The 60,948-nt window shown below is 37.5% G+C and overlaps 5 protein-coding genes across 8 annotated transcripts; 3 read left to right on the forward strand and 2 right to left on the reverse strand.

Moving 5' to 3' along the window:
* Positions 1-4,434: 4,434 nt before the first annotated feature.
* acin1a (apoptotic chromatin condensation inducer 1a) lies at positions 4,435-29,000 on the reverse strand. Its single transcript, XM_058745018.1, is given in 19 exon segments — positions 4,435-5,395; positions 5,509-5,609; positions 6,199-6,514; positions 6,612-6,719; positions 6,810-6,917; positions 7,023-7,168; positions 7,300-7,483; positions 7,577-7,717; positions 7,820-7,968; positions 9,055-9,100; positions 10,998-11,058; positions 13,920-14,008; positions 14,177-14,308; positions 20,031-22,111; positions 22,114-23,482; positions 23,696-23,754; positions 26,081-26,192; positions 26,310-26,375; positions 28,743-29,000. Coding segments are annotated over 19 exon segments (5,718 nt in total). The 5' UTR covers positions 28,881-29,000; the 3' UTR covers positions 4,435-5,083.
* c02h14orf119 (chromosome 02 C14orf119 homolog) lies at positions 28,919-31,966 on the forward strand. 3 transcript variants are annotated; one of them, XM_058745096.1, is made up of 3 exons: positions 28,919-29,038; positions 30,346-30,764; positions 31,478-31,966. In XM_058745096.1, exons 2-3 carry the CDS (start codon positions 30,348-30,350, stop codon positions 31,649-31,651), a joined length of 591 nt encoding a protein of 196 aa, XP_058601079.1. In that variant the 5' UTR covers positions 28,919-29,038; positions 30,346-30,347; the 3' UTR covers positions 31,652-31,966. The 3 variants fall into 3 exon arrangements, with proteins under 3 accessions (XP_058601079.1, XP_058601086.1, XP_058601071.1); XM_058745103.1 differs by lacking the exon at positions 28,919-29,038 and adding an exon at positions 29,066-29,156; XM_058745088.1 differs by lacking the exon at positions 28,919-29,038 and adding an exon at positions 29,677-30,001.
* A 150-nt stretch (positions 31,967-32,116) lies between these two features.
* On the reverse strand, positions 32,117-45,358 carry si:ch211-14a17.10 (paramyosin). Its single transcript, XM_058745032.1, has 46 exons — positions 45,253-45,358; positions 45,121-45,173; positions 44,637-44,675; positions 44,502-44,511; positions 44,090-44,164; positions 43,916-43,975; positions 43,705-43,788; positions 43,523-43,612; positions 43,346-43,405; positions 43,139-43,204; positions 42,934-43,020; positions 42,736-42,819; positions 42,552-42,632; positions 42,395-42,472; positions 42,191-42,280; positions 41,996-42,058; positions 41,655-41,717; positions 41,413-41,472; positions 41,248-41,322; positions 40,980-41,066; positions 40,812-40,889; positions 40,442-40,504; positions 39,943-40,032; positions 39,761-39,850; positions 39,589-39,678; positions 39,396-39,485; positions 39,170-39,259; positions 39,007-39,069; positions 38,854-38,913; positions 38,703-38,762; positions 38,450-38,518; positions 37,797-37,883; positions 37,632-37,712; positions 37,454-37,522; positions 37,221-37,310; positions 36,432-36,509; positions 35,888-35,977; positions 35,668-35,757; positions 35,444-35,533; positions 35,053-35,199; positions 34,800-34,889; positions 33,698-33,775; positions 33,318-33,464; positions 33,143-33,214; positions 33,011-33,046; positions 32,117-32,914 (listed from the first exon to the last, which is right to left on the reverse strand). The coding sequence occupies exons 1-46, from the start codon at positions 45,323-45,325 to the stop codon at positions 32,361-32,363; spliced, it is 4,020 nt and encodes a 1,339-aa protein (XP_058601015.1). The 5' UTR covers positions 45,326-45,358; the 3' UTR covers positions 32,117-32,360.
* Positions 45,359-48,199: 2,841 nt separating this feature from the next.
* Positions 48,200-54,867, forward strand: LOC131531426 (dehydrogenase/reductase SDR family member 1-like). 2 transcript variants are annotated; one of them, XM_058762179.1, is made up of 10 exons: positions 48,200-48,222; positions 50,200-50,343; positions 50,433-50,576; positions 50,652-50,731; positions 51,808-51,940; positions 52,124-52,267; positions 52,372-52,441; positions 52,850-52,930; positions 53,048-53,211; positions 53,635-54,867. In XM_058762179.1, exons 2-9 carry the CDS (start codon positions 50,200-50,202, stop codon positions 53,176-53,178), a joined length of 927 nt encoding a protein of 308 aa, XP_058618162.1. In that variant the 5' UTR covers positions 48,200-48,222; the 3' UTR covers positions 53,179-53,211; positions 53,635-54,867. The 2 variants fall into 2 exon arrangements, with proteins under 2 accessions (XP_058618162.1, XP_058618154.1); XM_058762171.1 differs by lacking the exon at positions 48,200-48,222 and adding an exon at positions 48,370-48,528.
* A 144-nt stretch (positions 54,868-55,011) lies between these two features.
* LOC131531420 (dehydrogenase/reductase SDR family member 1-like) lies at positions 55,012-59,701 on the forward strand. Its single transcript, XM_058762162.1, has 9 exons — positions 55,012-56,247; positions 56,930-57,073; positions 57,167-57,310; positions 57,430-57,509; positions 58,046-58,178; positions 58,320-58,463; positions 58,569-58,638; positions 58,774-58,854; positions 58,950-59,701. The coding sequence occupies exons 2-9, from the start codon at positions 56,930-56,932 to the stop codon at positions 59,084-59,086; spliced, it is 933 nt and encodes a 310-aa protein (XP_058618145.1). The 5' UTR covers positions 55,012-56,247; the 3' UTR covers positions 59,087-59,701.
* The last annotated feature ends 1,247 nt before the right edge of the window (positions 59,702-60,948 follow it).

Here is a 60,948-nt window from a genome sequence, read left to right on the forward strand (position 1 = left end):
TCTGAATCTTGTGAGATTTGTTGAGGTCAATGGAAAGGAGGACTAGTGAATATAATATATGGAGCTTGATAGATGGGGTTTGAAATGTTACATGGGGCTCTATATAGATTTTGTATTTTGTTTCATTTAGCTGGGAAAAGAAAGAAAACTCCTCAGCTTGTAAAAAAAAAAACACGACAGTAATACGCTTTCAGTGGAAGTCAAGGGGGAAATGGGTATTTTTTCATTAAAAAGCTTATATTTATCTCTTCTGTACAAAGTGTGTTATTGCAGCTGTTAAGTTATAGGAGGACAAAACATCTGGATATAAATTATGGACTCACTTCTACATGTGGATTTTGTATTATGTAAAAGTTATAGGATCTACTAAGAATTGTATACATATTTGCATAAGCAAGGTTACTAATTGATGTTATCACACTAGTCACATGTTAAAGATGTGTTTAAGTATTGTGGACATATTTTGAAAAGCATTTATTCCAGTTTCACAGACCTCCATTGTAAATGCATTACTGTAAACACAATTTTTGCTTGTTTTTATAAAGTGAGAGACGAAACCAAAATAATTCTGTGGTAATCGACCCTATGCCACAGATGCTGTCGACAGCTTGTAAACCTGAAATATTCCTTTAAGACACGTTCCTATGTGCTCTTTATATGCGGTTTGTGAATTACTGTACATCAGCTGCAATGATAAACAAACCATCTACTGAAGAACTTTTAATTTGGCCAAAAAAGTGACTCAGATTCTCTTCTGAAAAGAATGATGCAACAAGTGCTGCCTAATCCCAGAATCTCTGTTCTGTCTGAGACACAGGCACATGTGGGGTCACTGCAAATATGAACTCTGGGTAATGGATTTTGAGAACCATCCTTATAAAAGTTTAAAGTACTAAATGTGACTTTTCATCAAGAGCTGCAACAGACTTTAGTGTCCGAGCTGTCTGTGGGCACGGGAGGGTCGACCCAGCTCAGCTGCCCTATGCAGAGCGTAAGGAGGCGTATGCTGTAGATTGCTTAAAATCTGCTAACACTGCTCATTCATCAGCAGTTATTACAGGAATGACAAGATGTGGTATGTAGCATGATCTGAGGGCCGGGGCAATGGCAGAGTAGGTTATCCTTACATTACCTGACCCGGACAAGATTTAAGACAAAAGGCACAGTTGTTCTCCCTTGTTCAAACCTGGTGTGAAAATGAATCTGAATATCATGAGATTTATTGACGTCGAGGGAAAGGAGGACTATTAGTGAATATAATATATGGAGCTTGATAGATGGGGTTTGAAATGTTGTCTTGGGGCTCTATGTAGATTTTGTATTGGGTTTCATTTTGTAGAAAAAAAGAGAAAACTTTCATCAGCTTGTAAAAAAATGCATGATTTGACAATAGCTTTTAATGGAAGTCGAGATGCAGTGTTTTTTTTTTTTTTTTTTTTAATTAATGAGCTTATATTTGACTTTAATTTTTTGTAAAGCTGCTTTGCAGCGATTTGTATCGTGAAAAGTGCTATGCAAATAAACTTGAATTGAATAGTATATCCACAGTACTTAAACATGGATTTAACATTACTGCCAGTGCTAAAAGTATGATTTATAAAACTTAACAGCTGCAATAACACATTTTGTACAGAAGAGATAAAGTACTGTAGCATTTATCCCAGTTTCACAGACCTCCATTGTCAACGCATTACTGTAAACACAATTTTTGTTTGTTTTTATAAAGAAAGAGACAAGCCAAATTAATTCTGTGGTAATCGACCCTATGCCATGGATGCTGTCGACAGCTTGTGAACCTGGAATATTCCTTTAAGATACACTCCCATGTGCCCTTTATGTGCTTTGTGAATTACTGTACATCGGCTGTAATGAAAAAAACAACTTCTGAAAAACTTTTAATTTGGCCAAAAACGCGACTCCACTTCTGAAAAGAATGATGCAACAAGTGCTGCCTAATCCCAGAGTCTCCGATCTGTCTGACACACACAGACACATCTAAGCTTTTTTTTTAATCAAGAACTGCAACAGACTCGAGTACTTCCTCTGGCAGCATCTAGTGTCCGCGCTTCTGAGAAGAAACTATCGGTCACAGAAGCGGTGCAGGGTTGGGCTGTGTGTGGGCACGGGAGGGTCGACCCAGTTCAGCTGCCCTATGCAGAGCGTGTTGCATCAGGCCGGAAAAATGCTCCACTCAGCCACCAGGGCACTAATTACAGAGGACCTATGCTGAGCTCGACAGGAAGGACGTCAAAAACCAAGCATGGAGATGGAGGGAACGAGGCAAGAGAGAGAGAGAGAAGGTAGACAAAGCAGTGAAGAGAGGAAGAGGGCCCTTAACAGCTAACAAAGCTGTAAAAATAGAAGGGTGGGAGTTGAGACGCAGACAGGGTGTGAACATTTTCTGAGGCATTATATTTACCTGCTCGTATGCAATACGTAACCAGCCAACAATAGGTTTTAGAGATAATGCGTCTGGAACTGTAACAAATGACCTTCCTCTTCACACCAATCATGAGCTGCACATGGAACATAATCTGCCTATACAGATATGCAAAAAAGACATTAAGGTTTTGTTGCTTAAAATTGTATGATATAAAGGAGCTGCTTTTTTAACCTTCATTTTAGCTACAAGGGCAGACTGAGAGACAGAAGCACGTGACTTGTAAATTTAGATTTGTGGAAAGTCTGCCTCCTTGTGGTATGTGAACAATGATGCTGCTTTAGACTACTGCCAGGGAGTAAAAATACTATATAGCAAAACTTTCACAACTTCTATAAAAATATTAAGCAGCACAACTGTTTTCAACCAGCAAATCTGCATATTAGAGTGGCTTCTGAAGGATGATGTGGTTGAAAATTTAGTTGTCATTGTAGGAATAAATCACATTTTATAATATAAATCAGTTATCAAATTGTAATATTTCACAAGATTACCGTTTTATTTATTTTTGATCAAATAAATGCAGCCTTAGTGAGTATAAGAACATTTCAGCCTCAAACTTGAGTACAAAAGAGTAAAAATAAATCTAGGTAGTATAATCTAGGTTAAGGTTAATTTACAAATATATTAATACATCAACATTTGTACAAATTAACATTAAATGTATCAAACTGGCAATGAACAATTTTTAAATTAACATTTTTAACAACCTATATTCATAAAAGTAAAAAAATAAAAATAAAATAAATTCATAATTATTGTATGTTTATACCTAATGCATTAATGCTAATAATTGAACTTTAAAAGTTACCAGATTGTAATACTAAATCAACTACATGGTTTGTCAACTATGAGCAAGTCTAACGTCAGCAATAGTAAAATGGTATATCTAATATGTAAATAAATACAAGTGTTTAAGGGGTAATTGGTTTTAAAATTCACTTTTCATTTAGTTTGAACTGAAATGTGTGTTGGCAGAACCACCCTATAATGATAAAAATCCACCCAGTGTTTTTAAAAAAAAATTTTATCCTGATAAATAACAACCACTTTCTTAAATCAAGCCGTTCTCAGATTCTTGGATGTGTGACGTCACATATACTGAGGCTGCTCCCAAGATTGTTGATTGACACTGGTGCCGGAGGAGGTGTGGACAAGAATGTCTCCATAGCGATTGAGGTGTTTTGTTGTTTGATGTAATAATGAACATAGCAGTCAACATTTACTCCCGACATCTGAGCTGCTGAAGACGCAGTGGATTACCTTTGATTTTGAAGGGAATGCACCCCCCGATCTACCTAAATGTATTTATGCTCACATGAATCATTCGTGATCCAGCTTCACCTACAGAAGAATTGAGTATACATTTTTTTTTAATTCTTTGCAAATCGCCTTTCCTAATAATGTGTTAGTTAGCAAGTTTCACGATGAATGCGGGTAAAGTTTACAGTCTCTCAGAGAACTGCGTGTCTCCCCACGGAAGAGAGGGGCAGGGTGAGCAGAGCTCATTAGCATTAAAAGGGCCATGCACCGAAACGTGTCGCTGTGAACAGAGCTGTTTTTGAAAGGGTAAAAGGGTGTTGTTTTACACTACCATTGAGAAATTTTAACAAAAGTATGTTAGACTTTTCATTAAGACCCTAAAGGATCATATCAACTTGTGGAAAATGGGCATCCGATGACCCCTTTAAGACTGCATAATTATATGTTTGAAAATAAAATGATTTTAAATAGAAGGCCAAAACTAAAAGCCTTACGTATTTGCTTTGATGTAAGAAATAAAATTCACAGACCCATTTATGAACCAGGTATATAAAGTGGATAAATAAGCTTGAAAATAAAAGTAGGACAACTGTCTATGGAATCCGTGCATTAGGTGCCAAGTGCACAGCTCAGCTGATTATAAACAGAGCAATGCAGCCGCAACGCAAACCTGTGACTCCAGCATGACTCCAGCTGATCCCCTACAAAAACCAAGAATGAACTTCTTGTTTTCAGTTCTTAGATGTAACCTTTTTATTATTTGTACATTCAGCACTTACAGGAGTAAACAAAAAAATTAAAAGAAAACAAAATTTCAGCTTTAATGCTAAAACGATAAAAAAATTAAAAACCAAATGTGAAAAGGTTAAATATGCATCCCATTCTCCATGGCAACCTGCTAACAGCAAAGGGGTGGTAAAAGGCAGACAATACGGGACAAAAAAAGGTACAAGGAATGTGAGGAAAACAAGAGGCGAACGTAAAGTAGTGATCAGGATTTAAATCACGCCAAGGCTTTCAGAGCATCTCTTTCAGATCCGTGTCGACACCACACTGAAGGAGAAAGAGAATGTCACCAAACCAGGAGGATGTCTTGCAGTCCGACCCATTTATACCAGAAGTCCATTAACACTGTGGTGGGAAATGAACACCAGGAGTCTTAAAGCCCAGTCAAGAGACAACGAGAAGAGTCTACATGGAGACACAGCACCACCGTGGTCCCAATGTGTGTGTGTGTGTGCACCCGTGTGTCTTTACGCAGAGTGTGTGTGTATGTGTGTGTTTTTATAAAGTCTGAGTTGGTCCTCAGGAAGGTAGGCATAGAGCTGTTACAGCACATACAGGAACAGGGGTCACAAACTGGACAGTTCCAGACTTCCCTTAGTGTCGTCGATCTCTGGGCGGTGGGTCGCTGCGGCTTCGTGACCTCCTGCTCCCGCTTGCACTGTTTCCGCCAGGCCTGCGGTATCCCTCCTTCCGTTTATCCCCCTCTCGCTCCCTTTCCCGACCTCTGTCTCGGTCTCGTTCTCGTTCTCTGTCACGGTCTCTCTCACCTTCCCCTCCGGTGGCTCCGCCAGTCTTCATCCTCTCTCGTCGCTCCTCCTCACGTTTCTTATCCTCCTCTTCCATCTCCTTCCTCCTCTTCTCTCTTTCCCTCATGCGCTCGGCACGAGCCGCTGCCCTCTGTGCCGCCTGCAATGCAAAGTGCGATGGGTAATTAGCACTGGCATAACATCATAAAAACAGAAAATGTTTTCCTTAGCAAACATTGCTAATAAGTAACTAAAACGTGCAAAGAAACATACCTGCTCCTCAGTCAAGGGGAGCCAGTATATGCATGGAGCCGCTTTGGTTTTGCGGAAGAGGTCATCAAGCAGTTTAGCAGGTGGATCCTCTGGTCCTTTTTCTAAACAGACACACACAAACAAAAAAGCCAATAAAGAATAAATATTTGTATAATATATTTATAGTAATAAGGGTAAATTTTTTAAATTAATCATTTGAGATACATAATCTGAAAGCTGAATAAATAAGCTTTCCATTGATGTATGTTTGTTAGGATAGGACAATATGTGGCCGAGATACAACTATTTGAAAATATGGAATCTGAGGGTGCAAAAAAAAAAAGAGAAAGAAAAATATTGAGAAAATCACCTTTACAATTGGCCAAATTAACTCCTTAGCAAGGAATATTATTAATCAAAAATTAAGTTGATATATTTACGGTAGGAAATTTACAAAATATCTTCATGGAACAAGATCTTTACTTAAATATTCATATGTAATATTTAAATATATGAAAACAAAATACACAATTTAAACATTAAAAAGTTCAAAAACTAATAAATTATTTGTAACAAATGTACATATAAATAGACAAATAAAAATACAATTTAAATATCAATAAAAGTAAACAAATAACAGTAGTAGTAGTAATAATAATATTATTAAACTTCACCGCACAGAAAGTAACTGAGGATTTTCAAATTTCTCACCCTTTTTATCCGTTTTCCTCTCTTTGCTCTTTCCTCTTTCCTTGCGCCGCCTTTCACGATCTCGTGAACGCGATCTTCTGGCCCCAGCTTCCCGCTCCTCTCCAGGTTTGCTGAAGTCCCTCACTTTATCCCTGTCCCATTCCCTCTCTGCACGCGTTCTCTCCCTCCTTTCCATTTCCCTTTCTCGTTCTGCCCACTGATCGCGCTCTGGAAGGAGAGGCAGGGGTACTGGACGGCCAGGCCCAGCGGCTACCACCCCACGAGGCTCCTCTGTTGGCTTTTCTCCTGCTGGACCCAAACCCCTGTGGAAGTCCAACTGATGCGGATGCGACAGGATTGAGAGACAATTAGTTTCCATAGGAAAAAAAGAAAGAAAACGGAATACATCTCCTCCAATTAAATAAAATCCTTACCTCCTCTTGCATGCAGAAATCAACATTGAGGAACTTGGGGTTACTCTGGGGCCACTTAACCCCATGTAGTGCTGTACGAGTGGCCATCGCCTCTTCCGCACTAGAGTACTGAGGGAAAGTATAGATAGTCCGAGGGTAAGAAACCAAGAAATTCGCAAAAAATAAAAAGATCCAGAGAGATGCAGGGAAGATACTTACTGTGACGTAACAGTGAGATTTAATCTTGTCAATCCAGAAACCTTCTTCCACTACAGTCCCTGTGCGGTTCAACAGCTCCTTCAACTGCCCCAGGGTAAACGGCCTCACCTTAGAAATATTACGAAACAAGCCTCTGGTCACTCAACCTGGGACAATAAATCCCTTTGCATGTAGCATTGTTATTTTATCAGTGGTCTATATGTATATACATACCAGGTTGCAGACATGGACAATGTTAGACAGCTTGCCACGAGGAGGTGACGGCTGTTTGGCTGTGCGGACTGGGTCATCAATAGTGACACTCACACCCGACTTCTGCTGGCTAATGGAACGACGGATCAGTGTGTCACTGGGAGTAACTTTAGGCAGGAAACAAAGCGAGAAAGCAGTGAGTGAGATAACTAACGCTGATTTTCTATTTAAAACTTAGCTACATGCGTTTCACACTATTGCACAGAAAATTTTAATATGTTCCTTTTGTAACCCTCACCTGTCTTCATATCAACGTCTCGCCCAGGGGACGACGGCTCCGTCTCCATGGAAACCTGAATCGAGCCTTCAATTTTTTCCTCCTGGCTAAGTCTATCCTGCCCTTCACTTCTTTCTTCCTCATCTTCAAGTTCACTTCTTTTAGATTCTTTCTGTCCATTCTCTTGTGTGTCAGAGGGTACAACCTGTTCAGTTGAGGGGGAGCAATGGATATTTTACCAAACACATGCAAATAATCAAACACAGATCTTTGTTTCTAGTCGAGGAATAACATGCACCTGTGTTACAGTTCGTCTAATTTTCAGGTCTTGGTCGCCCCTCTCTCCTCCTTCCTCCTCCCCAGAGAGATGCATCTCCTCTGGATGCAGGTCTAACACTGCCTCCTGACCCAAGGCAGGCTTGATGTCTGGTATTAAAGACTGTAAAGAGTGAGGAATGCATTATGGTACTGTTCATCAGATGACGGAGGACAGGAATAGTGACATCTTTTTAACTAATTTTAATTTCATATTTTATCTGACCTTCAAAGAGTCTGTGGTGATACTGATGGAGGGTTTCTTGGCAGTGACCGCTGTACTGGAGCCCCATCTCCTCTTCCTGCCAGCGCCAGCACTGCTTGCGGCCTCCGCTTCCCCTTCCGAACTCACCACCCCAGGAGACTGTTTGCTGCCTGAGGACAGACAGCATGTGGCAATCGTTGAAATCTTGATTTTAAAGCATCATCATCTTTTGGATTTCAAACTTAACAACACTGTGTCTTAAGACTACAAAAATACACTACTTAGAGTTTGCAGGTCAATAAGATTTTTTTCAATTAAAATGGCTAGTTCACCCAAAAATGAAAATTACTCACCCTCATGTTGTTCCAAACCTGTAACACCTTTGTTCGTCGTCGGAACACAAATTACAATATTTTTGATGAAATCTGAGAGCTTTCTGACCCTCCATAAACTGCAAGGGTCCTACCGCGTTCAAGGCCCAGAAAGGTACCAAGAACATCCACAAAATAGTCCATGTGACATCAGCGGTTCAACTGCAATTTTATGAAGCTACGAGAATACTTTGTGTACAAAAAGACTAAAATAACAACTTTAATCAACAATTCTTCTACGTCGTGTCACCCTAGCACCATTTTGGAGACTATCACGATGCATGCGCATGCTTTGATCTGAACGTAAACAACGCATGCACATGTTCTACGTCCTTGGAAAGCACGTGCATGTGTCGTGCTTACTACCTTTTAGGGCCTTGACCGTGGTAGTACCCTTCTTGTCTATGGAGGGTCAGAAAGCTCTCAGATTTCATCAAAAATATCTTAATTTGTGTTCTGAAGATGAACGAATGTCTTACAGATTTGGAACGACATGAGGGTGAGTAATTAATGACAATTTTCATTTTTGGGTGAACTATCCATCTAATACTTTTATTCAGCATGGATGCATAAAATTGGTCAAAACTGTCAGTAAAAGAAATATTACTGTCATATTAAATTATTTATGAAGGACCATGTGACACTGAAGTCTGGAACAATGCTGCTGAAAATTCAGGACTAACATTGTCTTAAATTTTAATAATAAGTACATTTATTATTACAGTTTTTATTTTCATCAAATAAAATGCAGCCTAGGTAAGCATAAGACACTTTCAAGAACACACAAAAAAAGTTAAATATCACACGACCCCAAAAGTTTTACTAGTATTGCACAGTGAATGATCCCTCCAAATAAACTACTTAAGGGGAAACAGAGATACTCACTGCCGAGAGAAATCCTTCGGGCGGAGAAGGTCTTTGGCGTGGTGCTCTGAAAGAGAAAAAACACACCCAAGCCATGGGAAAAGGTGAGATAGTATACACGGAAAGAAAGCACAGGGTTCAGAGTGGGAAGAAATGTGTTTGCATGTATGAAGGAGATAAAACAATGACAAATAGAGACCAAAATAGAGTGAGCCATCAACAAGGAATTGGATAAAGAGATATGAAAGAAAATCTATTAGGAAAGACCGCCTCTTCAGTCAGAGCGTGTACACACACACACACATTCTTCGAGTGGTTGGAATTTGACAATTTCAAAGATCTATTTCTGCTCTGAAGATGCGGTCTTGTCCTCTCCTACAAAAAAAATACTTTTTTTAAAGGCTTTGCTGCAGTTATCTATCACACTAAGTGGCCCCTCAGGTTGAAATATCCTTTGAGGCAGTTACTGTAGTGGGGAATTAAAAGAGTTTTTACATTAGCTCTGCAGTGGCCATATATATACACACATATACTCTTTATCCTGTAGTAAACAGCTCCATTTTAGGGTTACCAGGGAGTCTCTGTAAATATTAGCATTGTCTAGGCAAAACGTTTAAAGTAGAAAATGGAGAATGACTACTTATTTCCCGGTACCATTGACATGTTCTTCACTGGGTTGGGAATGGCCCAATCGCACGTCTGCATGTACTGTATCTAGGCAACAACTGTCCAATCAAAGGCGGCTGGGAAGTTAGGGCACAGATCTGAGAGCAGGCTGGCAGAAGAACTCTTATGTAGAACAATGTGGGTGGAGTTTGAGAGGCTTTGAGTGTCTTTTTTGAAGTCCATCGTATTGGCATGAAAATGGAACGTGGGAGGAGTCTTTCAAACAAACTGCTGAGAAACCTTTCAGAAGACTGAGTCACTTCACACTCACGTCAGATGTATTTGTGAAGATGTCCATGTTACGAGGGAGACTGCACAAGGTTTCTGTCTGTTCAGGTTGAATGAAGCAGTTTCACTGCTTTCAAGAAGCCACAAAACAACAAAACAGATAAAGTCCACTTTCAAACTATCAGTTAGGTTTGATCATGATAGTCCAGAGAAAAATGAGAAAGCTGTAAAATCCAGCAGAGCCAGTTGTTGTGTTAAAGTGCAATGAAAACAGAGTTCAAAATTTCCTTGGAAATTAAGAAAACGCATCAAGTTTTTTCTGCAGGATAAAGAGAGAAACTAGTCCCATTATATAGTGAACAACTGGGACAATCACTAGAAATGTCTCCATTAAAACCAAAAAGTCACATTGAACAGTCCTGAAGATGTCCATTTATTTGCTTATGGTTTTTGGCAATTTCATTTCCACCCTTTCTGCCATCTTGATCCAAACTGACACTCAGCAAAATGTCACACCCACATTACTCAGCCTCTCATTATCAGTCCAATCAAGAGGTGCTTCCAGCCAACGCCATTGAGGAAACGTGGCCATTGTTGCCTGGTGTGTTGCACTGCAGAGCAGACTCAAGGGCCTATCAGGTAAAGCCATGGCGCTTGGAGACAGTAGAACAGATGCTGCAGTAGTAGTAGTAGTAGTATGCAGGTACCAATAAGGGCAATGGAAGAGGCATGAGCACCTTTACAACAAAGCAATCAAGGGGGTTTTAAACATCAGCCAAAGTGAGAGAGTGCCCCCTGCTGCTTCTGTCTAGGACAGCTTCAGCAAAGGTTCACACAACATCATCTTTGACCACAAAAGGGCAAACAATACACAGAGCTGCTAAATTAGCTTATGTACAAGTAAACATAATCAGTAATGCCTGCATGTACCTGTAATAATAATGTATCTGTATTGAAAAATATAGGGGGAAGGATGACAGCCATTTATAAAACGCTGTTTGCCTCTTTATGTGGAGGATATGTGGCGAATGGTAGAGTTGGGTCAGCCCAGCACTCCTATGTGCTCTTACCTCCTCACTGCTCTCTGGAACCTTCTCAGGCTCTGCCATGACAGCCTCCTTCACCTCACTACTGAGAAATACAGGAGCAAAAAGAATGGGGGGTGAAAGAGGGAAGAATGTAAAAATAATTAGTCACAATTTGCTATAGCCACAGTAAAAGCCTCGATTTTAAAGGGATGAAAAGTCATCATTTACAAACCCTCAACAGATGTTAGGCAGAATAACGGTCTCAGTCCCTATTCACTTTTATTGTATGAAAAAAATGCAATGAAATGCATGTGACTGAGGTTAATATTCTGCCTAACGTCGCATCTTCTTTTCCATGTAAGAAAAAAAAGTAATACAGATTGAAACAACATGAGAGAGAATAAACTACGACATGATTTTGATTTTTTGGGTGAAATATCCCTTAAATGTAGGGTGATCATACAACTTTCTTTGTATGAATATGAAAATTTCTTTTCCCGGCCATGATTTCTTAATTACCTTAATGATCTGGGATTTGTTTTGTTTTCCTACTGACATGATCTGTAGACTCATATGATATATGTACACTTGCATTGCTTTGTTCTCTGTAGCACCTACCTACTCGCACATCATGATTGGTTGATAATGTACAATGCCTGCACATTATTGGTCAAACCACGTTAAAAAAAACAATAGGAAAACAAAGTCAAAACCTATATATATATATATATAGCAATTTAGAGATCACAACCAGGGCAAGTTTGGAGGGGGGACAATTTATGACAATTACAACAAACAGTGTATCCTAAAACACATACAGATCCCTACAGTATACACTACCTCCAAAACAGAGACTAATCAATCATCTCTACACACAACCGCAACAATTACAGGCTTGCTTTTACAAAAACAAAAACTCCATAAAAAAAATAAAACATTCAAAAAAAAAAAAAAAAAATTCAATATTTCTGTGCTGCATCTATAACCTTGCGAATGTAGTTTCACATTGACCTCCAAATTAAAGCTCCAGGCTACATGTCGACTAAATGCAGCGCTCATCCCGCAGAGTGGAGTGACACGCGTGGCGAAGCGTCACTGTTTCATTCCCTTATAGATCGATCACACAGCCGACAAAACTAGCGAAATACGAGTCGGTTCAAATAAATCGCGCCCTGATACTAACATATCTCTAGCATTTAAAAAGACAAATGACAAAACCCGCTGCGCCGCATTGTGGGATGCGAGTACATGAGTGCAGCGCTGACGCGGAGCATCATCTGTCTTTCCTCCCCGTCGAGCAGCATAACGCAGTGAGATCACGCACCTATCAGAGCCTCTCTAATGACTACAAACGGACGGGACTTCGCGAATTCATTGAACACCGCTCGCCCAAAGCTAACGGGCCACCTTGAGCCCCGTGTTGTTGGTCAAACGCGTAGTACAGCCATGTCTAGATGAGAGAAAGGGAGGTGCGCGAGACTCACTGCAGCAGGACCCCATTATCACCGGCTGAGAGGCAGCCGCACTGATTGCCTGTTCGTAATCCACACGAATTCAATAACGCGCTCTTAAAACGAGCTACATGCAGTTTTGGGGAAGAACTAAAAAGCTAGCGACGCTACTAACTTCTATGTTATGCTGCCGTCACGTGCTATCGGAATTATCGTAAATATGAGTTTCCTAATCGGAAATTCGACGTGAACGGCCTCTCAAATCGTATTTACTACTGGGAAACTCGGAAATAATGAGGTTCCGAGTTGGGCGGGTCATAAACTTTGAACATGGTGGAGGGAATAACCATTGCTGCGGTCAATGCTGCTCTCACAACAACTACATCCCTTTGTCTTGTCGCTAAAGTAGTGTATTTATAGGCTAGATATGAACGATCATTCGAAGCATATTGTATGTTTTATAAGCAGTGAAATAAGCATGTATTTGACCGAAATTCCAGAATTGTCAGCAACCTGCATGTGTAGCGCGGTGAATGTTTATGATTGTCAACCAGTGGGATGCTACATGTTATCCTTTCCGACATTAAAGCACTTGAATACTACAAGCTCCAAATCACGACTTCATAAGTGGGAAATAGGAAATTTCCGATAGCACGTGAAGGCAGCATTAGTAGCGCAATAGTAACTGTTTAAAACCATGTATCTTCAAGCCTTGTTGTGTTATTTGACTTTATTTTATCTTCAGTTTCGAGGCAAACTATGCAAGTTAAATAAATTATAAATAGTGTTTGTTTGGTTTCATTCGTACTGTATTCGTCCATAAATGCAGGCTAAGGGCTAAAACTACGTTTCATTCTGCAAAGGTGATACATTTAATATCTGAAGAGAGGAGAACAGTCGCAGCCATATACAAAACAGCTTGCAACCAATAAAACATTAGTAACCTCTATTTTGGCAACATAAACTGTGATGACAGCAATTACAATAACCATCTCATTTTGCATTACCTCACACAGCTATTTAGATTATTTAAATATGATGCATGTAATTGTAATATTTTCCTATCTCAGTTTAATGAGCCAAGTAAAATATTTGTAACATTTACAGTATTAACACTGGCTCTCTGATGCTTCAATGCTGTTGTAGTATTCAGAAATCAGAAAGAGCTTTATTAAAAAAAAAACTGATTGTTATGGAATATTGCTGCTACACTTGATCAAACTGGCCTGAAAGTACATTACAATTAATTCCAAATGACAGGATAAAATTTGTATGCATTTCCTGGGTCCAATAAATAGACTATTAAAGGACTCAGGCAGCCAAAACTTTTCAATAATCTCACATTTTACATGAAAACCGTAAAACTGTCAATCAAATGCTTCCATCTTAACCCACATCATAACCACCATATTCCATCTCTGCTTGGATTTCCATCCCTTATTTATTAGTAATGTTTTCATTCAATCCCTGATTTCTGGTGTACAAATATAATCAAAGTAGAATATAGACAGACCTGGTAGTGTCTTTGTTAGTGTCGTCATCTTCAATCTCGTCCTTTCTTCCCCTTGTTACCTTCTCATCTTGTAGTTCAAGGCAGGGTTTCTAAAATATATAGAAAAAGTAGAAACTGAAATGTTTGTTCAGTGTCTTGCACAGACTGAGCCTATTAAATGCCAATCAAAGTAGCATAAGGATAATAAACACTGTGACTAGTCAGGGTGTTAGAACCAAATTCAGAAAGTTAGAACCAGTTTTTGGCTGCTTGCTAACCTTGGTTTGGATGATATCCTCATTGCCCATGTCTTTTTCCTCCTGCTCTGTGAAGACTCGTTTTTTGCGTTGGGCTGTAGGAGGCTTTTCAGCCACAATTTTTTCTGTGGCCTCTTTCTGGACCTTTTTAGACTGAGGAAGATAGAAAGTAAGTTATGCTTAAAAATTTGGCCATGTAAAAGAGAGATGCATTTTGCATGAATAACAGTATGCTATTCAAGAATAAATAAGTGAATTATAAACAATTAGTGAAATTGTATCAACACAAAAGCCTATTTCAACTCTTTACTTAATTAGCATGAATAGATATGCTTATTATGCAACTCTATGGTGCAACATGCCCCAAATTGGCCCCACAGGCTGCCATTGTAAGAGGATATTAGTTTGTATGCTTTGTGAGAATAGAACCTGGAACATTCTTTTAAAGGGGTCATATGATGCGATTTCATGCTTTCCTTTGTCTTTGGAGTGTTACAAGCCGTTTGTGCATACAGGTGCATCTCAAATTAGAATGTTGTGGAAAAGTTCATTTATTTCAGTAATTCAACTCAAATTGTGAAACTCGTGTATTAAATAAATTCAGTGCACACAGACTGAAGTAGTTTAAGTCTTTGGTTCTTTTAATTGTGATGATGTTGGCTCACATTTAACAAAAACCCACCAATTCACTATCTCAACAAATTAGAATACTTCATAATACCAATAAAAATTTTTTTTAGTGAATTGTTGGCCTTCTGGAAAGTATGTTCATTTACTGTATATGTACTCAATACTTGGTAGGGGCTCCTTTTGCTTTAATTACTGCCTCAATTCAGCGTGGCATGGAGGTGATCAGTTTGTGGCACTGCTGAGGTGGTATGGAAGCCCAGGTTTCTTTGACAGTGGCCTTCAGCTCATCTGCATTTTTTGGTCTCTTGTTTCTCATTTTCCTCTTGACAATACCCCATATCTAGCTAGCTGGCCAGTCAAGCACACCAACACCATGGCCATTTAACCAACTTTTGGTGCTTTTGGCAGCGTGGGCAGGTGCCAAATCCTGTTGGAAAATGAAATCAGCATCTTTAAAAAGCTGGTCAGCAGAAGGAACCATGAAGTGCTCCAAAATTTCTTGGTAAACGGGTGCAGTGCAGGTTTTCAAAAAACACAATGGACCAACACCAGCAGATGACATTGCACCCCAAATCATCACAGACTGTGGAAACTTAACACTGGACTTCAAGCAACTTGGGCTATGAGCTTCTCCACCCTTTCTCCAGACTCTAGGACCTTGGTTTCCAAATGAAATACAAAACTTGCTCTCATCTGAAAAGAGGACTTTGGACCACTGGGCAACAGTCCAGTTCTTCTTCTCCTTAGCCCAGGTAAGACGCCACTGACATAGTCTGTGGTTCAGGAGTGGCTTAACAAGAGGAATACGACAACTGTAGCCAAATTCCTTGACACGTCTGTGTGTGGTGGCTCTTGATGCCTTGACTCCAGCCTCAGTCCATTCCTTGTGAAGTTCACCCAAATTCTTGAATCGATTTTGCTTGACAATCCTCATAAGGCTGCGGTTCTCTCGGTTGGTTGTGCATCTTTTTCTTCCACACTTTTTCCTTCCACTCAACTTTCTGTTAACATGCTTGGATACAGCACTCTGTGAACAGCCAGCTTCTTTGGCAATGAATGTTTGTGGCTTACCCTCCTTGTGAAGGGTGTCGACTGTCTTCTGGACAACTGTCAGATCAGCAGTCTTCCCCATGATTGCGTAGACCAGTGTTTCTCAACTGGTGGGTCGCGACCCAAAAGTGGGTCGCCAAACCGTTCTGAGTGGGTCGCGAGTGTGCGGCCAAAGAAACTACATCAACAACAAAAAACGTAATTCTAAATGTTTTTTTCTGATGCGAGACTTTTATTTAAAAACACGAGCATGAAAGCTGTTGACACGTCTGTCAGATGCACTTTAAGTAAAGAGTGCCTGCGAAAAACTCGCTGTCCTGATTCAGTATCTGCGGTCAGATGAGATGTTGACATTTAATGTCAGTGTCATTATTCTATCGATATTTTCGTAGCTTATGAAATAAAAGCCTCTCACCTCAGAAAAACTAATTATCCTGTCCTGCCAGATGTTACACCGTGCACACTCTTCTATAGCACGCGCGAATGCGGCGCCACGCTTTATATCACTTCACTAATAAAGCGCAGAAACTACGAGCATGCAACGTGTAAAATAAAAGTACAGTACCGTACTGGTAACTGGTACTGCGTATGTTAGCTGGGAAGGATTTGCATGAAGGTATGATATTCATTCTATTCAGGAGCAGTTTCCACGTTTCATTAAAAGTTCATGTTAGTATTGGATATATTCACCAATAACTGTTGTTTCCATAACCCAAAAATAGCATGTTATTTTCACTTTGTGTCATTTTTCATATGTTTAAATGACTGTGGTGGCTCATACCAACTTAATTGTATTAACAAAAACTAGTTTGGGACTGCTATTTAATAGCCTTACCTATAGGCTGTTTATTCCGAATTAGTCATATTCTTAACAGTCTTAACTTAATTTTTGTGAAATAATTTGGACATTTAATACATTACAATAATCTAAATTTAAAATCAAGATGTAAACTAAACTCATATTTCTTTTTTCCTCAATAACTATAATTTTTATTGAAGAACAAAGTTCTTGAATCACAAAATTAATTGTGGTTAATTTGTTTAATATACCAATACTTCATAATTAACAGGTTCTGTTAATTATTGTGTCGTAATTAATCATAATTACAGCAGAAATGCATAAAATCTTTCAGCCTACATGTTTTGGGGGGCCTTCAAATATATGGGTGATTTTTAGACTATGGGCACTTTTATGTTTTTTGGTCATATTTTTAAAAATACGTATAATTTGACAAATTCTTCTTTCTTTGTCAAACTAACAATATATGTGTGTGTATATAAAAAAGTGGGTCGCGGCTTGATGACCATGGGAAAACGTGGGTCCCAAGGCCAAACCAGTTGAGAACCACTGGTGTAGACTAGTGAACCAAACTGAATGACCATTTTGTAGGCGTTTTGAGTTGATTAGCTGATTGGCATGTCACCATATTCTAATTTGTTTTTGTTAAATGTGAGCCAAAATCATCACAATTAAAAGAACCAAAGACTTAAACAATTTCAGTCTGTGTGCACTGAATTTAATACACGAGCTTCACAATTTGAGTTGAATTACTGAAATATAACTTTTCCACGACATTCTAATTTATTGAGATGCACCTCTATATAAGATCTGTAAAGTTGCAAAGATTAAAGTTTCAAACCCAAAGAGATATTCTTTTTAATAGTTAAGACTGCCACGCCTTCCTAAAACAGCTCATTCAAACACACCCCTACGTCTACGTCACTGTGTGGGAAGATCTGCATAACAGCACCCAAACGTATACACAATGAAAGAAAGCGTAGCTTTTATTCTCGCTGTAGTATTGTTGTTGCCGCCGCCATGTCATGGAGACGCTGTGTTTCATTGTTAAAGCGAAACTACTTTGCTTGGCCTTCCAAGTGAGTACACAACTAGAAATCAGTGGTTAAGTTGTATTTACAATACTGCTGCAGAAAATTACAACGCAAATATTCGAGTGTGTGCAGCGGAGGACTATTTCCTTAAGCTGGTAGAGAGTAGCCTACAATTTGAACACCATGAATGGCTGTGAACACTATAATGTAGGGGTGGGAATCGCAGGGTACCTCACGATACGATATAATCACGATACATGGCTCACGGTAATGATAATATCACGATACAGCGATTCTGCGATAATCAATATATTTCTAGATAATCCTATAATGATACATCACGATATCTAACAAAATGCCTGTGAAACAGTTAAGTGCAAGTTTTCTTTCTTTATTCAAGTCCAAACTGTTAGAAAATGGCAAAAAAAAAAGTTCTGTAAATCAATTTTAACGTGTTGAGTAGGCTAAATTAATCATTTTATTCTTGGACTTATTAAAAGCTCACACTTTTCTTTTTCTCTCTACATTTCTAACACATTTAACTGCTTCTCAAACAGAAAAAAAACTAGATAGATCGATATAATATAAACCTGGTACATTTCAAAATTTACCTGGAGTGCTTTCTCAACCTTTCTACACCTTTCATCATAAAAACGGAGCACCACACGAAGAAATAGCTGTTCACATTGCGTATTTTGCATGCTCAGGTTCGTTATTTCAAATGTAGATGCGCGGCAAGCACACACACACTGCACACTTCTGCGCCGCATTGTGTGGCTCTGACAAGGTTTTGTTTCGTCCTCCATGCCATAGGTGCAGATTTATGTTTCTGCCGGTCGGTGTCCACTGTTCACAATGCATAACGCGCACTTGTAATATCTGAGAGAGCGGGAGAGCATCCAGTTCTGTTCACATAAAACTGGACGCTCCGGCGCTCTCTCTCTCTCTCTCTCTCTCTCTCATATAGTGAGGGAAATCCACCTGCGATGCGAGCGGAGAGGTTAGGCTACTCATGAACCGAATATGCGCTCTGCAATAATAATGTGATCGGTGCCTATGGTCCACGCTGATAGCTGTTCCGAGGATGTTTTTTAGTTTTCATCTCCATAAACATATTAAAGCTAATACAGTGGCTGGAAATCTGTTTATCCTTTCGGTTCCTCGTGCTTCCCCATCTGCATAGAGAAAGCAGGTCATGAAACTTGCTCAAAGTCAGAGCGCTTTTGGAAAGCTGGAAATGGCGCAGCCGCGAATTCTATGCAGTTTTAGACGCTATGAACAGGGAAATCTATTTAGAGCACCTTATTGTATTAATTAAAATATCGATATTTGGCACCAGATATTCTCGTATCGCATGGAGAAGGATCGCTATATATCGATTTATTGTCCCACCCCTACTATAATGTGGGCCAATTCCAACTTTGCAAGGACAGTCTGGTGCTTCTGACTCACAGCCTGTAAGTACGTTTCGATATTTAAAGAATTTGCTACTGACTATTCAAACGCAAGTTTTGAGCAGTGTAGAGTAGTGCTTGTTTGGCGTATCTATGATCACAAATGCAGACATGGTGTTATGTTTACGCGGCGCAATGCGTAAAAAGACCGTACGAGTCATTATAATCAGTAATTATGACCTCACTGAATGCAACAAATGCCTCTTTTATAATGGGTTTTATTGTTTTAGTCTCGTCGCGCCGGGACACGGCATCACAACATGGTAAGGGGCGTAACGTTTCCATCACACGTTTGTGGTATTCGGCCAATCACAACGCACTGGATAGCTGGCCAATCAGAGTACACCTTATGTCTCAGAACGATGAGCTAAAAACCGACGCGTTTCAGAAAGAGGAGGATAGAGTAAAGAGTGTTTTTTGAACCTCTAAACGCGTAAACATTGCATTACACCAAATACACAAAATAATGTTCTTTTTAGCAACATCATATTATATCCTTTAATGGTTCACCCACTATTGTAGTACTTTGTAGAATTCACTTTGAAGATAAACTTTGTTGAAGTTTATCTTCTTGCAAAATGAATAAAAAGTTGAACGTTTGATGTAATTTACACATGCAGTGGAGAGAGAGAGACAAAAAAGAACTGGCAAGGTAAGTCATGAAATCAGAAATATAAAACTTAATAGCCCAGGAAATCCATATACCTTAGTTTATGCCCTGTATGCCAGCTCTCTAATGCTCTTATGTTCTTCTGCCACTTATTTTACCACTGAAGCTATTTTTGAGGAGCATGTAATTATAGATGAATTCTGACACTTGATTACAATGACCATGAGCAATGTCTCTAAAATATTTAAAGAGAGCAAGAGTGAGTTAATCTGACAAAAATAACTTTTGAGCTACTCACCTTCCTACCACCTGAAGTGGAATGACTTTTCTCCTCCTCATCCGATGATGAACTGGAGGAGCGTGAGGAGGATGAAGACCCAGAATCCGAGTCGGATGAGGAAGAGTCGCTGGAGGATGATGATTTTCTTTCTTTCTTCTCCCTTTCTCTTCCTCTTTTCTTCTCCTCTGAAGGAGGTTTCTCCTCATCCACTCTTCTGAGTGTCTTATGTTTAATGTCTTTGCTTGCCTCACTATCCTCAGACGTCTCCATATTCTCTTCCTCTTGTGGTGCATGTTGTTTTGCAGGCACCTTGGGGGTCTTGCTCTCAAGCTCACTGGGGGCTGAAGCAAGGACTGATGTTTGAGGAGCCTGAGAAGCATCTTTTTCCTCAGGCTTAGATATTAATGGAATTGAGGGGGCTTGTGGCATGGGGCTGTCTGAGAAAGTACGAGGTCTCTTCAGCACAGACGTCGGAGAGGAAGGGAGAAGAGTTGTCACAGGAGCATCTCTGAGGAAGCGGGACTTCTTTGAAGAGGATTGAGGGGATAGTGGTGTTGCAATCGTGGGTGACTGCTGTGGGACAGGCTCTGTAGATCGAGCATCTTTTTCAGCGCTCTGAGGTTCACCAGTCTCACTCTTGTTGGGCTTCTCCTTTGGACTCTCCAGAGAAGCAGGATGGGCCGCTGGATAGGAGAGACCACTGATATCACGACCACGCTTCCACGGAGGAAGATGGCTTTCTCTTTCTTTCTCATGTTCCTCCTGTTTTTCAAGTTTCAAAGCCTTTTCTTTTTCCTCCTGTACTCTTTTTTGCTCCAAAAGTCTTTCCCTTTCCTCCAAGGCTCTCTGCTGCTCCTCTTTCTCTTTTTCCAAAGCTCGCTTTCGTTCCTCCTCTGCTTTTCTCTGTGCTTCTCTCTCACGCTCAAGAGCTTGTTCCTTCTGCAACCGTTCCTCTTCCAAAGCTTTTTCTTTCTCAAGCCTCTCTCGCTCTTGCCTCTTGCGTTCCAGAGCGGCTTCTCTTTCATGTCTTTCTTTTTCAGCCCTCTCTTTCTCCAGCCTTTGCTGTTCTTTGGCCCTTTCCATTTCTTGTCTCTCTTTCTCCAATTCAGCTTCTCTTTCCAGTCTCTTTCTCTCCAAAGCTTGCTCTCTTTCTAACCTTTCTTTCTCCTGCCTCTCCCTCTCTAGAGCTTGTTCTTTTTCTTGCCTCTCTCGTTCTTGCCTTTCCTTCTCAAGCCGCTCTTTTTCCAGTCGCTCCCTCTCTATAGCTTGTTCTCGTTCTTGTCTTTCCTTCTCAAGCCTCTCTCTTTCCAATCTCTCCCTCTCTAGAGCTTGTTTTCGTTCTTGCCTTTCTTTCTCAAGCCGCTCTCTCTCCAACCTTTCCCTCTCTAGAGCTTGTTCTCGTTCTAGTCTTTCTTTCTCAAGCCGCTCTCTCTCCAACCTTTCCCTCTCTAGAGCTTGTTCTCGTTCTTGTCTTTCCTTCTCAAGCCGCTCTCTCTCCAATCTCTCCCTCTCTAGAGCTTGTTCTCTTTCTAGTCTTTCCTTCTCAAGCCTCTCTCGCTCTAATCTCTCCTCTCTAGAGCTTGTTCTCGTTCTTGTCTTTCTTTCTCGAGTCTTTCCTCTCTAAGGCTTTTCTCGTTCTTGTCTTTCTTTCTCCAGCCTCTCCGCTCTAAAGCTTCCTGCTTCTCTTTTCCAGTCTCTCCTTTCTTGCCTCTCTCGTTCCAGAGCTTGTTCTCTTTCTAGTCTTTCCTTCTCAAGCCTCTCTCTTCCAATCTCTCCTCTCTAGAGCTTGTTCTTTTCTTGCCTCTCTCGTTCCAGAGCTTGTTCTCGTTCTTGTCTTTCCTTCTCAAGCCGCTCTTTTTCCAGTCGCTCCCTCTCTAAAGCTTGTTCTCGTTCTTGTCTTTCCTTCTCAAGCCTCTCTCTTTCCAATCTCTCCTCTCTAGAGCTTGTTTTCGTTCTTGCCTTTCTTTCTCAAGCCGCCTCTCTCCAACCTTTCCTCTCTAGAGCTTGTTCTCGTTCTAGTCTTTCTTTCTCAAGCCGCTCTCTCCAACCTTTCCTCTCTAGAGCTTGTTCTCGTTCTTGTCTTTCCTTCTCAAGCCGCCTCTCTCCAATCTCTCCCTCTCTAGAGCTTGTTCTCTTTCTAGTCTTTCCTTCTCAAGCCTCTCTCGCTCTAATCTCTCCCTCTCTAGAGCTTGTTCTCGTTCTTGTCTTTCTTTCTCGAGTCTTTCCCTCTCTAAGGCTTTTTCTCGTTCTTGTCTTTCTTTCTCCAGCCTCTCCCGCTCTAAAGCTTCCTGCTTCTCTTTTTCCAGTCTCTCCTTTTCTTGCCTCTCTCGTTCCAGAGCTTGTTCTCTCTCGAGTCGTTCTCTTTCCAGTGCTTGTTCTCTTTCAAGCTTCTCCCTCTCTTCCCTCTCCCGCTGTAAGGCCTTTTCCTTCTCTTCCCTTTCTCGCTGTAAAGCCCTTTCCCTCTCGCGTTTCAGAGCTTCTTCACGTTCCTGTCTTTCCTGTTCCAAAACTCGTGCTCGCTCTTCTTCCACTGCCTTCTTTTCCTCTCTCTCCTTTTCTAGGGCTTTCAGTCTCTCTTGTTCTCGTTGCCTTTCCCTCTTTTCGTTTTCTTGCTCCCATAAAAGATGGCTACCCTCATCCTGCTTCATGCCATCACTCTCTTCCACCACCGCTGTTCTAACGACACTGACACCTTGGTTGGAGATCACTGAACTAGGGTATGACAAAACTGACGCTGCATTAGCTGTGTGAGTAATTGCAGACACAACTCCCTCATGGTGGCTTCTCTGTCCATCCATTCCCTCCCTATCACGCTTTCCTGCCCCAGAGAAAGCTCCCTCAGATGCCATCTTGCGTGCCAGTAAGGTCAGTGGGCCTGGTCTGCGTTCTGTGGAGTCGCCTGCTGGTTCAGGGCTACTGCTACGACTGTCACTACTGGAACTACCAGAGCTCGAAGAGCTAGATATACGCTGCCTAGATGGGGGCTCTCCAGGACTAGGGGGGCTCTGTTTAGGGGTGTCTGGGAGTGGAAAAGAGAGTTCAGGAGGAGGGGATGGGGGAGGAGTGGGCTGTCTGAGCTGCTGTGATAGTAAAGGTATGTGTTGGGGGGGCGGCTGCTGCTGTTGCTGCGAGCCACCAGATCTTTCCCTCACCGGTTGGCTTTTTGGAGGCTGTGCTCGACGACTCCGTTGAGCACTGGCGTTCCACTCCTCCTCCTCGTCATCATTGTCATCCCCGCCTTCACTGTCATCATCACTGTCAGCCGGTACATGGCTTGATGTTGGTCCTCTTTCACCAACAACCCGCACTGACAAAGAGGCTATTGCGCCAGGCTGGGATGGTGCAGAGGGGGACGGCTGCCCAGGCGTTTCTTTTTCTCTGAGCTCATCACTCTCACTCGCAGTCACCCCAAATCCCCCAGCCACTGCTGTACCTCCTTTGTGTTGGTCAACTAAGGAGGGAGCAACATCCTGGTGGAAATATACGTGTTAGGTTAAGTTCATTCCCCAAAAGGTCATTTTTTGATCCAAAGTAAAAACAATCAGGAGAATGCAAAAAATATCTAAATAAATAACATTTAGCCTTACCTTGCATTACTAAACATAAAATACTTATTTTGTAAGAATTTGTGGTTCAGCCCAGAACAAACACTGTAGAAGAAGAGGATTCATATTATTTCTAACCTGGTTAGGGGCAGCACAAATACTGTCATTGGCCTCTGCGTGGTCTTCATGGTCTGTTCCTTAAAAATAAATAAATAGAATATATGAACCATGACAACAGACATGTTTACAGACTAAATAGCACTATAATTTAAATGTTAAAATAATATACATACACACACACACACACACACACACACACATAAATAAATATATATAGGGTAAACATACCTATTAAGCTCACCAAAATCTACATTGTGACATTTTTAGTGCACAAGATATTGGTTTCAGTACAAAAAGTTATGTTAAAATAAAATATTAATCTCCCAAACAAAAATATTTATTTTTATTTTAAATGAAAAAAAGATTTTTTTTAAAACCTTTAACCTTTTTATTTTTTGTACCCTTTAAGCACACCCCTGTTCCCATTAAGCTCACATTTTATAAAAAATTCTTGTTTATTTTAAGAAAAAGTTTTAAAGAATAATTGTAAAAATATATATTTTTGAAGGTACAAAGTCGATCACACACACACAAAAAAAAACAGAACACTAAAATCAAGTAACAAGGCATTCAAGTCGATCAGTTATATATTCATAATGAAGTGTCATCTAAGCACATTGCAACATCTATACTAGTCCATGTTCAGCCAAGTAACACATTCAAAAATCAGATAAAACAAACCAATAAAATATTTAATTGATGGGGATGAACACAGAGACTAGCCTCATTATGAAACCTCTTTTTAAATGGATGTCAACTTATCTATAGTCTCTTATGGCTGGAATACACTACACGATTTTTGTCCCGATTTTCCACAGATTTACAGTCTGGAAAAGTTGATGCTAGTTGCCAAAGATCAGAGCCAGTCTGCAGATTTGAGTCGACAGAATCCATAGAAAATCTATTAACTTAAATTAAAGTGGCAACCATCAGTTAATATTTAAAGTCTGTTTATGATGTATTTACACAGACGTTCAATGTGAATGAGCTTAAAGAGAGCACACTGAGCTTAATTGGAGCAGCAACAATTTTTAATAAATTTCATGTAATATTTATTAAAATGACAGGATTTGTGCTAAATAAATAGTTTAGGTCATGTATTAAGTTCATACATATTTTAATATGAACAACTATTATTAACAATATCTATGAAGTTATACTTTTTCTTATTGATGTCACACTGAAGCTGTCTGATTTTCATAGTAGCGTACCCTTTAAGCTTACCTTACAATAATATGAAATCTTTAAAAATTACAGCACTTTAAAACGACAGACCAGCAATAAACTGTCAATTTATAATACTATGGATGTAAAAGTACAAGCCAGTAATGCCTGTGAAGTCATATATTAGCATAGCACACAATCTTATACAGCTAGTCAGCTACCTGTGCTCTGTAGCATCTGTGTTATGTTGCTAAAACTATCTTTTGGATCTAATGTAATTATTTCCCACATCCAAGTTCCAGGTTATAATATGCAAAAGTCTGAACATTAATCTCTTAATTTTACAATAAGTAGTGAAACTTACCCAAAATAAAGGCTTAAACATCTAAAAAAACACATTTAAGGGGCTCCTCTTTTGGTGAAAGTTTTTAGACAGCTTTCAAAATGGCCGCCAGACAGTGTGAACACATGGAGACTCATATCTCGGTGTGCAATGATCTGATTGACTTGAAATTACAGGAGGTATATAGTAACAAACATATCAATTGGTCAAGACATCAAGTAGGATAATAAATTATTTTTTCTTTTTATAATCTGATCTCAAAAATGGAAGTGTGCTTAATGGGTACGTGAGCTTAATAGGTACATTTACTCATATAGATAGATAGATAGAGAAAATATAAAACAAACATCATTATATATAATTTTTTTTTGTATTTTATATAAATTATTGGTATATACAACTTCATAAGTCCCCATTTTTCAAAAAGTGAATGTTTAACTCAAATTTCCTTTGTTTCTCTTTTTTAAAATATAAATGTACAAGTAAATTGAGGCAGATTTACATTTTACCACATGACATACATCAGGAGTTCAATGCTTTTGTTAGTACACTTATTTTAAAAATAAAAACCCTTTGTATAATAACTATGTACTGCAACTGTAAGAAGACTCAACAGAGGGAAAGCTGGCTAATCAAAATCAAAACATCTTTTTAACAACAATTTTTATTGTTCAAACATGGTCATCCCTATGTAATGCCTAGAGATAAAAAGATTGCACATTAACCAAAAAACTAGGATATTTTGAGAGTACTTGTAAATGATCAGTGTTTCCATATTTCACCTTTACAACCATTTACACAAGAACATAGCATTTTTGCTGGTTAACAACATTACACACATTCAGCTTCAAAAAAGAAAAGAAAAAACACTATTTACACTATCATCTGATACTCACCATCAGTTTCAGCTGCCTCTCGTGCTTCCCTCTCCAAACGCTGCCTCAGAAGCTCTTGCTGTTTGGCCAGGTACTGTTTAATGAAGCTGTTCTGACTCATTTCCTCCCCAATCTAAATAAACACATGTAATCCAAAATGGTACAGTTGTTTTAGAGCAGTTAAGCCATCCACACAAGAACACACAGTAACACGCTTACTCCTACTGTAAAACATTGCAGCTCGGCTCACCCGGGAGTTAGGCTGCAGGCCAATGTGATGAGTGGAGGTTTTCTGAAGGTTCTCCAACATGAGAGCCTGTTGCACATGCAGAATGACAGAAACACATACTTCATTATCTACACCAAATACTTAAACATACTTTGGAGCAAAGGTAAGTGAAATACCTGGAACTGGACAGCTTTGAATATATTACTTAACTTAATAGATGCTAACATAAGAAGTTGATTATTCATTCATATTTCATGTTTGTATGGTTCAGAGTGAATGGTGTAAGAATGAATAAGCATACATATGTAACCCAGGACCACAAAACCAATCATAAGGGTCAATTCCTTTGAAATTGAGATTTATACATCACCTGAAATATTTGCCCTGACAATATTTGGCTGATACACAAATATTTGAAATTCTGGAATCTGAGGGTGCAAAACAATTAAAATATTGAGAGAAATCCAAATTAAGTTCTAAGCATATTACTAATCAAAAACTTTTTGAAAAGTTTTGATAAATTTACGGTAGGGAATTAAAATATCGTCATGGAACATGACCTTTAATTAATAACCTAATGACTTTGGCATAATTTTTTTTTAAAAATCGATCATTTTGACACATGGGTCATTCTTCATTTGTGGTGGCAAGTGGTGTCCCTCTACTTTACAATAGTTGAAATTAACTTTAAATACCAATAAATCATAAAATGTTTGTATTCTGTAGGGTAAACACAATTTGTGCACTGTTAATGGTTATATTTTTTGTTTTAAAATACATACTTAATTGAGCTTTAGAGATTGCAAGTGTAACAAAATATGAATGTTCCCACCATACCTTAGAGAGATATCATGGAATGTAATCAAAACAATATAACATTTTTAACACAAATAAAGTGGTTATATTGTGAATATAGATTTTATTTAACATGTACAATTTTATTAAATTGTTTTAAAAAAATACATATTTCGTTATATTTAAGAAAAACGTTGTGTCCCCCAAATTCATGTCTGTGGTGTTACAACAATGGATGTCGCCCCTTTAAGAAAAGGGAGAATTATATTTGGACTACTTCCTGTGTGTAAATGTCACTGCAGGTGCTGGTTGATCTGAGGTGTGCATGGGGAGTACATTCTCTCTTATTAATTTTCTTAAAGTTAGCTAAATTTCTGACAATTTCATGTGTCACAGTGTCTGTGGTGTTATGTTGATAACTTGCAGATCTGACATATTTCAATCAAAATTTTGATAAATACATACTTATTAATATTTCCAAAATGTCCCCTGATCTTGAAATCATCATGATGGCAGCCTCCATTTTAGAAAAGCCTGGATTTATGCTGACTTTATATTGCAAGTTACTATAGGCCCTGTGGTGTTACCAGAAAAGACAGTACCACCACAGAGCCTATAGTAACTTGCAATATAAAGTCTGTGGTGTTAAATTATGTCTGTGGTGTTACTTCAAAATGACATAAACATAAGTGGCTGTGTCACCAGTGTTTGACTGAAATTATTTAAAAATCAAAATGTTCTTAAGCTTTAATTCTAATGGATATAGCATATTAAACTAATTTTAAATGCATAGCAATATATTTTATTAGAAAAAAACAAACAAGCATTTTTACAAATTCTGCCTCTCATTTGCCACCCCAATTGAAGAATGACCCACACACAATGTATTGTTGGATTTTGCTACAAATATACATGTGCTACTGACTCGTTTCGTGGTCAAGGGTCACATAAAAACATGTACTTATTCGTTGATTATTTAATGATCTCAACTGAAACATACACATGGATTTTCTCCTGATAGTTTCATTATATACAAAACAAGCAAGTGCACTAAAACGAACCTAATCAAGACAGCGATAGACAGAGATTTGTTTTCATCCGTTCAGTAACAGTAACTTCAGCTCAAACTTCAAAGCAGCTGCGGCGCGCGGCACATCAATCAATCAAATCCTCCCACCGACGCAAAGCAACCGCGATGCGACTTCAGTGTTTATTTCAGCAAAAGCACATGACATTGAAAGAGTAAGAGGTGTTTAATCTCTCAAAAACTTAATGCGTTACAAAATTTTAGTAAGCGTGTCCCCGTTTCATAACCCCCAACCCCCCTAACACCTTATGCACTAACAAAGCGCGAGCCCGCCGACAACTTAAAAAAACCTCTCAGTTCCCATCCATCCAGAGACTTGTAAACACAACCGCATCGCCCCGAACCCTCCGCGACGTCTGCGCCCTCCCAAAACTCACATGCATGGAAAATAAACGGCGCTTTTGCACGTCACACACATACACACAAACAGGCAACAGCGGGGGGACATGATGACACACTACACACTGGATGAGCACCCCAGCTAGTGCGCTAGCAGCTAGCGAGAGACCACCTCGGCCTGAATCACGGTCCTCGGACTCTGCGGAGCCGAGAAACCTGCAACTCCCACTCACCCCTTTGAGCCTCTTGATGAGAGCATTCTTCTGTCCGCTTTTCGGAAGCCCTCTCTCTTCCAATGCCGCCTTCAAATCCGCCACCCGAAGCGAATGGAGCGGCCTCCCGTCCAGCGTAACGTCTTCGAGGTCCGCCATCTTGATTCCCTTCGCTCGTTCTGTAGCTCGCGCGGACCGCAACGCCTTCCTCACCGACGTCAGCGCGCCATGAGCGCTTCCGGAAGAGGCGGAGTAGAAGCACACAGAGAAGACTTCGAAGTTGTGTGATGTTTCACAAAGTAACAGGCAGTTAACGTGTATGTTTTTATTTATTTTTTTTTTTTTTACAGTCTATGGATGATAAGAAGAAGAAGAAGAAGAAGAAGAATGTATTCATGGACATAAACCACAGTGGACGTGATAGAATTGCTTCATGTAATTTTCCGTTTCAACATAAAACCACTGCAAAGGCGAACAAAGATGCAATTATTAAAGCCAATCCAGTATTCAAGCTGTTTATGCTGTGAATGCAATGCAGTCTGAAGCGTTAAGCATTTTCTAACAGTTATTAACCTCGTGCTTTTATATTCTGGATATAGTTTTGTACATAATATGCATAATGTCTGAAATTCTGAATAAATTAATCCACGTTTATGATGTCCCACGTCGTAGGTAAAACCCACAATTATTTTTTTTTTCCTTTTTAACAATTAAAAAATAAATACCGATTTTTGAGATTTTGCGCACAAGGCAAAGCAGGATTCATTTGAGGGAATTGGTTGTTTCGAACCTTTCGTTTTAGTGAATCGGTTTTAAAAATCAGTTTAAATTGAATTCAGTTACAATCTTTGCTGAAAACTAAGTTTTATTTATAACATTTCTGCTATTAGGTTACTAAAGTAACGTCCTTCAGTAACATCCTTTATATGAATCGGACATGTTCAAAAGAGCCGACTCTCGCTGAGTCGTTGACTCAACAACTGCCCTTACTGATCCAGTTCATTTCATTAACGAATCGTTCAGTCAGATTCGTGAGCAAGCCGGGTTTGTGAACAATGTGAAAAGATCCAATCAAAAAGAAAGATTCGTTCACGAACAGGACATCGCTAATATGCAGAGCCCCCCTGTGTCAGAGCCGATGCAAGCGTTTTATTGAACACAGCGAGCGTCTCCGTTTGAGCTTCTCGGCTCAGTCGAGATTATTTTCCGTCTGGTAACCGACGTTGAAAGTAACAACATGCTGTTTTCGACGAGAGGTGACAAGTTCAACTAAGAAAAGGGTAACATTTTATTTAAAATGACATTTTGATTCAAGTTACAAAGGAGGTCACTCGTTTGTTTTGATCAGCTAGCATTCTATCGTTAGCCAGCATATGTCGTAACAAGGAAGTAAATATAAGTGTAACCTACATGGTACGATGCACAACAAAACTAACATTTTATGAAGCATTTAAATCCAGGTTGTGATGTATGTTAAAATGCATGAACGTGGTTTATTCAGTGTTTCAGATTGTGTAAGTTCTAAAAATGCTCAACTACATTAGATCAAGCGTTTCTTTCAACGCTATAGTTTTGTTTAGTATCAATGATAATCCCTCTGAAATCCTTTTTCTGTCTTTATTAGAAATGGCTTGGTTCCACCAGGCTTTACAAGGCTCGGGCCAGCCAGATGGATCCATGATGCCCCCTACAGTGGAAGATCTGTCCCATACTCAGGTCTCCAAGCACACCATTACACAGTTAGGCATGGCTGATGGACAAGGTTGGTCAACACTTCGTCCGGTTTCCATCACAGACTTTCCGCCTGCTTCAGGAGGCATCGTTCCCCAACGTCTGGAAGCACTGTCCTGCACATCCCTCAACATGGGCTCCAGAGAAAACTCTGTGCCGCTGTCTTTCGTGACGCTTCAGGAACAACGATGTGTACTAAGTTGGTTTTTAGGATGGAACGCTGTCCAGAAGCAACGCTTTCTGGAAGATCTGATTTCAAAGGCTGTGCCTGGAAAGGTGTCCAGTTTATTAGACCAACTCAACACACTGCAGGTGTTTTATTTTATTAATTTATGTGAAACTTCATGCCCTTTTCTTTGTTGTGTGATTCTTGTATGTTTACTCACCCCCAGACAATGCAGATGTAAATAAGGTTGTTCCTTCATCAGAACGGACTTAGCATTAGCATTAAATTACTTGCTCTCTTCAGTGAATGGTTGCCGTCAGAATTAAAGTTTAGACAGCTGATAAATACATCACAATAATCCACAGCCTGGTAATTCACATCAGTCTTGTGAATTAAAACGTGCATATTTATAAGAAACATTCATTATTACAGTGTTTTGACTTTTAAACCATCACTTTCGGACAAAATACTAGTCCATAATCCTTAATAACACTTCCTCCAGTGTAAAAGTCCATCTCCTGTTGTCTTCCCACATCAAAATCCCCCAACAAATGTGTTTAGAACTGTTCTGGACTATCTTCACTTTTTTGTTGTTCACTTCAGATCAGATAACTTTTTCACTTGAGAAAGCAATATTATGGATAGGTTGAAGTTAAAAACATCTTAATAATGAATTTGTTTATTATAAACATGCTTTTAACTTCACAAGACGTTAATTGATGGACTTAAGTTTTGTCGATACTTATGGATAATTGTGATCAGCTTTTAACATCTATCTATCTATCTATCTATCATAAATAATGCTAAGCAGGTTCATCTGTATGATAACATGGGTATTTTCTTTGTCTCTGCATTTCAGGTGAACGATCGCCCACCCAACATTTTTGAATGCCAGTTAAGACTGTGGACTCAGTGGTTTGATACATGGAGTGAAGAAGAGAGAAATGCCTTTTTGAACAGCTTAGAGGAAAAGGATCCAACCTTTGTTGCGTACTTCTATAGCCGGGTTGCTGGAACAGCAGGCAGAGATTGAAGCTCTTCATACAATGTTTTTTGTTTGTTTTTTCGCTCTTCAGAATGAAACTGAAATCAAATCTCCTATGGACTATTCTGCTGTTAAACGGTTTTGAAAAGCTATGCTTGATGTGCATGTGAGTGTAGTTTTCAAGCACAATTAACCCTCAAAATCTTTTGTTTAGATGCAAAAGAATCTTGTTATAAATTTTTTTTTTCTAAAATAAATGTTTTTTTTTTTCATTATTTATGTTTCCTCTATGTGGATTTGCTGCTACAAGCTTCACAGACATTCTCTCTCTCTTGATTTTGAAGGGATAGTTCACCCAAAAATGAACATTTTGTCATTGTTTACTGACCCTCGTGTCATTCTAGTCCTCCATGTGTTTGTGTCCTCTGCAGAAAATAAGATATTTTGAAAAATGTTGATGAGCAACAGTTCTGCCTACCACTCACTTGTCTGAACAACAAAAAAACACAGACATTTTGCAAATTATCTTCTTTAATTTTCCAAATAAGAGAGTAAGTCAATATGAGGGTGAGTGAATGCTGACAGACTTTTCATTTCTGCATGAATCATCCTTTTAAAATAAAAAAAAAAGATAAATATTTATGTTTTTCAAATGTAGATGCCATTCAAGCATGCAGTTGAGAGTAGTAATAAGCTGAAGTATCAAAGCAGAAAGCGTTTTCTTTGGATACAAAACCAGACTCCTAATACATGGAGATCACTGCTTGAGCCAATCGGTGGATTGAGGTTTCTTTAAGACTAAGGGAGGCTCATTTAAATTAGTATCACTGCAGGTTTCAACATATGGATGGATTTTCCCCTGCAGCTCATTGCCAGTGAAGCTAAAGATTTCAAGCTTCTTTTCTGCATTATAAAAAGTTACCTTATTATTTTTAAAATCCAACTGGACTCCAATTACAGAAGGTGCATCAGCTTGTACAGGAACATGCCTGTCAGCATTGGCAAAAAGTTTTGAATCTCTATTCTTCTGAATAACCCAATAGCCAGCTGAAGGGCCATATCTCAGAATACCTTTTCTCTGAGCGGACTCCCTGGCTGCACCCACAACATAACAATTTCTTCCAATCACCCCTATTTCCCAGTAATGCTTTCCAGCATCGAATCCGTCTTTTCCCAGAGCTGCAATAGCTGTGTCGTAGCGCTTGGGAGTGTCAGGGACAGGCTGAGGGAATAAAGAGGTACGTGCTTCTTTCTCATCCTGTGACAAGATGAGTCTGCGGTGGGCAGTGTTTGCATCAAACCTCGGCCATTCTGTGGTGGGCACACAGACAGACATTTTTTTTTGTTGTTTGTTTGTTTGATTGAATTTAGCTGTATATTATAACCAGACTGAGATCACAAACTTACCACTCTTAGGAGGTTCTTTTTTTCCACTTATAATTTCTAGATGAAGAGTTACAAAAGAAATAAAACCATACATTGTTAATTGTGAAAATAATGCTAGTAATACTTCTTGCTTAGATAAAAGAAATATCTCACCGTTGAGTTCCTCTACTTCCTTTTTAGTCTCATGCAGGTTTTGTCTAAGTTTCTCGTTCTCATTGATCAAACCTATAAATATTGTGAAAATATTAAAACCTGTCAGATTACCTTTCCCAGGCCAAATTTAATTTGCATTGTTCACTATACTGAAAGATTATTGCACCCCACTCACCGTTTATTTTTTTTTCCTCTTCTTTAAGCTTGTCCTTTGTATCAGCATTTTCCTTTTGCAGTGTAGCAACTTCTTTGTCCTTCTCCTGGAGTTTCTGGTCCTTGTTAGCAAGTTCTTGTTTTTTTGCTTCCAATGTCTTTTCTATATCTGATAAAAGGGATGAAAAAACGTATTATTAGGCTTAGAAAATTTTCAAATGAACAATTTGAGTTTTGAATACAATATAATAGATCAAATTATAAAATATAAAGCTGCAGAGCACATTTACATCTGCTGATTGGGAAAAGTAAAAGCAAGTAAAAAATACTGGACATGTGAACTCTATCATGAAGTGGAGATTGTGTTTTTGCTTCTGTGGTATTTTGACTGTATTGTCATACCAGAGATTTCTTCCTGTAATACATTTTTCTCCCCTGTAATTTTTTGTAGTTCCTTTTCGAGTTTCTTCTGCTTGTGAACTAAAACAAAGGGCAAGAAATAATTAAATTACTGTATGCATATCCTCCTGACTACCAGCTATAGAGTTTTGTCCTCTGTAGAGACGTTACATGTCACAGTTTTAAGTCTGGATGTCCTGTACAGAGCACATTCAGGTCTTTTCAGAGATACCAAATGATTGGATGTTTCACCATGAACACTCCCTCTACTTGGTCTTAAAAAATGGCTGACATTAATTTAGTGATCAAGTAATTATCATTTGAATCTGACTAATTTTCAAATTGTTTGTCATAAATAAACATCTCAAGAATATGTTATGAGGTTTCAAATCAAAATATGACCTTCTGTTATGAAACAGGACATCGATTTCATACATATCCACTGTAGAGGACACCAGGACTTGAAGCATGTTTATTACACATTTTGACAGGCACAACAAATGAATAGAGAAATAAAATTATACATCAATATTCCTATTAAATATTAGATATTATTATGAAAATCTTGCTAATTATTACTCTCATTATTGCACTTATTTGTTCATTCTATGTTGCCCCAAAAACACATTAATATGCAAATTAGGTACAGTTTATAGATAAATTGTATATCATGGAAAAACTTTGCATAAAGAAAAAATGTTTTTTAAAATATCTTTCATAACATAGTTGAGGATCATCTTTATATAAAGTTTGGTATAAAAAATTAAAATTGATTTGTGATTAAACCAAAAAAATCCCACTGTTTTTGCCTTTTCATGTCTATTCATGTCTTTTTATTTATTTTTTTAAAGTCCCAATGTCCTCTACAGAGGCATAACATTTTATTTTTCAAATTTTTTCTTATGCTCTAAACAATTTAATGACATGACAAAATGCTAAATTCACAAAACTGTTTTTTTCCTGATAGTCAGGAGGATATGTGATTATATAATATGTAAAAAAAAAAAAAAAAAAAAAATGCTTGGACTAATTCATTTTTACACAGTATATATTGGATTTTCTATCAGCAATTCTGTCATTCATTATTCAATGATTTTATTCTTACCCAAGTCTTGATTTTCAGCATTTATTTCCTTTAGTTTGGCTTCAGTTTTAACAAGTTGCTGGTCCTTTGTTTTAAGCTCTGTCTGTAGCTCTGGACAAAAAAAAAAAAAAAAAGTTAATACTGAGTAACATTGTGTAACTTGTAGCATCATTACATTTTATCTGTAGCAAATCTGATTGCAATACTCTGAATTTTCCCATTTTTGAACCAAATATTCCTCTGATTTTAAGCAGAGCATGACCTTTTCACTGACCTCTGTTTTTGTTATTTACTTTTTCAAGCTCGCCCTTCGTATTGTCGTATTGCTTTTTCAATGCAGCAATGACTTCATTTTTCTCCGTCAGGGACCAATCCTTTTCAGTAAGCGCTTTTTCCTGTTTTTGCAATTTCTCTTTTAAACCTGATCACAAAAATGCAGAAATTGTCAAATTGATTCTACCGCGGTATAATGGGTCAAATTTGGTGTTAAAGATGTCATCTTGGCACTTTGTTTCTCACAAGCTGATCATTGCTTTTTCATATACTTATCAAGACCAAGCCGTCTAATCACTCCAGCAATCTTAAAGATATTGTATAGTATTGGAAAAGTGAACTTGATAATTATTCAAGCACGTGTCTTTGGTGTTTTGACAGCGTGATCATACCGTCAATTTCTTCTTTTGCATTCTCCAGTGCCTTATTTTTCTCCTCTTTGAGTTTCTTCAAGTCATCATTCAGATTGTTCAGCTGTTTGACTGAAACAAAAGACACAAAACTGAAATTTGAGGTATGACTAACCATGCAAAGGTGACAAAATGGAATCAAACATAAATGTGGGTTGATTCATTTTGCAATGTTGTTGTCTTTATTTATAACTAGATTTTCTTACTCAAAGCAGCGTTTTCAGCATTTGTCTTTTGCAGTTGATCTTCAGTGTTAGCAAGCTGCTTGTCCTTTGATTTAATTTGTTTCTGTAGTGCTGAGAAAAAAAATGGCATGATAATATTTGAAAACAGAAAGCTATGTACATGTTTAAAATGCATCATTATAAAGAAATAAAAGTTAATTGTGATGGTATCACAACAGTATGCATTTTCTCTGTAACTTACATGCAATCTTATCATTTGATTCTTGTTGCAGTTTTTTTAAATTTTGTTTGCTTCCCTCTAGCTCCTTTTCTAATTTTTGTATCCTGTCATCTGTTTGTGCAAAAAGAAGGAGCATGTCTTAGTAACAACATAGTGGGTTAAAATGCAGAGTACATATCTGGTAGGAAATATGCACCGTTATACCCATTCCTTTGGTGAAATTATTATTTTGTGTTTACTCACACTCAAGCTTTTTCCAAACCTGTATGAATTTCTTCCTTCTGCTGAATACAAAAGAAGATATTTTGAAGAATGTGGGTAACTAAACAGTTTTTGGTCCCCATACTATGGAAGTCAATGGGGACCAGCAAATGTTTGGTTACCCACATTCTTCAAAATATCTACTTTTATGTTCAACAAAAGAAAGAAACTCATACAGGTTTCAAACACCTTGAGGGTAAGTAAATAAAGACAAAATTGAAATTTTTGGGTGAACTATCCCTGTAAAGGATGGGTAAAATCACTTTCAAAAAATATTCTTTGCTGCCTTTTCTCATGTACTTACTCAGCTTATCTGACAGTTCACAGCTAGCCCGCAACAGCAAAATCTCTTTTTCTTTGTTCTCTATTTGATTCTTTAGTCCTGACCAACAACAAGAATATCTGTTTAGTACACTGTAAAAAACAATCCATAAAATGTATGGTAAAAAACCGGCAGCTGTGGTTGCCGGAATTCTACCGTAAAAAAATACGGTAACGACATTTTAGGTTTTACAGTTTTAACTTAAATTTACAGTTAAATACCGTAATTCCATTAACTGATATAATGTTAATATACCAACCTATTGAAGTACTGAAATCTGTAATACACTGATAACCACCAAATGCAGGTGGTGATGAGAAAGTCACATGATGAACCAAAGCCCATCACAAACAGCTTTTAAATAATAACATATATAGAAGGTGCACAGTGTCATTCACACAAGCACTAAACACCATCATGGTGAGACTCATTAAACTGAAATATGCAATAAACATTAATTTAACAACATTAGATGTAACATACAACCCTAATAAACATAACTGATCAGAAAAAACAGTTATTTCAAAGAAAAAACATCAAATTCAAACAAAATGCAACGCAGGGAATTCTGGGAACGTCAGTTTATGGTTTTTCCCTGTATATTTTACAGGAACTTACCGTTAACCATTTAACAGGTTTTTACTGTAGCATTTTCACAGTTTTTTACCGTTAAAATCACAGTCATTTTTTACAGTGTAGTCTTCATTTCCACTATTACTCAAACAAATAATCAACAATCTTCTGATAATGATGCATTGAAGATTGACTTACCATTTATTTCCTTTGTATATTTCTCTTGCATTTGTACTTGTGCTTGTTTTAGTTTAGACATTGATTCCTTTATAGACATTATTTTCAAGGCTGTATAAAAGAAAAAGCTGATTTATATTAACACATTTGGAAGACACTTTTAACAATGGTAAGCTATACATTTCATCAGTTTATGTGTTCCCTGGGAATCAAACCCATGATCTTGGCATTGCTAGTCTACTGGTTGAACTCACCCAGTCCAAGCCCGTTCTCTCCAGATTTTTGCAACTCAGCCAGCAAACCATTTAATTGATCTTCCAGTTCTAAATGAAGAGAAGAACATCACCAACTGTAGGATAATGGATTAAATGTTTTTGAAGGAAGAAATGAAAATGATTACGAGAGCACATACATGGATTTGTTTAAACTTACTGCGAATCTTTTCTGAATTGTCTTCAGTTGGATCTTCTTGCAGCTTCCCTATATTAGTTAGTAACTCAAGTGCATCCAGAGCTGTAACAAAGCATTGTGTAAGTGTGCAATAGTCTCTCTTCAGATGAAGAAGTCCCAAAATTGATCAAATGGGGATGGTCTCACTTTTGGCTGATATGGATCCCCCAGCTTGCAATTTCTGCTTTGCCTCCTTCAATTCTCTTTTCTTTTCTTCCAGTTCTAGCCTCAGTTCTAAGAAGCAGATAACCATATACTGAAAAGCACATCAAACTATTGAAAGTTTTACCCCTTCAACATGTGATGTCGAATGAAAGCATGGAATGTACGCTACCATTCAAACGTTTGGGGTCAGTACGTTTTTTTCTTTACTAAATGTTTACATTTATTCAGCAAGGATGCATGAAATTGGTCAAAAGTGACAGTCAAGAGTTTTAGTTTTAGTTATTGTTCATCAAAAGTTTTACGGTTTCCACAAAAATATTAAGCATTGATAAGAATAATAATGGTTTCTTGAGCACCAAATTGGTACATTAAAATGATTTCTGAAGGATCATGTTACACTGACTAATGAAAATTCAGCTTTGCCAGCATAAAAATATATTTAAATAGAAATCAGTTTTAAATTGCAATAATATCTCACAATAATAGTTTTTTTTTACTGTATTTTTCATGAGCATAAGAGACTTCTTTTAAAAACATTAATGTATGTGCACTGGTTGAATCTGCTTTTAATGTGTGTGTCTAAAAGTACTGCAGTTTATGCGATATCAGAATCAATGGACATACACCTTCATTACCTGGGAATCCTTGAGTGGTTTGCTCATCCAGGTACTGAACTTCATCAATTAGATTTTTAATGATATAAGCTGAAAACAACAGCATTGGACAGAGAGAATTATGTGACAGTATAAAAGAGTGTAGTAGATATCGACTTTGGGTTTAACACAAGATGATGCTTTTTCTGTTTTATTATGCATGTATTCATGGCATTATTTATACTATTTTGTGATTAACTTTGATTAACCAGTTTAATTATGAATCTTCACTCACCCTGCTTAAGAATGTCATTGTTCAGCTTAGAAATGGTATCATTATATTCAGCCTCTATTTCTGTAACACAGCCACCAAGTATACTGTTTACACAACTGTCCAAATCCTGTTTACAAAATGTATTTTTACACAGATAGAAAGATAAAGGTACTGGTATATTTTTTCTGGAGTTCAGGGCATTCAGCAGTGTCCACACAATCTTTTCTCAGCTCTAGAGAGAGACAGAATAGGCAAGATGAGGAACTGTTCTTTAGACAATGCCTTAAATGTCCTTACCAAAGACTGCAGTAATATGTTGTTTTACTTTCATTCTCCACACGAATTTTGGCATTTTCCTCTTCCTTCATCATTAGGCTCCTTTCGAGATCTAAAAAGAACAGCAGCAAGTTGTGTTCTTGAATTAATGGAGAGCTCCAGTGTTGATGTGCTTTGCTGTTAAACGAGTGAAAGAGATGAATGAAACTCACCAGCTATTCTAGCATTTACTTGGGATTCTTTTGCTTGCACTTGTTGTTTCAAGGTTCTCACTTCATCTAAGAGATTGTTGATCTTTGTAACTAAGGGGACATCAGATTAAAACGTTATATAGCAATGATCTGACTGGACATTGGCAGACGAATCTTCCAATCCTTCCAATTATTTGTAGCAACCAGACATCACTTTCTGATCTGGTGAATCTCTTCAGTAACTTACTTTGTTGTGATAGTATGGCATTCTTCTCTTTTAGTGATTTATTGGCATCATCCAATGCCTCGTTACTCTGTTTTAGTTTATCTTGAAGCTCTGTGAAAGAGAAAACAATTGAATTCAATTAATTAGTTTTAATCAAAGAAAAAAGAATCATGAAAATCAATTCATGGTTTGCTGCTGAATGAATGTGCTATACCTTTAATCTTCTGCATTGCATTCCTTTCAATCGTATCTTTTTGGATTTGCAATGTCAAAACTTCTTTCTTCAGAGCAGCGATATCTTTCTCTGTAAATCAAGCATTTTAATGACAGCTACGATTGCCGTTTCAGTTATTGTTTGAGCTCTGAAAACGAAAGGTTTCACTCACGTATCTGCCTGACGTCACCGGTCGAAGCAGCCAGCTCTTTGTTTTTTTCATTCAGCAAACGTTTTACATCATCCAGTTCCTTTTGAAGCTCTGTCCGAAGTCAGTGTAAATATAGCATTATTGAGAAACGTTACACCATTATTTATACCTCTTTTAAATGATTGAAAAGTATCAATGCCAACCAGCTTTCTGGATCTCAGCCTGTGCAGTCACACTTTTCAGCATTTCTCTTATCCAGGTTACACCAGACTGGAGAGCAATGATTTTTAGCACTGAGACAAACAAAAATAATAGTAATATTGATTATTCTGCCAAAAATATCTGAACAAATGAGCTTGTGTAATACTCAAAGTAAATTTTTTTAACTATCAGTCACGCTTTATTTTAAGGTCCAATTCTCGCTATTAACAAATCGTACTTTTGCTTAGTAAAGTAGTTGCTAAGTTTAAGTATTGGGTAGGATTAGGGATGCAGAATATGGTCATGCAGAATATGTGCTTTCTAAATACTAACAAACAGAGAATATATTAATGATAGGCATGCTAATAAGCAACTGGTTAATAGTGAGAATTTGTCCCTATACTAAAGTGTTACCAAACTATCTATAGGTATGGGTTCGTGAACATAACTGCAAATAACATGAGCCTTAGTTCCAAACAAGGACCATAACTCTCCACTCACTTGGTTTTGAAGCCATTTTATCATCTAATTTGCTTATCAGGTTCAGGAGATCCTTCTGCAGATCTGAAACCAAAAGAGAATGCGTGTTGAAACCTTGAGGTCACCAACACTTTACACCAACGCCGATAGCTGACCGAGTACAGTACATCACTTCTCAGACATTCCAAGACCCAACAAACACTGATTCGATTAACATGTTGAATCATCGAAAACATGCGCCGCCACCAACCAACACCAACAGAACACACTGATTAGACAAAACCCAACAAACATGTTTGTTGGCGTCTGTCGGTGTGGTCTGAATTGGCCTTTACCATCAATTTTTTCCCATTAGCATAACTACTGCATGTATACTACACTATATACTCACTGCTGATTTTATTTAAGTTGTCTGGATCTTCTCTCTGTGTCTTCCAGATTTCCTCCATAAGCGATATCACTTTAAGAACTGACAAGCAGAGACAAAAACATGCTTACATGGAGTCAAAAGACATAAAGATGGTAGATTTATGGTAGATATTAATGCAAAGAGACACACTTTTTTCAGAGCTAGCGTCACTTTTCTGAAGTTCCTCCTTTTTCAACATCAGTTCTTTGAGTTTTTCATCCTGTATTCGCTTCAAATCTATTATAAATGTACAAAAAGAGTAAATATTACATTTCCACATGAAAACTGGAAAAAACGGTTCTTGAAACGTGGTACAGAACAATATATGTTAAGAATTGGTTTCAATTGTTATCCTATACCTGATTAATGCTGATTGTTTTTCAGACCAAATCATAAAAAGTACAAAAAACAGACATACCATCATTAGACGAGGATGCATTAATTTGCTTCATCATTTGGTCTATTTCGAGGCCTAGCAAAATAATCTGGAGAGCTGTGGAAAGGAAATGTTGCCATGTATGTTAAATTAAATGCAAATAATGCATGTAAAAAAATTTTTTATATTTTGTGTCTCTCAACTCACCTGCCTTTGAGGTTTTATCTAATACATTATTTACTTGAATATCCAGTTCAGCTTCTGCATCTGGAAAAGACAATGCATAAATAATGATGACTGTAACACAATAATAGTAAGATGAACCTCTATTTTTTTTTTTTAGCAGAATCTGCGAATAACATTTAATAATCCCATTTAAATTTCTCATGTTGTGAACAAAGCTTTCATATGGCTGCTTGCTGGGAGTCAAGAAGAGTAAAATATCTCACTCATGTACAGATCCATCAGGTCTTTGCACTGTTCTGTCTGGACAAACAGCTTTTTGCGTAAACCTGGGTGTATAGAAGAAATTACAGATAAATGAACAATAAATGTTCCATTTGGGATAAAGGCCAAGGTGAATATTAACATGGCATATTGTAAATACTATGACAAATTGTGTTATTTTTCTCATTTGTAAGTTGAATTGGGCAAAATCCGCTAAATAAATGAATGCATAGTGACATTTACAAAAAAGTGTTTTTTCATTTGTATGGATTAAGCATCCATGAGCATCCATATTACATTTGCTATAATTTTAGGTAATTACAAGACAATATATCAATCTTACTTTTGTTGTCAACATCCAGATATAATGCCCTGTCCTGTTCCTTTCCAAGCTCTTTCTGGAGATCTAACCCAAAATCACATAAACATCACAATTATTAAAGCGGCTTAGGAAAGCCTGGCTAAAAAAAGGAAAATAAATATACATATAAATAAAAAAAAAGACAATAATAATGATTAGAAACCATTCAGATCTCACCATTTATCTTAAATTCGTGTGCTTTCATTTGTCCCTGTCCCGTAATTAGTGCCTCCATAAATTCAAACTGGAGTTTAAGAATTCTAGAAACTAAAAGTAGCAAAAGTATTATAAATTGTACTGATGATTTTTTCAAAAACAGTGACACTAAACAATAATTCACGAGATATGAGAATCGGGTATGTTTAAATGAAAGTAACTTACTTATCTCATCTTTTTCCTTAAATTGGGCAATTTTGTCCATTATTTGTACTCTTTTCCCATCAAATTCATTTGTCTGTTCTACAAGATACAAATTATTGGCAGGATGAAGTAGTGATTCCCACATCTAAATATAAAATGCTAAATTAGATTCCAATACCATCAACAAGTGTTTGTTTAAGAGCTGATAATTCGGCGTTCAGATCTAATATTTCTTTCTCCAGTGCTGCTATGAGTATATCTGTGAACACAAAACGGAAAAAGAATATGCTGCAGTTATCACGAACCTCTTATTTGTCACATAACATGGATTATAGATGGTATAAATTATTTTTTAAAAATACCAATTTTTTCTCTGTGTTTCTCTGCTCGCTCCTCTTTCAGATCTGATAGAAGGCCATTTTTATACTCCAGTTTGCTTATAATTACTATCAAACATTCAAAAAGAGATTAAACAATCATACATTACTAAAAATAAACTTGCCCAAACCATCTCAAAACTTCCTGGCTTGATTTTGTAAACATCAATAATAAACACTCACCATCTATCTGTGCTTGTGTCTTAAATATACCAGAGATACGCATCTTCAGTTCCAATGCTTTAATTTGCAATATAACAATCTGCAGCACTAAAAACAAAACAAATTGTATTCTATCGTGGAAAACAATCAAACTGCTTTCAAAACTTCATCCACAATCACTACTAAAATATTTGTGATCCACTGCTCTCATTCTCATTAAACTCACCCTGGTCTGCAACGCCACCTATTTCCCCTGGTTGTTTGAGCTTGTCTTCCAGATATTTCTTTAATTCTATAGATTAGATATGAATATATAAGCATGTGCATTTTAGTCAGTTTTGGGTTTAATTACTTATTTTATGTAGGCTTTTTTCACTCGTGATGAGGCTTTAGATGATATAAATCAAAAGTGAGCTGTTTTGGTCATACACACCATTAAGAGGTGTTGAGGTTGCCTTATCGCTTTTCAACATCTCTGTGCTTATCTTTGAAACTAGATGAAGAAAAATGAACAAACATTTACTTCCGTTTCCTTTGGTTAACAATTGAGCAAGGGCTAAAAATGCAGTGTCAGGGTGGTATTGCTCCATGAACAGGGGTGTATCTCTACCTGCCCGCTCGAATATTTCAACACTTCCTGAAAATTCTGTCTTCATCCCTGCTAAGTCTCTCTCGGCTTCCTTTCGACGCTTGTCCAGTCCTGTTGAATTTGAGATAACAACTGTGTGAATATACATGGGATATTGAGATAATATTCCAGTTAATAATAAAAGTAATATTGCTGCAACACACTTTCAATCTTTGTGGCATCTCTCTCAGTGCTTATTATCGCATCCAGCTCTTGTAGGTTGATGAATTTCTGGAGAATGTTTAACACTGAACAGGTGGAACACAAGGGTAAAAAGTGTCAACCATTGTCTTTTTGCTAATAAATAATAATATGTTACAAAAAATATATAATATGTTACAGCTGTGTTCACCAGTATCATTATTTTCCACATACCATCCTTGGCTGGACTGCTACTGACTTGTTTAAAAAGACCATTCAGCTCGCTTTTAAGACCTGCGAACATGTCCACCAATATAAATATTCCAGGATGGAACTGCATGGTTAATATATATATATATATTTTTTTTTTTTTTGAGGTTTGTGTAGAATGAATATGGGTTGACTCACCATCAATATTGTTCTTTGCTACTTTATAAGAATCCCTACATTTAATATTCATCTCATCAAGATCTTTCCGGAGGCCTAAAGTAAAGATGATGATCGTAGTGAGAAAATCGCCTTTAAAGTTGTCCACATTAAGTCCTTAGCAATGCATATTATTAATCAAAAATGAAGTTTTGATATATTTACGGTAGGAAATTTACAAAAAAATCTTCATGGAACATGATCTTTACTTGATATCCTAATGATTTTTGGCATAAAAGAAAAATTGATAATTTTGACCTATACAATGTATTGTTGGCTATTGCTACAAATACAGCATACCCCTGGTACTTATGACTGGTTTTGTGGTCCAGGGTCACATATGATTAAAATGCTTCTGAATAAAATATAGTAAAGAAAAATATAATTCACATACCTGAACAGTCCTTAGTAGATTAACAGAGAGATAAAGGAAATTAATTTAAAAACAACATTAAGTACATTTAAAAGTGCATGCATGCATGAAAAACACAAACAATAAACAACAACAAAGATTAAAAAACATCCACACCTCTATGGCTCTTCTTTCTCTTGTGAAATCCCTATGTGCCTAAAATGTGTGGGAAAAATCACTTTAGACCTTGTTCACACTGAGTTTTTGCACTGTGAAAGACATTACAATTTAAATATAGAAATATTCAGTTTTCTAACAATATAATTATTTCGCTTAATTTATCAAAGCTGCACAATTTTGGTTTAGAAACACAAGTTAAACTTCATGTTCAAAATGTTTTTGCAATAAATAAAAAAATGTATTTAGCAAGCATTTCTATTTCAAATGAATACTGTTCTTTCTATTCATCAAAGAGTCATGAAAAACATATAATGGTTTCCACACACAAAAAGTAGTAAGCAGCACAACTGTTTTCAACAATGATAATAATAAGAAATGTTTTTTGAGCACCAAATCAGTACATTATAATGTACTGATATGTAGTCACATCTGAAAAAATTATGTCGGAAACTTACCACAATGAAATGTACATGAAACCTACCATAATCTGAGCATCTTCTTCATCACTCCTAGCTGAGGCTGCATCCACAGGACCTAAATCACAATCAAAATATCATGTCATACAATCATTCCTTCTCTTGTCAGAAAGCCATCAAAGCAATGCTGCTCTTACCACATTCAGCCTGTGTCAGCAGGTAAATTGACACAAAGAAAGAACAAATCTGGAGATTCTCTATCCACTTCATTACTGTGTGTGAAAGTAATCTCACAGTAACACTGGAGCTCATGAGCTTGTGTGCTTTATATATGAATAGCACACCAGTCCGTTATTGCCCAACTCTCACTTTTACATGGTTATTTTACATCTCATGCCGGAAGAACACAATGATACACTGACTTAGTGTAGTTCTGACTAACTCCTTATGTGATCTAAGACGGGGCTTGACAAGAAGAATGATCCAGTACCAGAGAAAGTCATTACATTTTACATGTGTTGATCATGTACATGCATTTTTATATGCCACGAAGAAAAATTAATGTAGCTGGCTACAACATTGCTATAACTGTTTGTAAATGTAATATATGAAAGCATATGAAAAGTATAAGCCACGAAGTTTGGGCATCAAAAAACATGCTGTCCAAAACAAATTTTCAGCAACTATTTTTATCAGAACAAATTTCAGCTCATTGTGGTAATACTGACAGTGACCCTGATTGCAAAAATAATTCACATTGCAAAAGACGAAAATATGTGTATAAGACACACCCAGCCTTGAGCTTGTTGATAACAGGGTGGTTTTGTAAATGCCAATGACATTGTCACTTTTATTTGTAATGCAAATTCATCAACAGTTAACTAAAAACTTGGAAGAAAAAATGGAAGAAAATGCAATGCCAGCTGATAACACTGAAATCTTACAAATAAAACTTAAAATGTAAATTTCATATTAAATAGTTTCATTATTAAAACGTTTTATATTTTAGAACATTGGAACACTGACAATTTGGAATTATTAGGGTTGCAATAAAAATAAAATGTTGTCGTTCTGATCATGCAAGTAAGCAATGTTTTGAGTATCATTTTGAGTATTGATTTATATTGAGTATCAGCTAGTGATGAAGATGTATTCATTTACATTTAGTCATTTTGCAGACGCTTTTATCCAAAGCGACTTACAATTGGGGAATACATAAAGCGATTCATCTTGAAGAGGCAATCCGACAAACGAAGTGCTTGTAACACCAAGTCTCAGGCATTGTTTAAATAAGTACAAGCTAACAAGGGAAGGAATAAATAAGGAGAAAGAGTTTTTTTTTTGTTTTTTTTTTTATGTGTAGGGTGAAGTCAAGTAGTGTCGAAAGAGATGAGTTTTCAGATGTTGCTTGAAGATTGACAGGGATCCAGCACTCCGGATAGGGGTGGGAAGATCATTCCACCAGCCAGGAACGGTGAACGAGAATGTTCTGGAAAGTGATTTTGAGCCTCTTTGTAATGGTACCACGAGGCGTCGCTCACTAGCAGATCTCTGTCGTGTATTCAAAGGCTTTCTTGGCTTTAAAAGTATACATTTTATGTTTGAGGTTTGGCTATAAAAGCCTACTAATAAACAGCTCATTCTAAGCTCATTAATTGATTGTTTGGCGTGTACTGTAAGAGCAAGATATATGACAGTGATGCCTCTGCCAGTACATTCACTCAAATGATGATGCATGTCACGCTAAACATAGTTTACTGCTTAGTTTTTATTACTGAGATTAAACCTATCTTTTTTTATTTAGGCTTCATCTGTGTGAGAGTGCATTAATTAGCACTAACCACTCTTTAGCAGCTTAATAGCCTACCCAACCATGTGTACTGTACAAAGAAAGAGCAAAGAAAGGGGGTTACTAGGAGACTTAAGTGATGCTACAAACTATTAAAAATAGAAATGCGAGGGCCTTGGTGTCACAGTGCACACAGCAGGAAGGAACACGGAGACGAGGAGTAACTTCAAAATAATAGTCTTTAATGTAGACAAGGCAGGGCAAGACAAGGCAAGGCTGACACACAGGAACACCGGGGAGTAACAAGTAGATCAAACACTAACTGAACAGACAGTACTATAAATACACAGGATAAATCAAAGATAATTACTAAAACACAGCTGGACAAGAATTAACTGATAATCACACTTAACAAGGACAGGAACATGACCAAATAATGATGCGATCCGCTGTAAAACTAGAAGAAGAAGAAGACCAAATAAGGAAACAAGAGGGCACGACAGAGGACTGAAACTTGGGTATTCATGTTTTCGGACATGTTTTTAACTGGTAACATGCAAGCTGACTAGCACAAAGGTTATCTGGACTGATGTATGGAAAGTACACAGTATGCAATATGTCATTGTGGCCAAGGTCCTTTGATGCCCAAATGCTCATAAACCCAAGCTCAGATGGGTAAATTCAGTGAGTGAATAATTCAGTGATTACCACCACTATATGGGCAGTGATGTTGTTGGGCCATGCTGCCATTTTAATGCAATGAAATTACCATTGTCATCAGATATATATTGTGCTCTTGAGGAGATCTTGGTTTTTGCTGTGTTCGCATCCTGGTTATGAATACTTCTCTACTACGCAGTATGAGTAGTATGTCTGAATACATAGTATTAAAAAAAGGAGGAAAAAAGTATCTGAATGTCACTTTTGTCACTAATGTCACATAGCTCCTTTCTACTGGTCTCTCAATAAAAACGGAAAAAGTAGCCTACCTGCAAAGAAAACCAATAAGAAATGGCTGCTTGGAAAAGTAGAATCATATTGTGAGGCTATGGTTATTGGTTGAATAGTCTGTATAAACACTGCAGATCCTCAAACCAATTTAGTCCATTAAACCAGAGGTCTTCAACCCTGTTCCTGGGGACCCACTATCCTGAAGAGTTTAGCTACAACCCTAATCAAACACATCTGAAGCGGCCAATCAAGATCCTCAAGACTTTTGAAAATTGCAGGCAGCTGTGCTGAAGCCAGTTGGAAATAAACTTTCCAGGGGAGTGGGTCCCCAGGAGCAGGGCTGAAGACCTCTGCATTAAACAGTAGGCTAGTTGGCAGAACTGGAAGAGTTAACTTTACCTTGCTGTAATTAAAATGTTTAATCAAGGTACTAGATTTCCTTCTCTGTGTAATTATAAGCTAAAGGTGAACAAATGGAAAAAGGCCGGTAACATTATTGTGTTGGTGATTTCATATGGTTTAATTATGTTTTTATAAGCACGTTACAAAACGCATTGACTTTATATTAGACGTATTACGGGAATAGGAGGATGGCCATAAACAGAACTGTGCTATCTGCAAGAAATACAGATCATTTAACCGAACTTTGCCTGTCGTGTACTGATTTGAATCCAGGCAAGAGTTCCTGAGAGAAAACACCGTTCATCGGAGGTTTAACCGCAGCGTTTATCAGGTAGCCTTTGTGTTGCGTTTACATGTAACCTACACGAAGAAGGTCGCAACACGCAAGTAGATTTTTCATTAAATATAATTTATATGATATCTTCGAACAGTCTCATAAAACATACGCAAGTGTCGAAGTCGAAGACTTCAAACGAGTGAGACAAGATATTCAAGTTTACGTTAATCTGCATGACTCCTTGGTAAACAGCCTAACTGTGATGATGCGTCGCTGTTGCATAACTTTCATTCTGTGCCAATTAACTGTCATTAGTTATGTTTCTACCTATTTTTATGCGGAGTTTGGGATACTGCATAAAAACGCTGGATGGACGCCGATGGGAATATACATTCTAAAAATGCGCATAAAAAGTAGGCTGTTGAGTCGGACCATTTTTATCGCATAAGAAAAGATGCGGGTGAACTACGAATGAAACATTTACAGAGTAGCCTAAATTTCTTTATGCGCTGCGCAACAAAAAACAAAACAAAACAAACTCATGTGCCTTTGCCTTAACCGTTGGCGTGACTGATTAACTGAACTAACCAGCCCAGTCTCATTGCAAACTATCTCAAAACTTTAGTCATTTTGAAGTACCCGAATCTTGATTCGGTATAAGTGTCGCACAGAGCTGTCTCTCACAATTTCGTTACCAAACATCAGGCGGCAGGGGCCCGCCTCCGAGCGCAAGATAACAAGACAGCGTTTGTTATGGTTTCGTCCGCATGCGCGCTCCGAGGCGCAAGTCGTTTATGTAGGACAAAAAGAGCCACACTTACAGCAGCTTTCGTTTTTATTATTGATACTTTGCTGCAGTTTCCCAGAAAGTCTCGACTTTTGTTCTCTAGAACCCTTGAAAGGAAACGGAACTTTCACAACTTTGCATGGAAACATATGTAGGCTATCGTGAAGATAGTAATGGATATGTGACCACAGGTGACGGGCTTTTATTTTTCACCGCTTCTTTGTTATTTCGGGACTCTCGGTGGGTTTCTGATGAATCCTACCCATCACACTCCGCCCCAGAAACACACTTATAGGCTACTTTTTTTTTTTTTTTTTTTTTTGACATATGTTATCAGCAAAATATAATTGGTTGAGCAAATGATAACTAAATATTGGGTAATGAGTTTGGTTAACAACACATTGTAGTCCATTAAGTATTCTTCTGTTCAAATAAAACCAAATAATTCACACAGTAAGATCACAGATCAACAGATGACAATTAGGCCCTGGCCCAAACACATACATTTTATCCATATAATCTTGTTGTGTAATGTGGAAAACATCACAAAATCACATAAGTATGAAATGAACAAAGATCAAAGTCATAAGTCTGATGCAACGTTTGCATTTTTATGGTTTGTTATGAAGAACCAATTACAAAATGATTCAGTGGTTATTTACTGCATTATACGTCATCACATGTCTCTGACTTCCTGGCTTGGCATATTACTAAAACGTTACAATAATATGTATGCATATATTGCTGTTTTTAACCAAAATAGCATATTTCAGCTGTTGTAAGTCTGCAAGACCTTCAGTGAATTGCTGACTCAAGAACTGCTTGGGAAGATTTTTAAACAAATCATTTAAACTGAGTGTAACCAATTCAGTGATCTAATTCTAAAGATCGGACATTGTTATTACTGTCATCAATTTATGTTTGCGTGTGTTTGTCAGATGGCACTGTCAGGATGGATCTGTGTGGTGACTGGTGCTTCCAGAGGAATTGGAAGAGGTATTGCCCTTCAGTTATCTGAGGCTGGCGCTACTGTGTACATCACTGGTCGACAGGAGAAAACTCTGAAGCAGACAGCAGCTGAGGTGTGGAAACTGGCTCCCGATCGTATCAATAATAAACCTTAACTTGGGGTTATATTGATTTCATGCTGCTTTTATTTTCATGATAACAGGTGACAGAGAGAGGTGGCCAGTGTCTCCCAGTGGTCTGTGACTCATCTAAAGAGGATGAAATCAAGGAGCTGTTTGAACGTGTCCAGCGTGAGCAACATGGCAGACTTGATTTATTGGTGAATAATGCCTATGCTGGTGTACAGGTCAGTCACAGCTAACTATGGAACAAATATGCAGTTTTTCTGTACATTTACTATTGTTGTGTTTATGTCTGTTAGGCTATCATGAACAACTTGAACAAAAAGTTCTGGGAGGTGGATCCAGATATTTGGGACACAATCAACAACACTGGACTCAGGTGCAGTACAGTACAGTACAAATCTGGAGGTGACTCCAAATGAGATAAAAAAAAAAATTTATGAAGAAAGATAATAATAATTCTGAATACATTTTACAACTATTTGTCATTTATCAGACTACATTTATTTGATAAAAATACAGAAAAACAGTAATATTGTGAAATCAAATAACTTTCAGATAACTTTTCTATTTTAATATAATTTAAAATACATGAATAAAAGTATTAATTTCTTTAAAAAAAATCATTCTGACCCCAAATATTTAAATCAGTTGCGTATGACAAACTAAACATCAGTACCACATCAATTTTTGACTTACTTGACCCTGTAAAGCTGAGCTGCACAATTAATTAAATCAAATTATTTAATTGAAGAAAAAAGCTGTGATTAAAGGCTGGATAATTGAAAATATTTATAGCAATTAAATTTCTTTGGCCTTTCGGAGCCATTTTAAAGATTATGGTCACTGTTTTCCAGGGTTGGGCGGTAACTAGTTACTAGTAACTTAGTTACTGTAATAATATTACTTTTTGCAATAACTAATAGTGTAACTAATTACTAATAAGATTGTAAGATGATGTAATAATATTACAGATTACATCCCACCCACATCCCTCTGATCAGCATGTGGTACATTACATTACTATAATTAAAAATCTTTTTGGAAAATTAAACAGTTTCTTACAAACTTATGTGATTTGATAAAATACATAATGAAATATAATCGTATATGGGTTACGGAGATATTACAATTAGCTTCAAACTACACATGACAATTAATGAGATTAATACAACACTTCTACTTGAATGTCACTATCAATCACCACTGAGTGTTTGTAATAACTTCTGACTGCGATCCAATGTGGATTTTGGTCAAATGATGAGGCAGAAATATGTTGTTAGTAACATTCTAGAAGAATTTTATGTGGAAGATACACAGTTACAACTTCTGTGGGGCGTGAAGAAAAAGTAATGTAACTAGTAGTGTAACAATATTACTTTTGAAAGGAGTAACTAGTAATGAGTAATATATTACATTCTTTGAGTAACTAGCCCAACACTGCTGTTTTCACAGGGGTCACTATTTCTGCTCAGTGTATGGTGCACGGATGATGGTGGCTCAGGGCAAAGGCTTGATTGTGTTCATATCATCCATGGGTGGTCTGCGCTATCTCTTTAATGTACCCTATGGGGTCGGCAAAGCTGCAGTGAGTCTGTGCACACAGCAATACAGATTCTGAATCTAAAGTCATTTTCAGTGTAACATATTTGAAAGCTGGTTCATTTCAGTTGCACAGAATGCCACTTCCATTTTTTTATTTGTTCGTATACTATTCCTTTATTCATTTTCATTGTTCATTTATGCTTTAAACTTTCTTTTGGTTCTTCAGTGTGACAGAATGGCAGCGGACATGGCAATAGAGCTGAAGAAGAAAGGTGTGGTTTCTGTAAGCCTCTGGCCAGGGGCCGTTCAGACTGAGTTAATTAATCAGTATATATCTTCTGATGAGGCTCCTCCAGGATTTGATCCAAAAGTAAGCCATTTTTACTACATCATTGCTTTGCAAGTTCATGAAGAACAGGTGTGATTATGATACAAATACATTTTCATAAATGTCTTACAATCTATCTTTCTCAGTTCAAGGAAATGTTCAGCAAGGGTGAAACGACGGAGTGTAGTGGACGATGCATAGTTGAGCTGGCCAAAGGTTGGATTTTTTTAAAGACTGAATGAGTACTTAAAGGAATAGTTCACCCAAAAATGAAAATTCTGTTATCATTTACAAGGTGTTCAAAACCTGTAAGAGTTTTTTTCTTCTGTTGAACACAAAAGAAAATATTTTGAAGACTGCTGGAATCAAACAGTTGCTGGTAACCACTGACTTCCATAGTATAGAAAAAAATACTATGGAAGTCAATAGCTACCAGAAACTGTTTGGTTACCAACATTCTTCAAGTTCCTTCTTTTGTGTTTAACAGAAAACGTGATTAAATGATAACACAACTTAAATTTTTTAGTGAACTGTTCATTTAAAGGGAAAAAGGTTTATGAATTATTCTGATTTGTCTGGAGGCCCTTACTGATGTGTTACTTTCTGCTTCTTGGTGACAAATAGATAAAAGTCTGATGTCAATGACTGGGCAAGTGTTGATGACCTGTGAGCTCGCTCGCCGCTATGGATTCAAGGATGTTGATGGTACATTGACAGATGTTTATGTAGGAGTGATGGTGCTTCCTGCTATGATTGACGATACTTGCATGTAGATGTTCCAAAATGAAATTCTACAGAGGGTTTTTATACTTTTCGTTTCAGGTCGCAGTGTTATGGACTACACCTCTCTGAAGTTCCTCATTTCCCAGGTGCCCTATGTGTCCTGGCTGTCCGTATTCACTCCTTCATTCATCAGAGTGCCTCGTTCCATGCTGAGCCTTGGCAAATTCTAACACCTCTTGGTGCAAAGACTGTGGCTATTTTTGGTAATCTTGTCATTTTTTGAAATAAATAAATAAAGTTGTGTATCTAAGATTATTGTAATGCCTATTTTTACAAAGAAACAAAGTGCTGATTAAAATTCCAAAGTCTGGAAGACACTAATTGCACAGTTCATCAGAGGATTATTGTTGTCAGAACTCATAGCAATTTTCAATTGTAATATTTTTCAGTATTAGCATTTTACAATATTTTTGATCAAATTGATGCAAAAGAGACTTCTTTAAAAAACAAGTTAAAATCTTATCGGGCCCCAAATGTTTGAACAATAGTGTAACTGTATATTCATTCAAGTATATACTAAAATAATATCTAAAATCAATATTATGATACTATGAAAAGCATGTCTGTTTAACCATTGCACATGAAACCTACCACAATCAGCATTTTTTTTTTATTACTCCTTGCAGAGGCTGCATCCACAGGACCTAAATCACAATCAAAATATCATGGCCATCAAAGCAATGCTGCTCTTACCACATTCAGCCTGTGTCAGCAGGTAAATTGACACAAAGAAAGAACAAATCTGGAGATTCTCTATCCATTTATTACTGTGTGTGAAAGTAATCTCACAGTAACACTGGAGCTCATGAGCTTGTGTGCTTTATATATGAATAGAACACCAGTCCGTTATTGCCCAACTCTCACTTTTACATGGTTATTTTACATCTCATGCCGGAAGAACACAATGATACACTGACTTAGTGTAGTTCTGACTAACTCCTTATGTGATCTAAGACGGGGCTTGACAAGAAGTACGACCGAGGGCCAGAGAGAGTGTTTTGCGCCAGCTGCCGTAAATGCTTTTTACATATGTTGATCATGTATGTGTTTTTACTTCGTTGTTTTAAATATGCCACCAAGATAGTCATTTAGCTGGCTATAAAATTGTCATTAATTTCTTGCTACTGTTGCTAATGAAAAACGATTAAATAAGAAGACCCCCAGCATATATAAGCCACAATGTCTGGGCGTCAAAAAATCATACTTTTCAGTATATTTATTACTTGTATCAGAAAAAAATGTCATCTCATTTCCGTAATACTGACAGTGATCTTCACTGCAAAAAATAATTCACATTGCACAAGTGGAAAATATGTGTGTAAGGCACACCCAGCCCTGAGCTTGTTGATAACATGGTAGTTTTGAGTGTGGCAAATGTCAATGACATGGTCACTTCTATTTGCAATGTAAATTCCTGAACAGTTAACCAAACATGTTTCAAAACAAATGGAAGAAAACATAGAACTTTCCGATAACACTGAAATCTGAAATATTGTAGCATTTTGAGATCAAATACTACTCAAATTTATAATAAAACATTTAATATTTTGGGACATCAGAGCATTCACAATTTGGTATTTTTGGGGTTGCAAAAAACAAAACCGAAAAAAAAAAAACTGTCATTCTGATCATGCAAGTCACCAATGTTTTGAGTATCAGCTACTGATGAAGATATGTTCAAAGGCTTTCTCGACTGATTAGTTGGTGGTGTATACTGTAACAAGATATATGACAGTGAAGCCTCTGCCAGTCCATTTGCACAAATGATGATGCTTGTCACTGAACAGACCAATTAACATTTCTCTGAATGTGGTTTGCCACTTAGATTTTAATAATGAAATTAAACATTTACCTTTTTATTAAGGCTTTATCTTTGTGAGGGAAACACAGTGCATCGATTAGCTCAATATCTAACCGTGTGAACTGTGCACCTTAAAAACAGCAAGGTGTCACTGGGAGACTATATGTAATGCTACAAACTATTAAAAATCAAAGGACCAATGGCGTTGCATATGGTGGCATGTTGTGGACTTTGGTTTTTAATTCTCTAATAATGGTTTGATGCAAGCAGTGGTGACTCTGCAGAGAGGCATCAAAGTAGATTAAGCACAGAGGTTATCTGGATTGATGAATGGCAAAGTACACAATGTATCTTCGTGGCCAAGGTCCTTTGGTGACCAAGTGGCCCACAATCATAAAGCCAATCTCTGCTAGGTAAATGAGTGATGCTGCTGCAGGGCCATGTTGTCAATTGAATGCAATGAAACGACCATTGTTATTATCAGATATATTGCACTGTTCAGAAGACCTGGGTTTTTCCTGTGTTCACATCCTGGTCCCCCGCTGCATCTTAATATGCCCACATCTCTACTACACAGTATGCCAGGGGTTCTCAACTCTGGCCCTCGAGGTCCACTTTCCTGCAGAATTTAGCTCCAACTCTAACCAAAAATACCTGAACAAGCTAATCAAGGTCTTCAGGATTACTAGAAAGTTACTGTGTCAGTTTGATCGAGGTTTGTATTAAACTCTGCAGGAAAGTTGCAGAGAGCCCCTGCAGTATGCAAAAAGCCGTACACCTGAAGAGTAGTATGTCTGAATACACAGTATTTTAAAAACAGTGGACAAAAAGTACAGTACGAATTTAATGGTTGCAAAGTAGGCCAAAGTTCATAGTCAATAGTAGTAGTGTAGCTGTATGCGATTTCAGACTCTCCTCTCACTTTGCCTTTCAAAAAAAAGTACTTAAAAAGAAAAAGACCAATGAGAAATGCTTACATATAGAGGAAAATTGATTCATATTGTGTGGCTATGGTTATTGCTTGAATAGACTGTAAAAACACCGCAGATATTCACTCATGGGAACAGTTTAGTATAATAAACATCAACATAGTTGGCAGAAACATAACCTTATGTAAACCAAAATATTTTAACAAGGTAATGGATTTCCCGCTCTGTGTGATATGGAATGGACTGCATTAGCATGCTCGCACGTGTTCAATGGGTGGCTGATTTCATGTGGTTTAAAAGCATCGTTTACATTCGCAAAACACACTGGCTTTATATTAGACGTATTACGGGAGTGGGAAGAAGGGCCATGAACATGACTGTCTTATCTGCGCGTTATGCATGTGCCAGTTTATTTCACCACACTTTGCCTGTTGTTGGATATTTCAAGACTAGGCAAGAGTTCCTTACAGACAATTACCATTCAACGGAGGGTTCCGCGGAGTTAACAGGTACGTGTCGCGTTAACATAGTAAATACAACATGTAAATGACGTTCTCAAGTAGGTTTTTCATTATAATATCATACGGCAATAATATTTTCTATCCATCACATTAATCAAATACAAAACAAGTCAAATGTGTAACACGAGAGGCACAAGTTACTCAAGTTTACGTTTCCATCTGCACGCTTAGGTAAATAATTGTGATGATGTTGATGTATTACTCCTAAATGTCGTTGTGAAGAAGGTTGCAATGGATAAATGTGACCACAGGACGACAGGCTTATTTTTTTGCTCATTTTTTGACTCACTGACTAGGGAGTCATTTCCACGATCGGTTCTTTAGGAACAGTTTTAAAAAACCGATTACAAAATAATTCACTGGTTCTTTGCGCTATTACGTAATTACGTCATCCCGTGTCTCCGACTTTTTCCTGTTTTAATAATAGGCTATCATTAAAAATAATTAAATTAAAACAAATAAATAAATAATATATATATATATATATATATATATATAATTTTTTTTTTTTTTTTCAGTGAGTCAGTGAGCTGTTTACTTGAGATCCACTTTGGCCAATTTTTTTAACCAAACCGTTTATACTGATTGTGTGAGCCAGTTAAATGCTCTGAATCTAAAGATCAGACATTGTTATTACTGGCATCAATTTATGTTTGCGTGTGTTTGTCAGATGGCACTGTCAGGATGGATCTGTGTGGTGACTGGTGCTTCCAGAGGAATTGGAAGAGGTATTGCCCTTCAGTTATCTGAGGCTGGCGCTACTGTGTACATCACTGGTCGACAGGAGAAAACTCTGAAGCAGACAGCAGCTGAGGTGTGGAAACTGGCTCCCGATCGTATCAATAATAAACCTTAACTTGGGGAATGTGATATTGATTTCATGCTGCTTTTATTTTCATGATAACAGGTGACAGAGAGAGGTGGCCAGTGTCTCCCAGTGGTCTGTGACTCATCTAAAGAGGATGAAATCAAGGAGCTGTTTGAACGTGTCCAGCGTGAGCAACATGGCAGACTTGATTTATTGGTGAATAATGCCTATGCTGGTGTACAGGTCAGTCACAGCTAACTATGGAACAAATATGCAGTTTTTGTGCATATTTGATTTGAATTATTTTTACCTTCGAAAGTTTTTACTATTTGTTGTTTGTTGTGTTTATGTTTGTGTGTCAGGCTATTTTGGACAACATGAACAAAAAGTTCTGGGAGGTGGATCCGGATATTTGGGACACAATCAACAACACTGGACTCAGGTACAGTACAAACCTGGAAGTGACTCCAAATGACAGAGTTAACTTTTATGCAGAGATGTCTAAATAAATCATTTTTAATAAACGTGAAGACTTCTTGTCACATCCAAGAGACAGGCCATTTGGTGGTTGTTTTTTAATGAAGTCTCTTATGCTCACCAAGGCTGCACTTCTTTGATAAAAATACAGTAAAACTGTAATATTGTAAAATATTATTACAGTTTTAAATAACTTTTTAAAAATATATTATGTATAATGAATAGAAGTATTTCTTTCTTTTCTTTTATTTAAATATTCTGATTTCTTAAATCAAACTTTGAATGGTAGTGAATGACAACTTAAGTACCTAACCACATGAAATTTATTTGGACATATTTGATCCTGTAAAACAACAAATCGAATTAAATTGATATGAGATGACTTAATTATTAGATTATGAAAAAGCTGTGATTAGGCTGGATTATTGAAAATATTCATAGTTATTAATTTTCTTTGGCCTTTCAGAGCCATTTCAGATTTCATGGTCACTGTTTTCACAGGGGTCACTATTTCTGCTCAGTGTATGGTGCACGGATGATGGTGGCTCAGGGCAAAGGCTTGATTGTGTTCATATCATCCATGGGTGGTCTGCGCTATCTCTTTAATGTACCCTATGGGGTCGGCAAAGCTGCAGTGAGTCTGTGCACACAGCAATACAGATTCTGAATCTAAAGTCATTTTTAGTATATCATATAAATTCCACAGTTTGTAGACTGTTCCTTCTTTATTCTCAAAGCATTTATGCTCCAACTTTCTTCCGGTTGTTTTCTTCAGTGTGACAGAATGGCGGCAGATATGGCAGTAGAGCTGGAGAAGAAAGGTGTGGTTTCTGTAAGCCTCTGGCCAGGGGCCGTTCAGACTGAGTTAATTAGTCAGTATATGTCTCCTGGCGAGGATCCTCCGGGATTTGATCCAAAGGTAAGCCTTTTTTATTTGTTCCAGCACTTAATCGCCACTGCTTTGTAAGTTCATGAAAAACAATAAAACATTTCTTCCTAAATATTTACAATCTATCTTTCTCAGTTCAAGGAAATGTTCAATAAGGGTGAGACGACAGAGTTTAGTGGACGATGCATAGTCGAGCTGGCCAAAGGTTGGATTTTTGTTTAAAGTCTGAATCAGTAGTTAAAGTTAACATGGTTATGAATTACCATCAAAGTAATTGGTGAGAAATGAATTGTCTGGAGGCTCTAGTTGACATTATTTTCTGCTTCTTGGTGACAAACAGATAAAAGTCTGTTGTCAATGACTGGGCAAGTGTTGATGACCTGTGACCTCGCTCGCCGCTATGGACTCAAGGATGTTGATGGTACAGTGAGAAATGTTTATGCAGGAATAATAGTTATGTAAATATTACAAAATGAAATCCTACACAGGGTTTTAATGTGCTTCTTGTTGTTTCAGGTCGCAGTGTTATGGACTACACCTCTCTGAAGTTTGTCGTCTCCCAGGTACCCTATGTATCCTGGCTGTCCGTATTCACTCCTTCATTCATCAGAGTGCCTCGTTCCATTCTAAGCCTTGGCAGTGGAAAAATCTAACACGTCTTGATGAAGAGTGCCTATTTTTTGTAATCTTGTCATTTTTTTTTAACAATGTTGTTTCTAAAATTATTGTAATGTGCATCTTTACAAATGAGTAAAGCACTGATTACAATTCCAGTAGCTAAGTCTGGAAGACAATGCACAATTCATGAGCAGAATTAATGAGTTTTCTATAATGAGAAAATGTATAAAAAGTACTGGGTAACACTTTATTTTGATGGTCCCTTTTGAGCATTCTGTTGACAATAAGTAACTTTGCACCTACGTGTCAACTAACTCTCATTAGAGTATTAGTTGACTGTCTGATTAATATCTGCTAACTCTTTATTGTGATGGAACAGATATTCTACTGACTATAAGTAACTTTGCAAGCATGTCAACTTATTCTAACCCTAACCCTACCAGTCTACTTGCACTGTACTAACACTCTAATGAGAGTAAAGTAGATACAGTATGTAAGAGAAATATTACTTGCAGTCAACAGAATATGTTAAAGGGTCCATCAAATACGGGCATATTAATATATTGTTTTTTAACTTGAAAGGGATCAATTAACCCTGTTATGCATGTATACTTACCAAATGAGTTATTGCAATAAATACTGACATTTTACTACAGTCTTCTGTGTTGTATTTTTGATAGATTGATATATTGCTCTTTAACCCTTAATTCTGATTGGTCAAACACCTGTGCAATGCTGCATAATTGTCCACTCATCTGGGAAAACATACAACCCCAATTCCAGAGAAGTTGGGACATTTTATAAAAATGCAATAAAATCAAGAATCTGTGATTTGTTCGTTCTCTTTAACTTTTATTTAATTGACAAAAGTACAAAGAAAAGATTTCAAAAGTTTTCACTGACCAACGTAAATGTATTTTGTAAATATGAACAAATTTTAATTGAAAAAAAAAGTTGCGACAGAGGCACGTTTAACACTGTCACATAAACGGCCCTTTTAATGTTTCATTGTTTGGGAATTAAGGATACTAATTGTTAAAAGTTTTGCAAGTAAAATTGCTGTCCAGTCTCTCTTGAAACAAGGCTTCAGATGCTCAGCAGTCTGTGATTGCCGTTGTCTGATTCTCCTTTTCATGACTGGTCATACATTTTCAATAGGAGTCAGATCTGGACTGCAGGCAGGCCAGTCTAGCACATTCACTCCGAGTCTATGTAACCACGCTGTTATAGCACATGCAGAATGAGAGCTGGCATTGTCTTGATCTAATAACCATGGACTTCCCGTGAAAGACATCATCTTGACAGCAGTATATTTCTCTGTACAACTCCAACATATGCCTCCATGTCAATGGTACCTTCACACATGTGCAAGTCACCCATGCCGTTTGCACTGATGCACTCATATACCATGACAGATGTTTGCTTTTGCATCGATCACTGATGAAAGCCTGGATGGTCCCTTTGGTCTTTGGGACTGAGAACTCGAAATCCATTTTTCCCAGAAACAGGTTGAAATGTGGACGCATCTGAGTACAGCACACCTTTCCGCGGTCTTTTTGACTATCTGAGATGAGCTGCATAGGATTGATGTATAGCTTTCTCCTAGAGTAACAGAGTTTCAAGTTGCATTTCTTGATGCAGCAGCAGACTGTGTTAAGTGACAGCAGTTTTCTGAAGTACTCCTGAGCCCATGTGGCTATATTTAACATGACAGTATGACAGTTTCTTATGCAATGCCATTTGAGGGCTCAAAGGTCAAGCACATTCAACTGAGGTTTCCTACCTTGCCATACATATCCTTCCTTCCTTCCTTCCGCCATTAATTGAAACACTCCACCCCAATCACGCAAGGCCCAAAGTTTTTGCTCTGCCACACAGTATATGTATGTGAGATATG

Source organism: Onychostoma macrolepis, chromosome 02, assembly GCF_012432095.1.
Source record: "Onychostoma macrolepis isolate SWU-2019 chromosome 02, ASM1243209v1, whole genome shotgun sequence".
NCBI lineage: Eukaryota > Metazoa > Chordata > Actinopteri > Cypriniformes > Cyprinidae > Onychostoma > Onychostoma macrolepis.

Bases quoted from the DNA above. Each gene is read 5' to 3' on its own strand.
- c02h14orf119 (XM_058745096.1), top strand. From the start codon at position 30,348: ATGGCTTGGTTCCACCAGGCTTTACAAGGCTCGGGCCAGCCAGATGGA. The intron at 30,765-31,477 runs GTGTTTTATTTT...TCTGCATTTCAG, and splicing joins ACCAACTCAACACACTGCAG to GTGAACGATCGCCCACCCAA.
- si:ch211-14a17.10 (XM_058745032.1), bottom strand. From the start codon at position 45,325: ATGAAGTGGATAGAGAATCTCCAGATTTGTTCTTTCTTTGTGTCAATT. The intron at 39,260-39,395 runs GTAAGTTACTGA...ATGTCCCCTTAG, and splicing joins TGCCATACTATCACAACAAA to TTACAAAGATCAACAATCTC. The intron at 39,070-39,169 runs GTGAGTTTCATT...TGTTCTTTTTAG, and splicing joins AGTAAATGCTAGAATAGCTG to ATCTCGAAAGGAGCCTAATG.
- LOC131531426 (XM_058762179.1), top strand. From the start codon at position 50,200: ATGGCACTGTCAGGATGGATCTGTGTGGTGACTGGTGCTTCCAGAGGA. The intron at 50,732-51,807 runs GTGCAGTACAGT...CTGTTTTCACAG, and splicing joins ATCAACAACACTGGACTCAG to GGGTCACTATTTCTGCTCAG. The intron at 51,941-52,123 runs GTGAGTCTGTGC...TTGGTTCTTCAG, and splicing joins ATGGGGTCGGCAAAGCTGCA to TGTGACAGAATGGCAGCGGA.
- LOC131531420 (XM_058762162.1), top strand. From the start codon at position 56,930: ATGGCACTGTCAGGATGGATCTGTGTGGTGACTGGTGCTTCCAGAGGA. The intron at 57,510-58,045 runs GTACAGTACAAA...CTGTTTTCACAG, and splicing joins ATCAACAACACTGGACTCAG to GGGTCACTATTTCTGCTCAG. The intron at 58,179-58,319 runs GTGAGTCTGTGC...TGTTTTCTTCAG, and splicing joins ATGGGGTCGGCAAAGCTGCA to TGTGACAGAATGGCGGCAGA.